The sequence below is a fragment of the Aulostomus chinensis genome, chromosome 21 (assembly GCF_037954235.1).
Source record: "Aulostomus chinensis isolate RoL2024-O1b breed Wild chromosome 21, RoL_Achi_v1.0, whole genome shotgun sequence".
Lineage (NCBI taxonomy): Eukaryota > Metazoa > Chordata > Actinopteri > Syngnathiformes > Aulostomidae > Aulostomus > Aulostomus chinensis.
Genome location: NC_141340.1, coordinates 8183626 through 8255714, shown reverse-complemented (window position 1 = coordinate 8255714; position 72089 = coordinate 8183626). Strand labels below are relative to the sequence as shown.

General features: G+C 42.9%; 1 protein-coding gene across 1 annotated transcript; it reads right to left on the bottom strand.

The window, feature by feature from the left end:
* Positions 1–42809: 42809 nt before the first annotated feature.
* Positions 42810–69072, bottom strand: dipk2ab (divergent protein kinase domain 2Ab). Its single transcript, XM_086191620.1, is given in 5 exon segments — positions 42810–45048; positions 49131–49434; positions 60855–61336; positions 61339–61734; positions 68582–69072. Coding segments are annotated over 4 exon segments (1179 nt in total). The 5' UTR covers positions 61385–61734; positions 68582–69072; the 3' UTR covers positions 42810–44701.
* Between the last annotated feature and the right edge of the window lie 3017 nt (positions 69073–72089).

Genomic DNA, 72089 nt, shown 5'->3' with positions numbered 1-72089 from the left:
AAATAGCCGTCAATGTAGCAGAACAACACTGAATCCATGATGGATCAACGTTAATTTTAATTAGTTATAGTTAGTATTAGTATATTCATCAGTTTTGCACCCTGAAATAATGTAATTTAATGGTGAGAAACAGACAAAGATGGACATAAAGTGAATGTTCGTTCAACCAAAATATACATAAAACCTTTTCTAACAAGATGGATATCATACAAACTCGAAGCCTGAACATGAGCACACACATCATTTCCCAACCTGTTGGCTTGTGGTGCATCGGCCTCAGATGGTTACAGTGTCGTGCCTGATGATCACCCCCTGTACGGTCACTTCTGTAATCACACTGATGAGCTCTTTGACAAATAACCAGCGAGTGAATTAAAGTTTCGTAATCAGTACACACTCAGAGGAGCTGATAAATGTCTGTGAAACATACGAGCAACGTTGGCATCCTGCCCTCATTATGTGCTGCTGGCGCTGATTTGCCGGCAACATTGATGGAGCTGGTGTGGAACTGGTGAAAAGGTCCGCTCTGTTTTGTTGACGAGCCGTCCAGCGCGTGTCCCCAGTGTTTTAATTGGCTACCTCAAGTGGCCCGCATCCTTCAAATTCAAGCAAACAAAACTGACCTGCAGACTGTTTTTTTTTTTTTAGTTAACCTGGGCCACGAGTGCTCCTTAATAACAAAAAAAAAAAAAAGAAAGTTAATGTGGAGCCCTGGTAACTGTCTTGAAAGTCAAAACCTTCATTTACATCCCCATCAAACCGTCCTTGGGTAATAAATCATGGTGCAGTATTCAGAAATCCCTAAAAGTGGAAAAAAACTGAACGTGTGTTCTTTAATTTGGTCAAGAGAACGACCTCAGCAGAACAATCAAAGAACAGTTTTGCACGTTATGATAAGAAAGGCCAGGGATGATTTATTGGAGGCACCTAAGATAGGAAGGTACCCTGGGATGCACAAAGCAGGCTGCGGTAAATAGGTAGGCTTATGCCTTAGGTTACGCTTATATATAGATATAAGTACTTGCTATTCCCAGGTAAGAGGTAATGGTTCTCAGCCAGCCAAGAAATGGAGACCTCAAAACTCACAAGGGGATCTTCTGAATGAAAGAAAGAGGATAAGGTTTCCTCCAAATGAAGAATTCTTGGTGCAGCTTGCAGCCGATGAATAGAAACTTCACTGCTTTTCCTGAAGTGTACATTTTTACCCAGTTATTTTATTCAGCTATACCTTTTCTTCCAAAAGCTTATATGCTGTGACCTGTAAGAATGAACTCAACTAAAACAAAAAATAAGTTTAGGAGTAGGAATACGTGCACCTGTGGAGGATCAGGTGCATCAGAGGAGAGAGTAGGACACCGTAGAGGAGAGACAAACTCCTGCAAACTGTCTTCTTCACTTGTATGCAGAAAAGCTTTATTGGGGACATTTCAGCACACAGACCTTCAGCTGGCTGTCCTGTAAAATCACCCGATAAAAGTCTGTGTAGCAAAACGTTTCTCAGTAATTTTTTTTGTAACTGCGAATAACAATAAAACAACAATAAAAGAAGAATAGAAAACTGCATGAATTTTGAAAAGTTGTTCACGGCATTAACCCCCCCCCCCATCTGTTTTATAAATCACTTAATCGCTGTTCTGCTTTAACAAAACCAGAAACCGGTATAGGATGACAGTTATCATTTATTTTTTGGTGGTTTAATCACTGATTACATAAATTACACTCCAAAAATTAAATTCACCACCAACACAGATTTTTCAAGCGTAAATGTCATAATAAGCTAATGCTAGGCGAAGAAACAACTGCGCCACAAACGCACGAGTTTAACTTCATAACGATGCTTTGCACTTCCTCTCACTTCAATGTCCACAGCAAGCTTTGTGGTTTTTATTTAACCACTTGCAAGCACCCACTGTTTATAAGACAAATAAACACTTCCAAATTCACAGGTGTGGTATTTACTGGTGTATTTTATGCCGTAGAACAAAACGTTAAAATATCTGGAGCTTGTGTTTTGTGCAGTCAAAGCCCCACGCAACATTACAGGCATGCCTAACCACGTACCTTTCACAAAAAGGCCGGTAAAATGCTTTTTTCCTGCTTCTGAAAACAATATGGACTTCAAAAATATTTTTTTGTGTTTTCATTTGCATAAAATGAGCCCTATACATCTCCGTTGAGGAGCAGGTTACCTTCCACAGAGCCCAGTTGCATGCAAAGATGTGTCTAATTTAATTTTTGCTCGTTGGGAGCTGCATCCCGCTCTTGTTTATCGTGGTTTAAGTTTGAGTAAGCGCTCGTTTGTGACGTAGCTGTTGTTGTCCAGCAGTCGGTTGTCACAGTTAGCTTGTCTGCTCTGGCTAGCACGACTTTTAACAACTTGTGCTACAGGTACAACTCTAGCTTTTTTTGAATCCCTGTCCCTCTACAACACTGACCTGTCTGGTGAGGAGGATTTCTGGCTGTGATGCATCCATGGATGCGTCGCATAAGAGCATCAGTTAACCTGCTTCGTATCTCACCTCAGCTCCTTGCTACCAAAGCCAGAGTGTATGCAAATGAACCCACACACTGACATGCGAAACTCCTAAAAAAAAACATCTTTGTGGTTAACGGGTTAACCTTTGACACCTCTTGTGCAACAGTCCAATAAACCTCACTGTACACCAATTACAGCTTGGGGCTTTAATTCCTGTGAAATGGCGACTAAAATACCAGCTATATATTTGTTTCCTCAGGTATTGGCAGCTGCCGCCTGTTATAAATGTCTCAGCAGAAATGTGGGCTGAGTGCAACAGAGGAATTAGTTACCTCTATTTAAGGTCTGCTGCCTAGGCTCCCCCATTAAGCTTACACCCACAGATTTATAGGGGAAGGGAGAATGTATAGCTGTTGTAGTGCAATCTTGATCCTGCAATACTGAAACTGGAGCAGTGCCCTGTGAACTCAGCAAGAGTGCTTTATACTGAACCTCATCAGTTATACCTGGCTACACACACACACACACACTCACACACACACTCCGTAGCTGCACAGACACTGAGCACCATCCTCCCGTGATTATAATTTTTCTTATGGACTCCCTGGAATGAGGATCTCTTTGTAGAACATAACCATTAGACTGTCAGTACAGCAACAGGTGAATGATCACTGGATGCAGCTTCTGTCTCTCAAAGCATTGCACCTCTTAAATAGTGTGACATTTGTGCCCACAGAGAAAGTTCTTCGTAAATGACTTCTTGTTATAAAAGAAAACATATTAGTCATTTTATTATTCTGTACCTCGCTTCATAAGATTTTATGCTCAGCTAAATATTACTGGCAACAGTCTGCATAACTTACAACACAAACTCTCCCTTGATTTATTGGTACCTTCCTTGCATTGTTGTTTTTACCCCCCCCCCCCCCCCCCACAGTTCTGATGTCACCGTTGAGTTACTTTATTTACACAAAGGAGATTTTGGTCTTTTACGATCTTCTTGCATTGTGTGATGTACTCTTTATGAGTTAAAGGTCAAACTGCAGCCTGATAGAGAAAATTGTCATGGTGGGACTGGTGAAACAAAGCCAGTGAAAAGTCTGCCACAGTGACTCAGCGTTAGTTGTCTCAAGCTCACAAAGAACCCCCCCCCTTCCCCACATGACTTTAGCAACCTGAAAAAAAAAACTAGAGCCCTTTTGTTTTTGCACAACTTTAAATGCCTTCAATAAATGAACAAGCTGGTCACAGCCATTCCCAGTTGTGCCTACCCAGAACAGTTGTAGTGGCTTGATGGTGATTACTGGGACAAGAAGACTTGCATTGTCCTGGACAGTGCATAGGAAAGTTTGCAAACTGACATTTTGTTTGAGTAGTTTCTAACAAGACCCTAGACATCACAATCTCTCTCTCTCTCTCTCTCTCTCTCTCTCTCTCTCTCTCTCTCTCTCTCAATACGTATATGTGTAGAGATGTAGATATTAACTGTAGATATAGAATAATATATAGATATATCTATATATTTATGTCAATCTATATTTATTATATATGTTTATGTATATATTTTATACATAGATGTATATATGTTTATGTATATATACAAATCTATATGTTTATATATGCAGATGTATATATGTTTATGTATATATACAAATCTATATGTTTATATATGTAGATGTATATATGTTTATGTATATATTATATATGTACATATGTATGTTTTATATATGTATATATGCTTATGTATATATACTATGTATGTTTATGTTTATATATGTAGATGTATATATGTTTATGTATATATTATATATGTACATATGTATATGTTTTATATATGTATATATGTTTATGTATATATACTATATATGTATATATGTTTATGTATATATACTATATATGTATATGTTTATATATGTAGATGTATATATGTTTATGTATATTTAATATGTGTATGTATATATGTAGGTGTATATATGTTTATATATGTTTATTATATATGTATATGTACATGTGTATATATGTTTATGTAATGTCTATATGTAAGTGTATATATGTTTATGTATATTTAATATATGTATGTATATATGTAGGTGTATATATGTTTATGTATATGTCTATATGTAGGTGTATATATGTATATGTGTAGGTGTATATATGTTTATGTGTATATATAATGGTAGATTTCCTTTCAAGATATTTACAAAGAATACAGTTCTGCTTGATGAACTCCAATATAACATACATGACTGCTCAGGCACTATTCACAGTGGTCCAGAGGGGCTTTACTGAACCCCTACAGGATTCAGCCAAAACTGCATCTAGGAATTTAAAAACGATCTCTATTATTTGTGTGACGCTACTTCTTCGTTGTAGGAACCTGAACGGTTATTCTTTCATACAGCCATGACGGTGGCAACACGAAGCAGCTGGTGTCATAACTGCTCACTCATGCAAGTTGCAATTTGCGCAAATCAGTGCTTTGAACCTGCGCCTGCTGGATTTGAACCCCCAACTTTAAGCTGCAACAAGATGGCGCCACCTACGGGCTTAATTGACCTTCCATTGGCCCTGTATTTGTGGTGCTGGCACGTACTTTTACCTTGCCACCACTGTGAACTGCTGTCTTGAGAGGTCACATACTTCTTTATGACAAGTTTGTCAATTTGGTTACTTTAATGTTTTTGGACACAGTTTCATCTATTAAAAATTTTGGCAGGATAAATCCCTCCAGCCAGGAATATATTACCATTGACTGATATCTGAAATTAAACTTATAAGCTGTTGTGCCTGTTTATCGGGACGCTAATGTGACAGGATGTCATCTCAGGTCAAAGAACACCCAGAGTACAGCATTTTCTTGTATTGTTTCCTGTACCCTATGATCCCTGGTGATATGACAAGACTTTTCTCCTTTTCCTGGCCTTCAGCTACAGCAGCACTTTTAAATGGCTTTTAGTCTAATTCGTTCTCCCACCTCCACAACTACTACTTTTCAAATTAATGGGCCCCTAAACGTCTATCAGCAGAACACATTTAGCGGCGCCTCAATCACTGCCAATGCTTTCAAGTTATAATTTTGCTGCTTTGCATCAGTTAGAAACATTCACTGCATTAACTACATTACTGTTTTATCCACAGCCGAGAAGACTCGAGATTAAAAAAAGGAAACCTGGCTCAGAACAGAGGTACTTATGAACTTAATGATTACGTCGTCCTCCAATTTCACTCTCAAACATAGGAAACTTAGATTAGCAAGGAGGAATTGATGTCAATCATGACTGCAGCATGGAGGATTGCTGTTAAATATGTCACCTCACTGGCAGTTAAAATACAAGGAAAGGACAGATTGTGAAGGTTCCCTGCAGGTTCTGGTTCTCTGCCAATAACCCTGTTTATCAAAAGCACAGTTCTTTGATTTTTTTGGGGGGGGGGGGGCAGATTGTAGGACTAGGAGTGTCTTTTTAGGAAAATATTAAACGGGCTATCATAGAATGCAATACGTGTCAGCTTTAAAAAACATGTCTCAACTTATCAGCAGACGATTGAGTCAGTGACCATGTGATTTTTACTCACTGGCGTCAGTTATTCTGAAGAATCGATGGTTTTACCCTCTAGATAAATACAGACTCACAGTTCTGACCAAACACATTTTTTTCCAAAGTAATTAAGGCAGTCATGGAGCTTTAGGCTGTCTCGCCACCTCAGGGCCAAATGTCCTTCTGCCTGCACAGTGGCAGCGTGTGACGATCGTCAAGGTCGTGACGCGCTTTGTTTCCTCCTTTTGTTGGGCTGTCATGTGAGGATGTCAGGGATCCCCTCACACTTGTTTATGCCGGTGTCAAGCAACGACAGCTAGACAAATGCTGCGGTAACGTAGCTGGTCCTGGATTATTGACACAAACACATGCACGCACAACAGCTGCTTCTGTGGCCTCTCTCACACACACACACACACACACACGCACACTACATCCAGAGACGCCAATACCTTAGTGAGAGCAAGATGATCGGAGCAGAATTCACCAGGCACATCTACGACATGCCACACCTGGTGAATCAGCTGGGTTTCCACAAAAGATCAAGCAAACTAAGCGAATTACATTCGAGGAAATGCCAGTTACAACTGTTTTGGTCAAAAGGTTTGATGCGGGTATACCAGACTACATCTTGCGTATTTCCATCAGAAGATGGAGGGATGTGATAGGCAGAAGGAAAGGAAAAAAATCCCAGAAAGAAGAGTGGTCTTGAGGATTAACCTTCAGTTGGACCAGGTGTAATTGTTCTTTGGTGCCATCTCATACTGGAAATGTTGCTACAAAGGCGAAGTCTTGGAATATCAGTGAGGACGACTACGGCCGAAACAGCTGGTCGGTCACACGAGTTTTAGATTCGCGATGTCAGAGTTCATTCAAATTAGGGGTTTCCGTCTGCCATTATGGACTTTGAATCTTTTTTTGTACAAGGAAAAAAACACTTCAGGCAAGTTTAGTTTTTTTTCTCCCGCAAATTTGCAGTAATTTTGATGTATTATGGCTTTTCTAGTGAAGAATGCACCAAACGTCAAAATGCAAATCACTGTCCCTTCATGCAAACACGGCTGGTGGCTTCTTCGGTGCTTCCAGTGGCTCTGCAGGAGCAGTGTGGTCTGAAGTGTTTCCGAGCAGATTCTACACAGGTTACTCAGTGTGTGCATAGCTGGTTTTTTTCATCGACATTTGCTCTGCATTCACTATATTGAGCATTTCAATAAAATCAACCATTCATGAAATGTTCTCATGGACAAATGCGTTCTTTTAACCCTGAAAGGGTCTGATGCAAAGTTACTGCAAAGGCTTGGCCTCCTTCCTCAAAAACTACAATAAAAAAATCCTGTCAAATATCAAATTGGTGCATAAGAACAGTTCCTGTCCATGTGGTTTTCATTCGGATCATTTTTTACACACTTTATTTTCCCAGTCCTGGGCGTTTTCTGTTTTGTTGTTGTTGTTGTTGTTTTTTCTGTGATGTCACATGTAGAGCAACAACTACAACAACAACAAAATAGATCCGCTGTGTAAAAATACAGACTGCTGCTGCGAGGGGCCCGCATAGAACTCCAGTTGATTGTAAAGGAAGCGACCTACAATGACAGTCCCGGATGTGCCTGGTGTAGTTCAACCTTGAGAAACATATTTACACAGGCGAACACAAAAAAATGCATCCAGGAAAAGACCTAAGAGTCCCACAGTCCCTGAAACCAAACTGGGACCATTCATTCTTTGTTTTCACTCAGTCCTTGTCCATCACTGGCTGCTGAATTGGCTTTTGACTTGGTGGACAGAGAGCAGGGAGCCTCTGCCAAGCTACGAAAAGACACAAAGCAGCAGCCCTGACAACCCCACAGTCCTCCATTCCCTTTCAAACCGACTCCCATTCAGCCACCAGTCCATCAAAACCCAGGATAGGAGCAGAGGAGGAAACTGACTGATCCCAGATTTAACTGATTAAGCCATATTGAAAATGATTAATTGAAAATAGTAGAATAAGACACTCGAGAGACATCAATTCATGCTGCCATGGAGCCGTGCTACCTCTTGGCCAGTCCCTGGGTGGACTCCAACTGGTACCAAATAGATGAAGAAGTCAATGTTCATTTGGAGAGGTGTCAATAAAACTGTCCACGTAGCTCAGCCCTCGTATTTAACATGCATTGCATTTGATTTTTCACGCTTTGAAATCTGCTCAAGGCTGCATCAAGGAGCAAGGCCGCATCTGAAGCATACACTCCTTTTACTGCCAGATTGAACAGGTTTATATTGATCTAAAAAAAAAAAATTCACGCAAACATTCAGATGATGCCTTTTGGATTCGGGATCCTCAGAGTTTAAGCATGTATATTCAAGTCTTTAGAGCTCAGCTCAAGCTGCAGCAACTCTAGTTGTCTTGGCGGCTTTTGTTTTGTGCTGTTAGCCATTTTATATGTAATTAGCTGTCAGGGATAGTGAAAGGGCGCTAATTCCCTTTCTATTTTTACCTCCCTGAGTGGAGCCTATGTTCCAGCCTGACACTGACAATAATTAAAACTCTGCCTCAATGCCTCTCATTTGCAGTGTTACATTTGTTTTCACCCGTGTAATGTGTAATATGGCCGGGCATCACCCCCCCCCCCTCCCCCAACATTTCTCTGAGTAATTTGTTCCCCCTGAAGGGTTTGACCGCTTGACAACACTAGGTCATGATACTTAACCATGCTATCACTCACAAGTCTAGTTAAGAAGTATCCGAACTGAAGGGACTTTTTTAAAAGCTGAATTAGAGCGAGAGTTGGCATCAGAGGTACTTCATTATTCATGGTTACACACTTTAACTTTGGCAGCCGAGGTTGGTGGGTTCAGCCGTCCTTCAAAACATTGATGTTTCATATTAAGTCACCCCCCCCTTCAATTTTCTTCTAAAATAGATACATTGAACATTCTAATAGTAAATATGAAGTACAGTTTAAGGATACCAAAAAAAAAAAAACCACATTTAAACACATAATATTGTGAGGGTCAAGAAGTGAAGGAACCTGTTTATCTGTGTGGTGCATGGCTGCAAAAATACTTGAAATGAATTGAAAAAGCAATCAGCGTCCATGTTTCAGCTGTAGGTCCTCAGCGTTGTGTTCCACAGTTGTGTGTTCCACAGTCCAGTGACCAAGTACATCAACGTGATCATAAAAGTAAACCTCAACTTGGGAAAAAAACATCTCAAATGAGAAATAAACAACATGGCTCGACCAAAATTGAGGTCGTTAAACCAGGAAAGTCAGTTTCTCCAACAATCCTTGAAAATACACAATCGCTACATTATAAACAGATTGTGAAAGCTGAGAAGGACAACAGCCAGAACATGTAGGTGGCTGCTACGTACCTCAACAAAATAACATGTGAAGGACACTGGCTGACACCTTTTCTTTTTTCAACAACACACAATATAACGTGCAATTTTTAAGGTGTATTACCCAAAAAGCATATTGTGCCTTCCAAGTACTCGCAAAGATGTACCCTGAGTTCACAAGGATTTTTTTCTTCTTTGCAGCTCCAGACAGACCAAAAGGCTTATGAACAGAACACCATTTCCTAAGTCATTTGCTGTGTTATCATGATGCATTTTGTGCTTTCTGCGCGCCGTGCAGCGTGGTTTAGTCCCGTTCATGGAGCGAGACATTGAGGCATTTTCAGATGTTATTCTGAGCCTCTTTTCATGACCCCAAGTGTTAATGTGCCTAATCCAAACCAGACCTTTAATACAGCGCTGTCAAACTGAACGTGAGATGTTGGATTTTCCGCTGAAAAGAATAATAATTTCTATCATTTTGATTTGTTCTTGTTGCTCTGTTGGTTCTGCAGGAAGCCCCAGCCCTGTGCTGCTCTCGATTTCATGATTACAGAGTGAGAGACAGTCACGCCAGCTGGGAGACGGAACTCCTGTCTGCAGTCGTGTGTCGACAGTTAATATCAGTCGACCAGCTCGTGAGATTTTGGTGTAATAATGAAACAGCTACAATATGAATGAAGAGATTCTGTTACTGGATTTCCCGTTTCTGTCATAAAATTTCCTCAGAAACGTACTTTAGTGTTCTGCCTGGGATTGTTTGCTTGTACTTGGACGCCATGTTTATGGTGTTAAACAGTAATCGAAGAATCCTTAGACGTAGCACGTGAAATATCCTTAAAGTGGCCTGTTTGTATCTATACAAACTGCCATGAGATCTTGTGGCTCCAAAAGGCATAAAAAGCCAGCCATGTGGTTTGAGGCTAGTGGCGGCCAACTGCCACTGACTGCAATATGAAAAGAAGCAAAATAAGAACAAGCCAGTCGTCAATGCCTTGTGTCACTCTTACATCAGCAGCACTGGCTGCCTACGCGGTTCAGCAATCTGAGCCATGTACAGGTACCTCCGTCAAGGCCAAATGACATTTTCGTGATATTAAACGTCCCTGCCCAAAAATATAACGCGTTTTTCTTTCCGCTCCTGCGACACCCTTCCTCTGAGTGGGGTGAAATATGTTTTTTGTGTGATCAAACAGACAAACGGCTGAGAGGACCTCCCTCCTCGGCCTGTCATGTGATCACCATGATCCTAGCAGGACCCTGTTCAACACGGTATAGCTTTTTTTTTAATAACTCATAAATCTATTTAAAGGAATCGGAAATTAATTTTCTCTCCAACCCATATTGTGAATCACCATGCTGGGAGTTGTGCATCTGGGAACCGACAGCTGTTATCGTAATCATTATCCTGACGACTGTCGGCAACACATCATCATTAGCATTGTCAACATGTCATCATCATCATCATCATCATCAACACCGCCATGTGTACAGCGAGCACAGAAACCAGCACCGACTTATGACTAACTTTCATCTGAGGAGAGAGTCATGCCACGAGTTAATCCATTAGGGCCATACCGTAGCCATAGTAACCCTCACGATGAGGTATACATTTGATCAAGATGTTCTTCATTTGCGAGGGCGGTGCACAGATGTTTGCACTAATTAAGTGCCGTGAGTACATTTCTGCAAAGCTACAGAATGTTGCGTTCATTTCACAGGCGCCGTTTGCAAACGTAATCGCGTTTACTTGGAACAGTCAGGCAGTTAGGTGTTGAGAGTTTTTAATATCCTGACACAGAGTTTCTCTCTTGTCCCTCCCGACAATGCACACAAAACCCTCTCTGGACTGATAAGAGACACACCCGCTGCGTTTGGGAAAAAGGAAGGAAAAAAAAAGAAGAAAAATCCCGTCTGAGACTGACAATCAAGCATGTCAGAGAGTTTAAAAAAAACGTATTGTTTGGCAGCAACTCTCTAGGCAGGTGCAGCAGGCATCGCTTTTTAATTTGCTACATGCTCAGTATTCAGCCGCATGGATCAAAGGGACACTTAATTTTCCTTCCCTCTCCCCATTATGTGTAGAGAGGACTGAGGCAGACCCTTGCGAGAGCATATTTGATTACGGTTTATCATTGCTGTCACTCTCCATGGTGACAGAGGGGCCGATACCCCGGCTGCAAACCAAACAGATTATTAGCAGGCATCTTATTTTCGTCTGTAATTTTATGCATCGCTTGTACACCGAAGTCTTATTAGCTTTTAATTTTGTCGATTGTATGGCCTGTTTCCTGGAAGTTGTGGCTGCTTTGCATCGAAATAAATGAAAATAACAAAAATGGAGCTTTAAATTCAGTCGGTGCGCTTGGCAAACAAAAACATTGTAGTGTGGTTGATGCTTCTACTGTGGCAAACTGTGGATCTAATTATCTCCCATCCAAGTTTGCTGTTGTCGCCGTCTTGTCCTCTCGAGTGATCCTCAACTCGGAGTCGAAAACCACCCTAACTCATAAACAGTTGTGAATACTTCCAAACCAAATTCTACAATAGTATTCATTTCCAATTAGAGGCAGCGTACTTCCATCACTCAATTGAAACTGGTAATTTTTTAAAATCCGATTTGCGCCCCCCTATACGTGCCACCCACCCCCGTGTGATATTTCCCTGTGTCTACATTAGCATAAGTGCAGCCGTGATCTGCTTCAGGTTGACGGATTTTAATGGGGCAGCATTTCCATTTCACAGAGGACACATGTGGTGGTGGGATGTTGAGGAGGGCCGGGGGTTGTGTGGGGTAGCGGGTTGGGGGAAGCAGTACAAAGAGAATGTTAGAGACACTCTGCAACGAGTCCTGTCACCCTCAATAATGCAGCAAGGATTGGGAAGGAGCAGTCATCTTCATCCCTAAACAGGAGAAGTAGGTCGTATGCTCCTGGATGCCACAGAGCCTAATTAGAAGGGAAAGGCTGCTCTCCCTTCCGCGGGTAAGCCAGCACCGAATCTGAACCACGGGAGGATCTGCAAGGCCCCCGAGGACTTCTCAAAGGCTTCCAGGGAGCACAGGTGACACACAGGTAAGAGGCCTGGAGGGACAGTAGCACGCCCTCATGGCGGATACTTGTCATGGCTGTCAGATGGACTTGATCCTGGTCCTAGATTGAGTGCTGGCAGCTGCCTCATCAGCGAAGCATCTGTCAGTCTTTCTCACTAAATCGCAATGAAAGAAAATACACCAAAAGGTCTAAATGTCCAGGGCACGCAGGGAGACAATGTCTTAGTTTAGCCTGAAACTGTGTGCCTGCATCAATGTCAAAGGTTAGCCTCAGTGAGTTAGCTTAAGACTCAAAATGGCTTTAGAAATACAGAGTGATACTCTGCAAGTGAGCAGTAGAACTTTGTTGATAGAAGGCATATCTCCAGTGATAATGTCTGTCAGTGTGTAGAATTAAATCCTGCTGAAGGTTTACTTCCACTATTGACCTTAACAGATATCTGCACTCTCTTCTTGTTTTTTTTGTTTTTACACTAAAAGCTTTTCACACTCATTTTCAAGAGTTAAATAAAGGTCAGATTGTCCAGATTAGAAATTTCATGCTAAATAGAACACACTGATCAACTCATCAGGTCTGTTCTGTACACGATGGTGCAATTAATTTGAAGAGCAAAGGTCGTATCATGGCGGAAAATGTGCTTGAACTTAGAAATCTTCCCATCTCAACCTGTCTCAAAGGCAATTTTTCACATTTAACCACCACAACTTGTGCTTTGTATTTCACACTCTGAATCAAGACAGGACTGGAAAGCTGGGATTTTAACATCCATTGTAAGAAAGAAGGAAAAGCTAACGTGTTTAGCATGAACTGAGGGTGAAATTCTCTCTGGCCGGTGGTCAAAAATTTTGGTTAATGAATGGAAAAAGAAGAGATTGTTTGCCAGAGACTGGAGAGCATACGTATCAGACTGTAATGCCACATGTCGACGCGTCAAAAAGTCCCAGACAGACATCTTAGCAGTTTAACGGTTAATAACGACATTGCTGGTTGTACTTTGCATATACAAATGTACAACTAAATACAACACGTGAAGACGGAAGTGTTCTTCTGGTGCATTAAAAAGCCGTTTCAAATGGGGATCTTGGAGTATATCAGGCATCTCCAACTTCTAGAGGGGTCATAGCTGAAAAGTCAACTTTCCAGCTCAACTGTGATGTGCCGTTTACTTTGCATTCCATTGCAAGTCCAAATGTGATGGTTCTGATTTGGTATTCAAAATGTGCTCCAGTGCATCTGCTGGGGGAAAACTTCTGAGCGCCCATAGCAAGCTGATGTTTGTTTAGCAATTGGTGTGTCAGGAGAATGGCTAGACACACACACACACACACACACACACACACTCTAAGAAAAGATGGGCTTGTAATGTTTCCAGCTATTTTTGGTATCAATGATTTATTATGTGATTCCGTTGCTGCTGTGACATCACGTGAGCAAACTTTTAGCTTCATCAGAGTACAACAGAATGTAGCAGTTTCAGTCCCTGCTGCACGACTGTGGCTCGCTATCACTTCTAGAGAGAGAAAGAAGTACTACAAGATAAGACTTACCAGTGCTAGCAAGCTAAAGCTAAAATAAGCCCCTTACAAATGATGCCATTAAGAGCAGAAGAGAAATTTTGCACCGTGCTCTTTTGATTGATGAACTCCCACCACATCACACACATAGAAATTACAGTATATGATATGCACTATAGGCAGCACGGTGGTGCAGGGGTCAGCACTGTCACCTCACAGGAAGAAGGTTCCGGGTTCGAGTCCCAGCTCCATCACGGGATCTTTCAGTGTGGAGTCTCCATGTTCTCCCTGTTCCTGTGTGGGTTCTCTCTGGTACTCCAGCTTCCTCCCACAGTCCAAAGACATCAAGAGGGGACGAGGCTGATTGATACTCTAAATTGACTGTAGGTGTGAGTGTGAGTGTGAATGGTTGTCTGTCTCTATGTGTTGGCTCTGAGATGGACTGGTGACCTGTCCAGGGTAAACCCCACCTCTCGCCCGAAAGCCGCTGGGATAGGCTCCAGCCCCCCCCCTCCCGCAACCCTTAACAGGAATAAGCAGTAGAAAATGGATGGATGGATGGATGGATGGATATGCGCTATGATGTAATATTTTAATTTCAGTGTGCTGTTTTAATCTTCACTTAATCACCTCTATCAGGACCTGTCAATATTGACTCCGCACGGAGAGTTGTGTTTGCTTTAAAAGTCTCATACGCTTGTTTGTGACATGATGAGCTGTCAACACTGACAAGTAAATTGATAAAACGAGTAACGTTAGATGTAGCATTAATGTGCTCCAAATTAAAGAGACGAGGGAGAAGCTCATGCACTAATGAGCTGTTTTAACTAAATAATCTGCAGGGAAACGCCTCAGAAGTACAATAGTGTCACATTACCCAAACAACGTGTTAATGTTGAGTCTTGAAAAGGTATTTTAGCGAACACCTTGTCATTAAAATGTTTTCTCAGAAATTGGATGAATTGATAGATCAATTCATGAAATCAAAATGGGGCTATAAACACACTGGTCCTCAGTTCTACATGGCTGAGTCAGGTGAAATCTATAGAAGCCCATACTGGAACAGGTGGTGCATACAGATTGCAACGGCGTTACCAAACAGTTTTAAATATGTGCATATGTTTTTTTAATCATTCAGGAGTGTATTTGCTGTTGTGTGCTCGGTGAAATCTATCTGATGATGTAAGATACTGTACATGATATTGTACTTGGTTTAGCCCCTCCTCAGCGTCCAAGAAATGTGTTTTTAAACAAAAGAGCCTCGGTTAAAGTATCAGATTTATCTACCTTCAACTAATGGCCTAATAAATCTAACTAAATCTAATTGTTACAGTTAAAGGTCTGGATTTCTCTTTTGCTGGGCCCAAATGACCCAGACACCAACACAATTGGAGCAACTTTAAGGTTATTGCACAAACTTTGTAATAGATGGTGTGGCGGGTGGAGCCCACTCTAAGGTCTGGTGGGGGAACGGGCGAAGGCAGGCGGCGTGGACGTGGTCAAGGCTTCAGGGATAAACAAGCTGGTGACTGGGAATTTGGGACACAAAGAGACATGTTAGTGAGCTGGAAGCTGTTTATTGTCCTGAGTGGAGAGGGCAGTGGAGCCATGAGAGGCTGATGTGCAATGTCCAGTTGTACTGATAGATGGAAATTAGACGTGAAGACAACCAGGTGGATTTGAATTGATGTAATGTATCAGAAAAAGTTTGACGGAAATGACAATATTAAGCGTCACGTTTTTCACTTCCTGACTGTTTCAGCTTTTATTGAATGTGAATGGTTACGCGTCATCGCTGCTTTTATTACATTTAATTGCTGCCAGCTAAGTGAGACCGTATGGGCCGGTCTCATTTTGACCCCTGTCGCTCCCCCTTGCCCCTTGGAACAGAGTCAAAAATCTTTTATTTGCTCAAAATAGTTGATGAAACTGGGATATTTCTAAAGTTCATTAAAAGTTAACTCCAGAACAAAAACACACACACACACACAGGCAGAAACGAAGCCAGCAAACACATTGAAAATCACGAGGACAGACACTGACACAACACCTTTGTCCGTAACACTAATATTCTAAATTTAATATGCCCTCCACTTGATCTTTGTGTTTTCTTGAACTCTCCTTTTAAAAATTTGAAAAATAGCTTCTTTATACCGCACACAACCATCTGTCTGAAGGTCTTTTGAGTATTTCAACCCCTGTGTGCCCTGTGTGCGTGAGTTTTCCTGTAATTCAGCTCGACATATTTGGTATCTTTGCAAATGTTTGTGTCGTGACCAGAATTTTAAACCGATGTCTGCGGGTTGGAGTAGTGCTCATCCCGCCCCCCAATGCAGTCCAGCACAATGTAAGAGGTTAAATCCAAGGAGACCCAAGGGTAAGTCTACTGGCTACAAAAAATTCATATGCAAAGTTACAGTCCCCCCCGCCCGCTTCATTTGGACAAGGACATGTTCCAAAGGCTAGTGGGAAGGTGAGTGCTGAACATTTGCAAGCCTCGCTTCAAGACCGACACATTGAAAGGCGAGCTCAAGTATGCAAATCATTGTACTGGGAGAGAACTGTTGACTAATGAACTGTCAGGTGACAGTGTGATTGGCGGCTGCCTGTGAAATGTCCCGGCAACACTGTCTCGCCAATAGTTTCATGGCATTTAAAGAATCCTCCAAAAAAAAAAAAAGGAGGTACTCTTCTTGCCTTTCCAAATGTGCGCGGCGCAACTCTTTTAAGGACTAATTAAAATTTTAAGGACAAATTTTTGGGTGATAGAAGGCAGAGAAAGTTGTAGCAGAAGGCTTTTTACACAGCGTTTACGTTTCAAGTGTAACAGTTTTAAATATTTAGAGGATCATAAACAGACATGTGGACTTGGCTCATGTTGAGGCTGCAGACTTACCGTATGTCCACTTTGGCATTCTCACACCTCTCACTACATATCTGTGTATTTTTGCTTTTTGCACCTCTTCAGCCAGACAGAATAATCCCTTTGGAATCAGCGAGTGCCTGCAGTTTCTCTTTGTTTGGCCAGTCCGGAGCATTTTGGCACCATGGACACTGTTTGGAAATATCAGATGGAACACAGCCTGGAGTGGGATTCAGATGTAGTCGTTTTTAGTACTTTAGTGTTCTCACGAGAGGCATGAAAGAGATGTTTAGAAGGGTAATGGTTGCTGTAGAAGAGTACATCTGCATAAACAAAAAAATGAATAAAAGAATCATTTAGAAAAATAACAAATTAAAGAGTTTGTATTGCATACTTAAAGTAGACATTCTTAAACGAGCCGAATTGGTTTTTTTTCTTGATTGCTATTTTGACATTTACCAATATGGCGAGGCGGGAGAGCATTTGAAGGAGAAATTAAAAGATATTCCACAAAACAATTTAAAAATGAAATAGGTAAAAAAAAAAAAAAAAAAGTGATCAATTCATTTTATAATTCGCGTATATTTAATTGGTATCATCTCGTTAAAATATACATTACAACTGAATTGAAAACTTTTTTCTCTTTGCTAAGAGAGGTTTTTAGCTGTTTTTCCAAACAAACTTGTGTATAAGAATAAAAAAGCAGCTCAGTATTGGCGTGCGACGGCAAGCTGCTGTCTCTGCTCCGTCTCTCCTGCGTCTCTCTCACTGTTTTGACATTTACACCTCAACTAACTGCAAACAACATGGCAAGGTTGAGACAGGATTTTCCAGCTTAAGTGCCTGAGGCAGTGGCTGGTTAGGTAGAGGCTTCTGTGAGAGACAGATTTGCTCATAAAGACCGAGATGACCGAGATTTTTAGTTTTTATCCTCACGAAGAAGTAAACTGATAACCAATGGATGCTTAGGATCTGCAGATACTGTGACGGATATCTGAAAACCTCATACACCGTGTACGCATAAATACTCAAAAACACATCCGGCTATTCCTCCCAATTGCTCAAAATCAAACGCCCCAGTTACTGTCAAAGCAGTACCTCAGGAACGCCTTCAGTGAATGCCTCCAAATATTGTACAAACATCAACCAGGACTCAAGGAGGATCTGACAGTCCTGTAGTGGTCAGAGCTCAAGGTCACTGGGACAGGCGCACACTGTTGGATGTCTTGCGTTTCCCCCAGTGAAGCAGGTAATGTGCTGTTAGTGGGACGAAGACCTGAAAGAGCTGCTGATGGATGGATTTTGGTAACGTGGTAGAACTTAGGCCGAGGAACAATGGATTCGCTTTTTGAATCGATGTGGATTTGATGACATCGTATAGCCTTGGCGGAGTGAAGGCCTTCGACTGGTGTGTGTTTGGGGTTGAGAGGGCTGTGTTTAGTCCTGCTGTTCGCTCTAATTGGGGGACCCTGCAACGTAAATCCTGCGTCGGCTGGTCTAGACAGTCAGAATTTGTCCCCAGTCTGACCTTTTGTAGTTCACGCTGTCCTCAAGTTTAATATGAAATACACTGATAAATATGTGTTTGTGATGGTATCAGCAGATCAAACCCCAGACGAGCTGGTGGAGAGGTGAATAAGAGGAGAGCGTCGGATCGACGAGATTGTCACAGTTGGAATATTAAGGCTCTTATTGTTCCTCGGGGTCTCACTCCTGCTCCTGGATTATAGAATCTGTAATGAGCTCCGATTGCACTCATTTTGTTTATTTTGATTTCATGTTACCAGCATTAAAACCAGCTGATGTAATTGACCGGAACCTTTTTCTTCAGAGCTCTCACGTATTATAATCATTTTCCCCTGAAATAAAGATTTCCTTTATGGAATTCTTGAGCCTCGCACCCAATGGTCCATGATCCCGACTGAGCCTCTGGCCCCTCTGGCAGAGCTGGATGGTGTCTCGACCATCTCAGTGGAGTTGGGTGAATGAGAGTCTTCAGAATGCGCTACGTCTTCCAAGAACAAGCGTGGATCTACTCTTTCATTTGCGTTCTGTCCATCTTGGATTTTACATGGATGATATTGACCTCTCTCTTGTACTTGCCCCCCCCCCCCCATTATTTCAGATTTTATGATCAAATTTAGGCTGTCTGTTTTAACTGCTCTTATTTTAACACATAAATAATAATAATAATAATTATCACTGTATTTTGTTGAACACTCTTTTGAATTTAAAAAAAGCAAGGACTTGTGTCTGATTTTGACTCAGTTACATCTGAGGGCCATTCATTCTCTATGGTGATCATTTTTGGCCAGATTTTTAAGAAAAAAATTCGGTGATGGCCTTGACACAATCAGATAAAAGACACAATATTAACGGTTTATAAAAGGTGTAAAATACAGATGTTGACACTCTTCTGTGGCTGAAGGTGGAAGGTGTGTTAATCAGTGAAATCACCTGTTGAAGTGTTTGGTAAGAAGGAAAACCTGCATACGCATGGCCCTCCATGGCACACGTTTCCCCACCCCTGATTTAGAGTATCAATCAGCCTCGTCCCCTCTTGATGTCTTTGGACTGTGGGAGGAAGCTGGAGTACCAGAGAGAACCCACACAGGAACAGGGAGAACATGGAGACTCCACACAGAAAGATCCCGTGATGGAGCCGGGACTCGAACCCTGAACCTCCTTGCTGTGAGGCGACAGTGCTGACCACTGCACCACTGTGCCGCCTCGCTCAGGCTTTCCCTCCAGTCTCAATTGTTGCTTGTGTTGTACGTCGCTTTGTACAAAAGCATCTGCTAAATGAAATTATACAATTGTAGAATTAAATCATTAGCCTCATAGCATAATTGCCTAAGTCATATTCTGGCCAAATTGAGATATCTGCCTAACTCACTTAACTAATGAACCTAAAAATGTTTTTTTTTTTCCCGAAAACCTTAAAATATGACTTAGGCTATTATGCTACGAGGCTAACACAATATCACATATTGGGGGTAAAACTTTGGTGATGCTTTCCTTTCACATCTTTGAGTCTCAATGGAATGTTCGAGCATTCATTTTTTTTCCTTGAGTTTATCCTCCAGTGGACACTCTTGACAAATTTCCGGGAATTCCCTTAAAGATGTTCCAGAGAAATTGAACGGAACGTAGGAACGGACCACCCAAAGACACAGTAGCTCTGATCTGTGGTGATGCTTCTGCAGAGGGATAAAAATCAGACTTGCTGCTTGCTGAGAAGTTCACGCGTCTTTGAATGCTGTAGTACTTTCAATAGTTGCCTTCAAATAAAAGCTCGATATTCCTCCGGAATTGTGACACTAAGCTGTTGTGATTATCTTTCAACATATGAAATGTATTTCCTGAAATATTGATCATAGTGCGGGTTGGGGGGGGTCAAGTTCAGAGGACGATATTCTCACAAAGGATTGCTGCGTGGTGGATTTTCTTCCCACTCATCCTTCAACTTTAAGTGCGAATCAGTCTTTCTGGGACGCTGTTGCTGCGTGCTGTTGATGGCGTTTTACTGGCAGCGTTGCCACTCGTACACTTATGCACTGACCTTCCTTGTGTTTGAGGAAGTGTTTGGAGTGTCGTGTGATGAATGAGATTCCACAGCATTTCCAAGAAGCCTTGTACAAACTGTTTAGTTTTATTTGCATGATGGGGTTCGCTGCTTTTACAAGACTTGGACGCTGGCGACCTTGTGTCCGTGGAGATTATTGGCGATTGGCTGCAAATGAAAACAAGATGTATTTCTATTTTTTCCTATCGTCATTTCCCATATGTTGCTGTAGACAGGGTGATTTAAAATGTGCAAGGCTGTTGTGAAATGACTGAGCCTACGTTTTAACCCCACTTTAGTGAGCCTGTGAGTGGAGGCTGTAATGAGTCATACATTACACTTTGTCACAGAATAAGACATTCAGTGTTTGAATTTGGGGGATTGGGAGGAATAGCCAGATGGGTTTTGCAGTATTTATGTGTACACAGTGTATGAAGTTTTCAGATATCTGTTCCTTGCATTCCTTGGTTATCAGTTTACTTCTTCCCGAGGATAAAAACTCCAAAAATCTCCTTCATTTAGTCCCTATGAACAAATCTGTCTTTCCGAGCAGCCTCTACCTACCCAGCCGTAACTAAAAACATGCTGCTTCCATAGCAACCGAGGCGTAAAAAACAGAGTCCAGTCAGCAATGCTGCAGTGCACCACGTATGACGAACTCTTATTCATGATGAATCTGAATCTAAACACCAAGTCGTGTTCAGTAAGTACAGGAAACCTAAATTCAAACCCAGATTCCATGAAGTGTTGAGCTGCTTATGGGATAGGAGAGCATTTCTCCGTAACTCGATGCTGCCTCCTCTGACCGAATGCGATATTACAGCAATCAAAGTAGCCGAAACTGTTCAAATGAGCAAAATGCAGTGTTGCCTTGTTTTGTTTTTTCTTTTCTTTTTTTAATGAGCTGAACTCGAGCTTTTTTCTCTTGTGTGGAAAGTATCCAGAAGAAACAACAACACCAGCTCTTACTTCAGCTGTCTCTCAACTGTTACTGCCACGGTGGAGCTGACATAAATCACTGTATTTTGCAACAGCCTCTAAATTCATACAATGATAACTCAGATCTAAGCAGGCACTTGGACAATTTTTTGCTCCATCTGAGCTGCCACTGCTAGCCTGGCAGTGTGGAGCAGATGGTGCTTTATGTATTTATAATTGTCCAAACATTGTAAGAACCTCTCAGTATTTGGATCCTGTGCACACTAATTAAGTTGATGGATATAAATAAAGTGCTTAGAAATCTAGCACATTTCTGTTTGTGTCTCTCTCTCTGTAAGTGTGTGTGTGTGTGTGTGTGTGTGTGCGCGCCGCTACATGTGTGACTAAGCACCTATCTCTTTCTGAGGGCCAACTACCAGTGTCCATTATCCCACTATTCAACACGGTGGAAGAGTGCTCTCAGCGGTGCCAGAAAATCATCCGAAACATTTACGATCTTTCCCTGCAGAGTTGTAAAACCGGCAAAACTAATATGCTTGAGGAAATAAAACGGCTTTAGATGCAGACATCATACATTTGTTATAACTTCTCTTTGATTTCCTTTATTTGTTTTACTACGAAGACTATAGCAGTGGAGAACAGTCTCCTCAGGCTATTATACATATTTTACAAATAATTTCACTCCGTTCCATCTTCTTATTAGAAGTCCTGTCAAAAATGTATCAAGCTGTGGTTAATTATTCCTATTATGATTAAATTTAAATGTATATATATTTTAAAAAAAAAGACCAATATAATGGCAAATTATGAATCAGAGATTGCATCCATATATTTGCAGCTAATGATGCATATCAGCATTCTCCGGATTCCTCCTTGTTTACAAGTAATTATACAAAAACCTGCCGTGCTCTTCTGCATCGTTTATTCTGTGACTCATTTTCATAATGCTGCTGCTGAGAGAGAGGCAACGAGAGAGGGAGAGGGACACCTATCCGGTCCCCCTGGAAGACATTCCTCTGTGAGGAGCAGCACTGCATACATTAGTCACTTCAGAATGACAGTAACGTACAACACCGGCTGCCCCGAGGTGAGAGGAACGCATCAGAAATAAAAGAGATCAATTCTTGCAGCTTGACGCAGGGGGGCTGATCTTTCTGATGAAACAACATAAAGCTCGTCAAGTCAAATCAATGTAGTGGACTTCTTTTTGAAGGGGAAGAAGAAAGCAAATTATTTGACTGCAGCGTTTTTTTTGTTGTTGTTGTTTTTAAAATTTTAATACAAACTGCCAGACCGTGACTGACTGCTGACGTCAGCGTTTTACAAAAGCGACAACTGCCCCTGAGCGTAACTTAATCTCTGAGAGCTCCAGCTGTGCTCTGTGACACTGAAAATGTGCTGCCACCTTTGGAAAAAAGGGGGGGAAAGACACGCTTACAGACAAGTAAACCGAGACTGCAGGCATGAACTCTGAGAGTCGGAACTGTACCTGTTGACAGTGTTAGATTCTATTGTTGTTACGATTTGACAGAAGACAGATTTTCAATGTGGAAGACGGGATCCTGTTGGAGACTTGCAGCACATTTGTCTTTATGTTAACCTTTTACACAGCTTTTTTATTTTCTTGTTTTTGACCAAGTGTCCTACGTTTAGAGAGAGAGTGTCCAACCAAACTATGAGAATCCAGTCTTTATCTTCTCACTGGATCCTACTGGAAGTATGTTTTTAATCCACTGTCAATCCATCTGTGTCACAGAAAACACTCCCAACTCCCAAACAAGCGAAGTGACTGGTGACCAACTTTCCGACGTAAAAAACAAAACAAAACAAAAAAATAGTGAAATGCTAAATTTCCTCCATTCGTTTCTTCCGTGTTCAATCCGCGGCTTCAAATTTGAAATCGCATCATCTTCATCAGGTTTCAGCATGTTTTGTTCGTAAAGTCTCTTTTCTTCAGAAGTCTCCTGAAATATAAATAATCAAGTTAAGTACAAATACTTCAACGTTGTGATAAAACGCCTTTCATGGCAAGTACTTTAAATGTGCAGAAAAAGAGGAAAAGCTTCTCCGTCCATTTTCTGCCAGTAATCTAGAACTGGGTTGCAGTGTCAGCAGACAGGAACAGTAACCCAGCAGTTCAGCTCCTCCCGAGGGATCCGAAGGTGTTCCGGGGCCAGATTGGATATACTGTGTAATCCCGCGCACGTTCTGGGTCCACCATACCAACCAAACCAGTCGTATGTGCCTGGAGTAGCGCCAGTGTCTCGGGCCTGATAGATATGGAATTTTGAACCTGATGCAGATTTCACAGCAGGAAAAGAAATCACTGATTACTCAGATCCATCCATCCATCCATTTCTACTGCTTATCCTGTTAAGGGTTGGGGGGGTGGGGGTGGAGCCTATCCCAGCATCAATGGTCTAGAGGCGGGGTTCACCCTGGACAGGTCACCAGTCCATCACAGGACCAACACATAGAGACAGACAACCATTCACACTCACAGTCACACCTACGGTCAATTTAGAGTATCAATCAGCCTCGTCCCCTCTTGATGTCTTTGGACTGTGGGAGGAAGCTGGAGTACCAGAGATAGTAAGATGAATAGGGCGGGGACGCAGGAGCGCTCTCTACTGGGCGCACTACGTTACACCTTTTTAAAATCACCATAGTCCTTGTTTTCTGCATTTTACGTGCCGTTAAGACGTTTTTAATTTTGGCGCATATTGTAAAACATATACGACAAAATGATATCGGCAAATAACGCCGGGCCCCGGTAGTATCCTAATAGAGATGATGTCAGCAGAGGGAATAAAAGTCGTACGAGTGAGTGTTCATGAAGGCCAGTGTGAAGAGTGTATACCTTTAGAGGAAACACCATCACCCTTTACAAACCACCATGAAAGTCAGATTTAATACATATTCACACAAGTATTGCAAGATCACTCATAATAGCATCTATTTGTGTGTGTAACTGGGGGCCACAGTAATTATGTCAGTACGCCATTGTAATTTATGGAATTGTGTCCTATTTTGATGTAGAAGGATTAAGAAGTCCCCCCGAAGGCTTTTTGACACCAATTCACACAGGAATGAATGCAGAACATTCCACGCATGTCACTGACAGCTAGATCTACATCAACAATGATGTGCTGGGGAAAAAATGTTCCACTGATGATCGTGTGTGTGTGTGTGTGTGTGTGTGTGTGTTCATGTCCACTGACATGTCATCCATGTCATGTGAAACACTGAGTTGTCTGGCCTCGTTTCTCTTGAAGCGACCCCGTTCCATCTTTGTGACGCGTTCGACAAAACTCTGAAACATGAAGAAAAACCAGCGGGTTTGAAAACATGACGCAGCATGAATTGTAACTTTAGCCTGTAATTCCCCTGTCTAATGGCATGTGTGAGCCTTCTTCACGCTGTAAAGTCTGTTTCATTTGTCATATTTGATGTCAGACAAGTTGTTTCATCACTGCTCTTGACAATCGCCACCGCATGGAGAAGTGTTTCCAAAGCAGGGCTTTATATCAAATAATTGCACAATAAATTGGAATTTCCGACACAAGAGCAGCATTAAATATTTGGTGATTTAATTCACAATTGCATTTTTTTTTAATTTATTACTTATTTATTAAAAAAACAACAACAACACACCTCTTCAATTAATACAGAGTTATGCCCGAGGGCCGGTGAGATTTATCTGGAATAAACAGACACAACTCTTTGGGCAATAAGTCTTTACTGTCATATTTTCACAGGAACTAAAAATCGTCCTTCTCCTGCATAAAACATCAACAACTCTCACCATGTGGGAAGGTTAAATAAAACAGCTTGATACTGCTTTTCTAGCCTGACCCTCAACCTCAGCATGCTTGGTTTTCTTTTCCGTTGAACTTTGCGTGGGTTTGGTTTGTCGGTTTCCACCATTTAGACCAGAATTAACATCAAGACAAAGCAAACAAATTTGTTTTTGTTTTTTGGGGTTTTTTTTTTTTTTTTTTTTATGATATTATGCTCAGCAGCTAAGAGGCTTCCTTTAGGGAGACTGAAAACTCCCAACAGCTGGATTGACAAAATTATTGTAGCAGAATTATGGTTCTGTTTGTTTAGTATTTGTATTGAGACAAAAACAAACACTGTCAAAGAAATGTCGGTGAAAACAAAAAGGACTTTTTAATTTCCGTGAAGATCAGCAAACAGTCAGACATCTGATTTATTTAAAACAGTAAAGTTATAGCCCTGAATAGTTCAAGCCATATTTAAGTGAGAATATTCATGGAAAAATGTGAATTTAAACTTTTAATTTGTGTGTGTGAGTTCGTGCACACGCCTTGGTTATCGTTAAGTTTCCGTGGGTTTTTTTTCTTTCTTGCCTTTTCTGCCAAGGAGAAACATGAATTAGTAACCTGAGATAAAGAACAGAATGAAAGAAATTCAGACAGCGGAGACTGATGTATAATTTAAGCAATAAACTCAGGGAACTGTGCTATTCAGAGTCATAGAAATTGCTTGACAGTTAGAAAAAAAAAAAAAGTCAAGCGCCTTTTGAAAATCGTTAGCTTAGCATAGAATGAAGACTGGCAGCAGAGGGAACAGCAGTCTGGTTCTGTCCAAAGTCAGACGCTGTGTCCCCTGCTGCCACGGTCAGTGCTAAAGTGACACATGGGTTTCCTCCGGTAGGCGAATGAGTGGCGGTTCATCGCTGTGGAGGGAGGAGATTTGATGAGGATAAATCAAGGGGGTCCAGGAGAGCAACAACTGCCAGTGCTAGTAAACCTAAATGGACCCAGAACTCTTCGGTCCTGGTTTTATTCAATGGTTGAACATTCTCTTTTTTTGTCTTTTCAGCATTTTTTGTCGTTTTCTCAGAATAAGCAAACAAAAAAGTAGTTTTCTTCTTCTACTGCACATATGTGGAACGTGCCCTCCAAGCAGACACCAGAAAGTGGTACATTGGTCACAGACCTAAAAGACAACAAGACTCTTGATTCCCAAACTGGTGCAGACCCTTTAGAACCCATTATATTGCATCATTTGCTAAAACTGCTACAACTCGAGCTCATGTGAGGTAAGGTACGGAACAAGGGGGGGCTCCATGACTTCATCCCGTGATTAATTCCCAGGGCCACAAAAAAATATGGATAAATGTTGGAAACAAATTCGCTCCACGTCAGCGGACACAGAAGAACAGCTGAAAACCGTCTGTTCGGATTCTGATAGCATCTTCTACAGCGCTACAAGTAGCAGAGCTAGCCTAGCCGCTCATGGCGCTATTTCAGCTAGCTACTGTCCTCACCAGCACAGATAAAGAGCAGAAACTCTTCACGGCGTTTTCATACAGTCGGCCTACTTTTAAGTTTGCTGTACGTCCTTTTTGTCGTCATTAAAGTACAAATACGGCAAAATGTAATGAGGCAAGCTGAGGAAGGAAAACAAAATGGATTAGAGAACAAACTTATCAAAGTAAAATGGCAAGTTGTTAGAACAAGTTTTCACCCATAAACCGATCCAGGTGAATAAGACTGGAGAAGGCATGCTTAGCAAACAGGACAAGCAGACGTCCAACACCCTAAAAACAGCAGCTGAACCTGGACTCCTGACTTCGCACATACGGAATCATTATGTTGCTTATTAGCGCCTTCTGGTTTTATTGCGTTGCAAAGCTGAGTTCTCTACTCTCTCCTGAGGATTGCAAAGACCATGAGCACCACCACAATCTACAGTGCTGAATTTATAGATTTAAAAATTGATTGAGGCTGAAACGGAGAGACGTAACGTGTTCTTTTAATGTTCATAGCGCTGGGATCGGATGAATGAAAGTGTGTCACACAGCATAATCCCAGAGACTGCGTGCTCTGCCCAGGAGGGTGCCATTGTTTCGGGGATCTGTTGATGGCTGGTTTCCAGCACATTTTCTTTTGTCACATCTCGAGCTCATCATCCCATCTCCGTCTTTTCAAGGAAGCAGCCCTCTTATCTGGCTTTGCGTCTCCCTTTTTTCTTCCATTGCTTTAATGCATCTTGTCAGATTGAGTGTCTCCGAGTCACAACTCTCTCATTTTTGGATTATAGAGCCCTCGAGGGTTTTTTACCCTTCTTCTTTATCCTCCCCCCTGCTGTTTTGTTTTTCTTTTTTTCTCTAGAGATAGCAGTATTCCCAATAAGCTTCTTAGCCTAAACTCTCACCTCCATCTTTTTCTTTGTCCTTATGATTGGACTTTTCATGATATCCAAGAGGAGATTCAGAATCTCTGCACAGGTGGGAAGTATTCTCCATCTCTTCAGGGATTCCTGTGACTGCTGTGTTCGTTTTCCACTCGTTAGTCATTATTCAGCTGTGCCAAGTGGAGGAACAACTAGATCACGCTCTCTGCTCGCTAAAACAACAGTTACACCAGGATGTGTGAGGCCAGAGCACAAAAAAAGCTCAGCAGGAGTGGCCTACTTCAGCCAGTATTGAGATCTGCTTGTGTTTGATTCACAACCGCAAGTTCCGGAAAGATTATGATTTTAAACCAGGCTAAATAGGCTAGAGGGTCCGGACCTTCCAAAAAAAGATTAACTTGATGTCTTTAGTGTCGCAGTAACAATGTAGTTAAAATATTCATAAAGGGACTGAGAGCTGCAGAGGACATTTGAGGCTCTCAAACCCCAGGAACTTCCTGTTTATCACCATGAATGATGGGATTTCTATCATTAGTGGAACTGGTTTAATCACCGTCTCCAGCTAGAAGTGTTGTGTTCTACAGATGTTCTGACACCCCACCAGATAATGTTCTAGTCCTGTTTTCAGCCAGATGATTCTTATTATTTTGTCTCTAACACGCTCTTCTTCAATGTTGGGTCCTAAAAAGGTTTGATGATGACCTCAAAATGCAGTGCAATGATCACTATTGCTGTTATATGACACAAATTGTACAAAACCTCGGTGGCAATGTTGAGTAAAGACTCTGCTAACAGAACATTGTGTCGTGCTGAAGCTGAGTGGCCGTGCTCGTCATGAGTTCTCTACGGTCGTTGCCTTGAGATTACTAAAAAATGATTGCGTTACTTGGAGATGGCGTAACAGATTATTCAAGATAAGTTTGAGATACAAAGACAAGTACAATCCCGGTTGTTCTCAGTCTGCGCGGAAATTTATAATCAACATTTGTCGTAAGAGACGAACGGAGCTGGGACACTCTTCGCATCGGCGAACGCTCGCTTCCTGTGCTAACGATGACAATCGAAGAAAATGTTTAGATCTGAGACGCTAATCATTCTGAACGATGTCGCTACGCATTTTAACTTTGACAACATTGACGACAACACTCTGAGGATGCAGAACGTTTCGCACGTGAACATTAAATAGTGTCCCGTCTCAACGACGTCTGAAAAATGTTCTCACGACGTTAGGCACAAAAGGTACAGGAGCGTTTTTGAAACAATAAAACTCATCATTAAAATATGTCATTTAAACTTGAAGTTAATCACCGTCTCTCTCACAAGACTGCTTATTAATTGTCACATCTTCCGACGCTTGGGACAGGATGCAGTGGCTCGATGAAAGAAGCAAATCTCCTCCACCTTTCTTGTCTCCGTTCTTCTTTTCTCGCTCAGCGCAGCACCCCCACTGCGCAGCAGAGCTAAGCAGACGGCTGTCCATACTCCCCAGATCATTACACAGGAATCACACTGGGAGAGGTATGTGGAAAGTGGCTGTGACTCAGTGTGCGCGCCCGTGTTTACTGACATTCATCTCCATATGTCAGGACCCGAAGCCTTCAATCCAGCTTTAGTTTGGCGAGAACAAACACATTCAGATAAAGCTGCGTGTTATCATTATCACACCAGATTTGATAGCCATGGAAACGATTCTTTTACATTTTCCTATTAGATAAGTTTAGCTGCACACTGGGGCCAGTATAGCGAGGTAAAACATAACATTTAGGCGATACAATTCACATGGAAAAAAAAAAACCAACCCTCAAATGAACACCCTCAAATCTCAAATGGAAACGACCAGCTCTTTAACCGACTCCAATTACATTTTGGCATATCAGTATGAGAATACACACTCCAGAGCAAATTAAACGCCTTGCTTAACCAACCTCCCCTCCCGCAATTCAATTCAATGCAGCACTGAAATCACTTCCCTGACTGCACTGCCAATCTCTCCATATGAGCGGAGAGATTCACTCCAGTCTATTTCTGAAAGTCTAATAAGATGAACCCTCACACTCGCCAGGCTTAGATAAGGAGTCGCTTGAGTGTGTTGAAGTGTTTACCGTGGCTCTGACTTCCCTTCCATCTACACAATATTCCCTTTAAATGTTTTCACCCTCTCCCTGCCTCATACAAGTAGTTCTACACCTTTTTTTTTTTTGTAAACAAAATAGCATCAAACATGCATGGATTTTCACTAAATAAGCTATTCATTTTTGCGGTATCACCTCCTCTGCATAATGGATCGTATTTTATCCTCAGGTTGGCATTTATAGACTTGCAGAGCAGCTACACTTGAGGGATGACCTCTGGAGAGATCGGCCTTAGATGAGGAAGAAGCTAAAGAGGTTGTTCAATTGAATCTTTGGCCTCGCACCTTATTATTAACGTCATTAGCTGCCAAGGCAAACTGTTCCACTATTTATCTACCCCCTCTGTTATTGAGTGCCCACAGGCCATGCTACAATTTCATCATCGCCTGTTAAACCGCAGAGTTGAAAGATAGCCTAGCCCATCAGCGAGACCGCTGCAAATCACTTTTGTGTATGATGCAAAACAGAAAATGTCATCCTCAGTGCAACTCCTCCGAGAAGACGCGTCTATCTCCTGTCTCAGATGCATCAACTTCTCCTGCACGATTACATAACTAGTCGACATTTAGGTTGTTTGGAAGAGGCTGTGCAAAGTTCACTAATTGGAGCGTGTTAGTTATTCATTTATATATATATATATATATATATATATATATATATATATATATATAAAAAGATGCCTCCTCATTGTGCTCATTTTTACACTCCCTCCCACTCAGACGGTGTCTAAAACGGTTAACAAATATCATCTCTTCCCTCGTTTCTCAGCAAGAGGTCGCATCCACTCGACTTTGAATTTCTGTCTTGTTAATAATGGAAAAACATATTTCAGACTTAAAAGAAAAAAACGGGTGTTTTCCAAAACTACTTTGCTATGCTTTTGGGACAAAGTGGTGACACTGATAATTCTAATCAAAGCTTGTCAGAGGCAAAAATAAAGACTTTTCGTGGACATCGTCGGACAGCTGTCCAGTAACTTCATACTTCAGCACAGATATGCCACGCTGTCCATGTGTAGCTTTGACATCTCACCGACAAAGTCTTTTCCCGTTTTGCAACAAATTCCCTCAAGGGAATTTTTTTAAGACGTAATATACCTGTGAGGTTAATGTGACCTTGACGTTGGGCTGTTGACCACCGAAGTCTTTCAGTTCATCCTCAGATCCGAGCAAACGTTTGGGCCCAAATTTAAAAAAAGAAAATTCCCTCATGGTATCACTTAGATATCAGATTCATTTGCAGTGACAGTGACTTTGACCTTTGACCACCAACATTTTTCATTTCATGCTCCAGTCCCAGTGGACATTTGCGCCAAATTTGAAGAAATCTCCTCAAGCCATTCCAAAGATAGTTCATGTACGTGACAGGGACCTCGACCTTTGACCACCAAGAACCTTTTTGGCTCCTTCTTGAGTGTAATTGGATATATTGAGCAAATCCAGGGAAAAAAATGTTACGTAAGGTATGCTCTTCATCTGAGGTCACAGCGACCTTGACCTTTGACCACCAAATCTTTTCAGTTCATCCACAAGTCCCAGTGGACATTTGTGCCAAATTTGAAGAAATTCCCTCAGAGAGGTACGATGTAAACAAGGACCGATGGATGGGCGGACAACCTGACAACGTCGTATCTCCAGCCCGATGCGGTGGCTGTGACAATTTTGTCCACAATAACTCATTTTGATCCCAAAAGCCTGGAAAAATAATGTCCAGGTTCTTTCAACATCCATCCTGTCAAAGGAACAACAGTCCAGCAGCGATCGGCGTCTATTCTTAACCACCGACGACACGATCGCTGACGTAGCAGCACTTCATTGGCTGATTGTTCTCTGAGTAGCTCGTTGATTGCTACCGAGCAAGTCGCTGCACATGTACAGACTCTACATACACTGACCTGCAGTAATCAGTGGAGCTGTTTTGTAATCACTGTGCGCTGATCCCAGTTTGAGGGGAGTACAGTAGAGTCGGCCCACGTTTAATCTTCTTGCCTCTCCCAGGTTGTAATCCTCTTTCTTATACCCTGACCTCCAGGGCTTAGAACACAAAACTGAACGCACCAATCTTGTTCAGACGGTGCAATAATAATAATCATCTCCTCTCCTTCTGTCTCATTCCTCTGCCCACACCACATGCCACCATTGATCTTGTAATTATCCCTGTGCTGCAGATGGCAAAATTTGATTAAAATCCTCTCCTCTGAAGAAAAAAAAAAAAAAAATGAAGAAAGAAAAAAAAATCCATTCTTTGGGTTTTATTTCTGTGGACAACAGATGTACGACTCCACCTGAACATTTAAAGTTACAGTAGGGGCGCTTTGAGTGATTGATCAAAGCAACTTCTCTCTTTAACCCAGGCTGCAGTGGAAGAAGGTAACAAGGCGACCGTCTGAAAGAGATGTAGGTCAGCGAGTTTCCTGCGCTCCCACTGATCCCATCAGATAAAGAGGAGGTTGTTTGGCTGCTTCCCGCCATGACACTCTATCAGATCTATATAGCTCCGTTTTACTTCCTGTGTGCGAGGAAAAAAAACCTAAATGTCTGCGAGAGAGGCCATGTTAGAGTAATTACCACATCACGATATCATCTAACCCCACTTATCCTCTAATGGCAATAGGAGCTAAATCCCCAAGCCTGCTTTTTTAACCCAAAGAACATGATGGGATTTTGTTTTGAGAATTGGTATCATTTATTTTTTTAGGGTAAAGCAGAAATAAACAAGGCAGTGCGAAAGAAGGCTGATTACTGCCTCTCATCCACTTGCCAGTGTTGAGGAACTATAACACCCCCCCGCCGTTGAATATGTCGTGATGTTTAGCTCCGTTTCGTGCTACGGGGTTAACGAGAAGCTTAATGGTGTAATCCTCATCCGCTGTTTGTCTGGACAACTGTCCTCTTAGTCACTTAACCAGTGAGCCGGAGGTCAAAGTCCATGACCCAGGAAAACCACAACCATCCACACAACTCTATGAAAACCTGCCTCAGTCGCTTCTTTAAAACACACAGATATTTCCCTGCACAAGCAACACAACCCTCGCTTCCCTCCCTCCCTCCTCTTCCTCCTCCTGTCGCCCAGCACACGTCCCGCACAACCCTCACCGTCCATGGTGGATTATGGGAAGGCCCCGGGGCAAGCTGACTGGTTTCACTATCTGCTGGGTGTGACCCACATCCATCTCCCCGGCTAATCCTTTTGTTCCTGCGATCTCCGAGTACCTAGCCACAGCTAATCCGTTGCGCAGCTTTATTTCAGCATTAGATTTCATCTCATTCAAAGCGTCTTGCTGATGATACCCTTCGTTCCCCTCATCAATTGGTTTTGGATTTAACACAGGTTCAAATAAAAGCAACGAAGTTGTGATAGTTTGTTATGTAGTGTTGAGATCTGATCCGATCTAATCAACAGAAGAATATCAGATTACGAGTCTGGCGCTTATTAATCAGCATGGAACACTCCACCAGCTCATTATATATTCGCTGCTGGGATTTCTTTACCCTCTACTCATTCAATTTATCATCACTTCCTGTTTTTAGAACTCTTGCGTTTCATGTTTGATCCACGTCAGAGGGAATATGTCACGCTGCAGTCGGCAGCATCAATTCATTGATAAATTCAGAGCATTGCAGTGTTGCATGTCCACGCTGACATCTTTATTTCAGCCTGTGGAAGAATGGGAATATTTGTGGTTCTGTCTACAGTAACCTGAGCGGATCTTTGATTGGAATTCCAGGCATGATGGCGTTCGGGTTGAATGTGCTTTAATGCATTTTTAATGATCCTACACACACTCATACACACAAAGACACAAACGCATATACTGTAGATTCAGCAGCATACAACAAAAATGGACATACGGAGGAAACATTACCGCACAAATTGTACTGATGCAATAGTTTATAACTCTCATTAACCAATCTTAATTTCCAAGAGCTTAAAGTGAGGTGAGCTTTACTACATTATTACCACGCTTTTGCCCCAATTTCCGCTTTTGATCGATGTGCACTCGATTATCGAGTTTGGGACAAAGAGCTCTAAGCGCATACGTGGAATTCAAGATTATATTTGAGGGTTTATGTTGTTGTTTTTTGACAGCTCTCTTATTCCAGATTCTTAGTTATCAAAAAACCTGGATGCATTTCCTCCGTCCATACGTGTATTGATTGTTGAACTGAATTTCACCTCAGCCTCCACTGCACCGTCACATCCTGCTGAAATGTATCCAGCCTTTGTAAAAAGGCATCATGCCTCTCTTTTCTCTTCATTATGTGCGAGTACAAATAAACCTCTCCCTCTACTGATATGCGGGGTCTGACCTTTCACGACCACCCCCAGCGAAGCGACTTCCCCCGTCTCTACCTCTCTCTCTTGATTAAAGTTGTACTGTATATATATTTAATGCCTCTCTGCCCACATGCACCGAGAGCTGTTAATGATCTTGCAGTTTCGTGTGTCGCTGTTACACGATGTAGGAACACTTGCTGGAATCCCCCACCCCCACTCCACCCGGGTCTCCATCGAGGCTCTGCTAGGTTTATTGTCCATGTATCCAGTCATAGCTCATCCATCACTACACTGCCAAACCATGTAGCTAAAACCGGATTGGACAGCTGCTCCTTAATGGTTCATTTTTGTTTTTTATTTTTAATCAAAGGGAAAAAAAGTTTTAAAATTCATATTTGACATAAGGCAGGATTAATTAATTCCCCTCTTGAATTCACCCTCTCTTTCATGCCTCTGGTGACTCGAGAGATAATTAAATCCATCACGTAACTGTCGTGGCAGACACTGAATTTTTCTCTGCAAACAGGAGGCCTTCGTGTGAATACTGGAAGCCAGTGAGGAATCTAGCAGCTTCTCCTGTGTAAAATCGCCTCACAGCAACTGCATTGTCCTGGACAACCACCAGTCAATTCAGCACGTGACCTCCAGGCCTAAGTTCTTCATTCTGCGGTGCAATATTGCCTGCGTTCGGCCACCTCTTCAGGAGCATCCGGTGAAATGTAGCGCCAATTTTGCTTGAAACTGGAAGAACCGACGCTTGGTGGGATTCATCAGTGACATGAAACTGAAAGCTGCATTTGGGAGGATTGACGCCTAAAACAGACAGAGGCACCTAACAGCCGTTGGACACGTCTGCAAGGTCATCAGCTGTTTACCTCGCGAGTAACAAGTGAAGGATCTTGTAAGTTTATACCAAACATGAGTTTTCCAGGCCTGTTAGTGCTGTGACACACAAAATCACCTGCACCTTTTCGCCTGAGGCAAGGAGTTTGATCAAGGGGACATAACACCGAGGAGGACTGGCCGGAGACGGCGCTACAGCAGCTACCAGGACACAACCGGCTTCCCACAGTACCTGCAGGCCAGCTACCCTAAGACTTCTGCACTACACAGATGGCCATATATATATATATATATATATATATATATATATATATATATATATATATTTATTTTTTTATGTCATTTTAAGATATCAAGTGTGGATGTAGCCTTGGTGAAGTCTGCAGTTACTTTCAACATCTTTTCTTTCACTTTAATTGCTGCAAAGCCTCTGATTGGCCAGTCATGAGGGTTTTGTAGATTTGCTCTTCTTGCCTCCCCAGACTTCGACTGTCCGACTGTTTTTGACATCAAAACACAGAAAACACTTTGATAGTCCAGAACTCACAATTGAGCGCGCAGATGTTGCAGCGCTGCACGATGATGATGAATGATAGTGACATAAATCCACGATGAAACTACAACCATCAGATATCGAACTGAAGAAGGAATTCACAGGGATATCTAACTTCACTTTCTTAAGGCAAAAGAGGGAGGCTGTAAAAATTGATATATGGGTTGTTGGCGGGGGGGGGGGGGGAACGAGGTCATGTTTTGTCTCAACATGTGGATGCACTCACACTTTACACTCTCTCTTTCTCTCTGAAACACACACACACACACACACACACTTGGCAGTCAGACGCCATAACTACTCAACAAATTGCTGTCCAGCCTGCTGTAGGCCTGCGTGCATCATGTCTCAGCATTCGAATGACAGCCTTGAATTGCTTCTTATGCAGTTTCTCTGGAGGGCCCTGTTTGCACATGCAAGCCACAATCTCTGTGCAGCAGCAGCTGACTAGGGAAACTGTGGAAATAATTGTCTGTCGTTCCTTGTTGGCTGCTTTGACGGCTGGCGAATCCCTTTGTGGTGCACTAACAGAGTTGTTTGAAGTTTCCGTCAGCGTCGTAGGAAGTGGCATGGTGCGAGCGTGCGCTACATGCTACTTCACATCTGTGGATCATTCTGCAATCCACGCAGCGTCAGAATGGATGGCGGGCAGATGAGAGGTTGGAGGGGAGTGCAGACCGAGCATAATAGCTGCAGGTCTGACCCCGCCAGATGGAAGAGACAGCTTCTGAATCGAGATTTCTTCAAATGTTGTCTTACACTCTGTGGGTGAGGGCAGGCTGAACGCCCAGACAGAGGCAAGCTGTGGTGTCCACCCAAACGTTTGCTATCATTTAGAGTCACTTGACGCTGCACTCGCTGTTAGCTAATTATTGTGGTTCGATTAACGAGCAAGGTTTGCTTCCAAGGAAGGATAGTTTGAGTGCTTTCTCTGCTCTTTACTCTTGATTTTTGCATTTTCATTTTGTCGAGCTGGAGGACAATTAACTCCAAAATAATTATGAACCTCAAGTTTATTGACATTTCTAAAATGTGTGTTATTTCATACCAAATTAGTGTAGCCCTGGAAACCTTAAAAACGTTTTCATACTTTTTTTTTGCACATATCCGAGAGGAACTACAGTGACTGAGAGAAACGTACACGGGAAAAAATGGGACAACTGGCTTCTACTAGCTTCTCACTTCTGTTTTCAGAATGTAGTCTTGGTTCTTGTGTTAGCGTCCACTTTTTAAAGACATATAAAACCTTTAAATTTATTTCATGCCATAAAAAAAACCCATAAAAATATCTGAAGCTTGTGAGCATTCAACCAAAAACCCCGCTGACACTGAGAGGACAGAAAAAGGGCCGACTTATTTCTTAGTTTAGGACTCACTCTTGCACCGCTTTCACAGCTGTTGGTGTGTTAGTTGCACTATTACTTCTTTTCCCTTAAAGCTCACATGGAAAAACCAAGGATCCATGAGCTTCCACCGCGTTATCACTTTTAGCCAAACGTCACCTGATGGTGGGTGGCTGGAGAAAACGTTCCGCCATGTCCGCTCATGTGTCACTAAGTGATGGATGCTTCCAGCTGCCTGAGGGGAAATTGTGAAAAGCACCAAAGATTTTAGCGCTGCTTTTCACAGGCGTAGTAGCCGTGCCATGTGAGGTCACAGAGGAGTAAATATAGCCCGTAGCCATCGGTGTAAAAGGCCTCGGCCTGGGTTTGAGATCATGTCAGGTGGGCCGTCCATTGGGTTCTCTTGAGGGCCGAAAAAAAGTTGCCATTATTTTTAGGTCGAGGAACAGGAATGACGCCGTATGTGGGGCATATTCCATCAACACGTACTGTCTTATTACAGAGCGGTGGATGTGCTACCCCTCCGCTGACATTCTACAGCCCGCCTCTGACGTGGAAGTGCAAACTGTTACCCCAATCGGTGCAAATGTCACCCAGTATCATCTCCAACTTGCTAAATTCGTATTACATCTTGCCTGTCTGACTCACAGTGTGCCATATGGCGAGTGATGAGATTTGGGGAAGGGAAAAAAAAAGTATCTCGGCTTCTTGCAAAACACCCTGAAAAAAAAAAATGATACACTGAAATAAAACCTCTATTTTGAACAGATGTACACACGAGAATGTGATTCGGTGGGCGAGGATTTGCAATCGGTGCTATCGAGGCTCCCCGTGCTCATTCTGATCTGTACATGGTGGATAATATTTTGTCTTTAGCAGGGATGAATACAAGCTTGGATAATTGAGTCTTCTGAATAAATGATGTTTATAATCATAGCCCTGGGTGTCAGCTAATGTGCCTGGGGAGACGCGGGTGGAGGATGGGGGAGGAGGGAGAGGATGAGGAGTCCCAATCATCTGTCCAAGCAAGCCCCTCCAAGGCAGATGATAATATGGGTCTAAACTGCTGCACGGGTGGGTAATGGGATTGTGAGCGTGCTGGTCTCCTGCTGGATAAGCTCCCCTGATGGTGCTGCTGACCTCCTCCCTGATAGCTGTGACAGCGTGGCGCCATTTGGTCCGTGTGTGTGTGTGTGTGTGTTTAGGTTGCAGGTGTCACCTGTGAGACAAAAGGGCAACGGCAGGTGTGCGGATGGGAAAGTGAAAAGGCAGGTGGTGCAAACGGTCCCCAGCATGGTGGAGTGAAAAGAACAACAAACACAAATATGGGGGCACAGGTCTGGGAGGGGCGCTCGGCAGGGTGGTACTGGCTGTGATTAAACTTCCGTCACAAGTCCGAATTAATCAAAATTTGTAGAGTTATGTTATACACGGTGGCCCTGAGGGCTCAGAATACTGCAGCTGTAAAAAGTTATAAAAATATCACTTGGCGCTTGGAAGACGTTACACAACACGACTTGGATTTCTGACAACACAAAGCGCATTGATGTATTATTGAAGTCTAGCAGTCCCTAACTTTTCAAGCTCCCTTGAGTTGGTTTTACTTCTTGTAGATAAATTATAATTGCACATACAGAAGATTTTAACCCCGAATTTGAATAAACAAAAATTTGTAACTAACCTGAATGAGCAGCTTTTTCCTTCCATGGTCTTCACGGATATTCCCAAACTTTGCCTTCAGGCTCTGGAAATCACGTCAAGTACTAGCTTGTTACTTAAGAACAATCACAACGTCCAACCAAAGGTCATGCCTCAAAAACTCGCTGCGGGTTTAGCTAACAGCCAGCTCTTGTACTTCTACCCTCATTGCAGCCACACGTAACCTTGCCTATACCGCCACCTTCTGGCAGCAGTACTTAGCCAACGAAAATGTACCTAATGTTCATTTCCGCAGTTTGCTTTAAAAAAAAATAAAATGACATGACAGTTTAATGTAAACCCAATAAATCCAGATGTACGACTTAAACATCACATCTGAATATGTAGTTTTTGTGAAAGGTACAAATGGGATAAGAAAAAATGTGTTTTTTATTATTCTACATGTCTAGAAAAAAATATATAAAAATACATTTCCGTTACTGCATCAGTAACTTGCTTTGTGTCGAGGAATCGGTGAAACTGTACTTTCTCACATTGGGGTAAGTAATAAGGAAATTCTTTCCCTTTTAAAGAACAATAGCATGGTAAATAAAAATCTTGCTTTTATTTTTAATGCCTGGCTTAAAGAATGCATGGTGATATCGGTATGTCGTCATTATCTGCAGATGGTCCTTTTTTTATATGACTTCATTGTTATATTGCTGGCTCTTTTTCAGGTTATATCTCTTGTACGCAATCAAACAAAAAACATTTTCCGCCTTAGAGGATGAATGACGTCAACGGAGATCATCTCGCTGCCAAAAAACACACCCTGAACTGCCCTCATGATGCACTTCCGTTTCTGAGTAGCAGAAATAGCACGTTTCTATCATGTGTGAGTTTGCAGTGTGTTGTCTGAATTCATCATTGGCCTGTGTGTTGTGTATTTTTTCGGCATATCAACCCCCCCCCAGGGCCGCCGTAGTTCAGGCGTTTACACTTAAGACGTCACTTAGAAGCTGTAAGTGAGTAAAATCACAAGGTTAAATAAGGAAGTGGTTGTGGTAGCATGTAAACGGGCGGTTCTAGTCGTCTCCTCTGTATATCCGTCAGATCCCTATTACTTTCAACTCGTGACTGTTGTTCCTCTTTGTGAACGCAGCTCTCTCTCTGTCAGCTTATGTTGTAATGATTTTCCAGACACTGCCTCTTGACATATTGAGTAACTGTGTCTCATTTGGACACAGATGATTTGGCCTCTTTGGAGCTCTGCTGGTTGCCTCGTGTTCCTTTGAAAACTCACATATCAAACGGCTGATTACAACACCTCTTCAACAGCTGACATATGCTGTTAATTAACCAAATATGTGATTCACTCAAACGCCATTTTTCTTGAACTTGAAAGGTCATAAAGTGGAAACCGGCATCACTGCAACCCACTGCGGGTACATGACGCATTATTCAAATCACGCTTTGATGATAACTACATGAGGAGGGTTCCCACCCCTGTGATAAAGATGTGCCTGAGCTGCACCTTGAAGGGGTGCTGTTTAAAGAGGTGCAGTCCGTCCCTGATGCCCTTGGCCTATAGTGGCAAAACTGTTTTCACACTTGGCTGTTTTTTCAATAAATCTCGTCTTGAAATCTTTAACATCACGGTGAGAGCTCCAGTCAAGCCTCTAATGTTCAAAGCATAAACCAAGTTAAAGTAACCCCCCCTCAAAAAAAGAATATTCTATCTTTCCAGTACTCATAAATAGCTGTCTTGAGATCACCAAAACGTATTTTTTTCACAGCTTTATCACCTCTGAGCATTATATATTGAACTTGGCGCTAACGACACACACAGCTACAAAGGCAAACTAGCAAGTTAGCAACACTGTCCAAAACTATCAATTCAAGGATGCTTAAGAGTATCAACTGTAATGGTCCACGTCTTCTTTAACGATTTGTCTGCTCAGTAATATGCAAATGCTCTGATTTGAGCTAAAAAAAAAAAAAGGAAGAACAACTAAAATCCTTTCGCTTCTGCACTTTTTATGTTAGCACCAAGCACAGCTAGCTAGCGAATTCATTTAAAGCATAACAGCTAATTGTAGCGCAGAAACCAACATGTTGTAGTTAATTTTTTACACCCAAGTCAATTTGTTGGCGGGTTCTTACGCATCATGTTTTTGGTCAGTTTTGATGTCATTTTGTCGCTGCGGCCATTGTTAGCTATCAGTCACCGTTTGCTTCAAGCTAAATGTAAATGATTAGCTTTCTGTATTCTGGAGTTACAAAGAAGTGGTGCAGGAAGGAAAGATGTCTATGAGTTCAAGGCATGTATTTGTGAACATTTTGATGGTAAAATACAGTTTTACACTTTAATTAAACCTACTGAAAATTCTCAAAAAACTCAAACCTTTTTGATTTGTGCCAAAGCGGGGGACAGCTTTAAAAAAAAAAAAAAAAAAAGCATTAGCGTTATCTTAATGAGTCATTATAGATGTGAAAATGACATAATCATGTTCAAAGGATGTAAGCAGCCTGCCAGGAACATCGCTTCTAGCAGCTCCTGTGTTGCATTAGGGTTGATTTACCAGGAGGCGCACAATGGAGTCTTCAGATCGCTCACGGAGCTCCAGCCAGTCCCCGGAAAAGCCCCAAAACAACAGGCCATGTGCACACATAAGCCTGCGTTCCTGACACCGCTTCACACGTTGGTATTCATAACCTTCCCTAAACACTGGCCAAATCTATTTCCCCCCACTTCTAAAAAAAATATAGGTCATTCCGGTTCTAAAAATGGCTCTGGGCCTGAGGCTTGCCAGAGCATGAAATAGACTTTACAGCGCGTTCGCCGAGCAACAGCGACCAAGAAACTTTCTTCTTTGTCGTTGCTCATTTTTCATCCCCCTTTGTTGCTGTAATCTAACATATGGCGTTCTCTTACTCACCCCCCCCCCCCCCCCCCCCCACACACACACACACTTTTCAGTTTATGACCTGAATAAGATATCAGCAGTTTGCCAGGTTTGGAATGTGACAGGCGAGACTAAAGTCGTAGAGATTTAGATAATATGGTTGCGGGAACACTCTACAATGCTTTCCACCTCTGCCTTTCAGACCCCCCCCCCCCCCCCCCCCCACACACACACACACACACACACACACACACACACACACTCCACTCCACTCCATTCCCCCCTCATATGCTGATAAGCAAGAATTCGGGGGTGGATTTCAAAATGCTTTGGATTTGCAAAGTGCTTGCTGATATGGCAAAGGTAGTCACATGACAGACAGCACAATTACTCCAGCTAGCTGTTTGTAATGCTAGCTATCCCCTCAACCTGTGGCAGATGAATTACAACAATATCCACTCTTCCTTTGAGTTGGGAATGCAAAGTGCAATATGCAAAAAAGAAAGAGAGAAAGAAAAGTCTGCTCTCGTCTCTATGGTGGCAATTTGTGGAGGCAAACTCACTTGAAGCAAATTTGATAACACAGTCGGGGAATTTGTGGGGTTCTATTTGCTCAAAAACCTATTGTGTCATTTTATTTTTGTTTCCCGGACCTTCTTCTTTGTTCAGTGCATAAAATCTCCAGTGGCTGGGCCTGGAAATGGCCTCATGTTTATTTAAACATAGAGGGGCGGCAGCCGAGCGCCCGATGCCCCCGTTCCTCTTCTGTGGCGTTTTCGTACCCCGGAGCCATTCATAAGCTAAGAGTGGCGACGGCGTAAAGGGCTAAAGAGCGTTCACCACAATGAGTGTGACATCAACTCTCCACACAAACCAGCGGGTGTGTCAAAGAGAAGCGCAATTACAGAGGAGAGGGGAAGAGGCGGGGAAATGACCATGAAGAGACACCGGGGGAAAGAGAGAGAGGGAGAGAGAAGCAGAGTGTCACTGGTGTAGCATCTAATTTTGGTTGTGGCGTGAGGACTACTTTGTCTCACCACATGCTTTCATGTTACAAGCGCGAGCTGGCTCAAGACAGAGCCGTTGAATTAGCGGCGCGCACAACAGCCGTGCACAAACACCCAAATATGTGGTAAAGAATTTAAGATTTGGGAGTATTTTCTATTTTTTGGATGTATGAGGATATAATCTGCTTGTTCCATTTTTTTTATGATTAAAGTCTAAAATCTAATCTAAAGTCTTTGTAACATTTTTCACACACACACAAAATTCCACACAGCTCAAATTTACCCCCCCCCCCCCTTCCCCAACCCCACAAAAAAACACGGATTAAAGAGAGAGACCTGCATCCCACTTGAGTTGAGAGCACAACAAAGGGAACTCGGGCTTGGATCCAAAACGAGCGAGAAAAAGATGGAGATTTGATCCAAATGAGAGGAAAGATGGAGATATGAAAGATCAAAAAAAATAAATAGGAAAAAAACGAGGAGGAGGAATGAGAAAAAAGCAACAGAAATTGGCGAACGCTGACATCCATCTGTGCCACTGTGAATTGAATTTTAAAAGCTAATAGGAAGTGCAGCAAAAATGCCTAAAATAATCAAATAATGAGACGGAATCAAGAAGAGTCCACACGCAAATTAAGTGTATATATATCTATATATATATATATATATATATCTTCATTTATTTTAATATTTAAACCCACTTTAAGTTGTAAATACAACTTCTGAATGAAAGGCACAGGAAAAATCAGACAATGCTGATAGAATACTCAAAAGAAAAAAAAATACAGTACAAAAGTGGACAGTTAATTATGCACGTACAAATCTCTCCAGCTCCAACGTTCTCCAGACCGGGGAAACAGAAACACAACAGAGTGAGAGGAAGAAGGAAAGAGAGAGAGGAGAGAGAGAGAGAGAGAGAGGCTGGGGTCTTCAAAATCCATTAGCCAAACTTCTTTTTATTGCTTTTCCAAACTGACAGGGGTCACCTCGTCTCCGTGGGTCTCGCGCAAGGCTAAAAAGCAACCGCTGTGCTTTCTTGTTTTCCCCGTAGATGGAGAGGCTCGTGTTGATTTGTTGTGCATTGACCGTGCTACACAACACTCCACTGGGCATTTAGCGGCTGATTCACAACATCAAAACAGATGATTTACTAAACATATGGAGTGGGTTGGGCGGGGGGGGGGGGGGGGTGTTTGTTCCACGTCATTTGAGGAAGATCTCTCATAATCAATTAGCTAATGAGCCAATATTTCAGATTGCTTCAATCTCCACCAAATCAACCCACCTCTCAGGAGGTGCCTAGAGAGGAAGGTGGGGCTCCAGAAGCTAAAAGTGCAGGTTTGGAGCCGGATGTGGAGCAGGAAACTAATTTCAGATGATTGTTCTCGACTCTCGCGGACAAGAAGATTTGCTCTTATCAGTCATGAAAGGTTCCCGTCATCTGCTTGATGAGGGCAGATCTTTAGACCTTGACTGCAGCAGATAGAACAAAGCACAGGGAATCAGGAGACATTAAGATGTCAGATAATCCAGGTAACTACCTCTGGATTTGGTTGTCGAAGAAAAAAAAATCAGTATATCGGCTTGCCAGCTCAAACAAGAGGAGTGAGAACAACTGGGAGGAAAGATGTACTGCTCAGGGTTCTAAATATTCATTATAGCCTCTTTGGTATCAGCACATCTGCATCCCGGGACCACCCGCTGTACAAATTCCTCATTCCTTTTCCGAAGCACAGCTGTTTCCCTCTGTTTTCTTTCAAAATGGAGGGGGGGGATGCTAAAAATAAAATGATTGCCACAATCACAGAACTTGCAAATGGAGTGATTGATTGGAACAGAAGGAAATTAGACTTATATAGCTGTCGAGGGTCGAGCTCTGCTCTCGATCTGCTGCAGTTTAGCCTTTCCTGCCGCTTGACAGCAAGAGATTCATGCTACCTCTGCCTTCCCTGCAGCCATGCTACACAGGGTAAAGGGAAAAAAGCCACTGAGCGGGGGGGGGGGGGGGGGGGGGAATTAAAGGCAGAAAACTACTTTAATTCAGCCCAGAAAAAGAACATCCTAATTAAAAGGACAAGGAGAGATCCAGGGGGGCAGAATTTAACAGGTGTTCAGATTCAAGAGTTTTGATGAAATGAGGAGTGAACAGGAGGATGGATGAGCGCTGTGTGATGTTGCTGCTTTTGTTGGACGCGCACGTTAGCCTGGGTCCAGTGAAGAATGCGTTTCTCAGAGCCCTTTCTCGCAGCCACGCCTCCCCCAGAGACAGCAGGCCCACCCCGGGAGGGGAGAAGTGGCCTCTATCCCCGCTCTATCCTGGTTCTAACCAGGATCTTAGTGCCTCACTCCTCTTTCAGACAGGAGCAAAGTCAGGTAAAAGCTCGAGCTTTAAATCAACTGCTTTGAAGTTGGATTCTTACACTTCCTGATGCAAGACCTCTCACACTTTCTTGCTCCGGTGCAAAAGAGAGCAAATGACATCGTGTACAAGAACCAGGATCTCAAGAGTTCGTAGATTACTGGTACAGGATCCAGTCTCTCAGTGCGTCAGGCTAACGCCAACTCCATTAATTACCTGGCTGTAGCAGAGGAGGAAGCCGCTGCTAGCTGCGTTAGGTACTCGCGCAGTTCCTTGGCGGCCAGGAAGCGGCCGTAACGCTTTTTGGGTTTGGTGCACTCGTCCAAGAGAGCCTCGAGTTGTCCATCTTTGGCTATGTGGGCGGGGGGATCATGAAGGAGTCCACCGGTCGTTCCCCGCCACGTAGCGTAGCGTGATAACAGGTTCTGGCAAACAGCATAGTAGTTGTGGTCCACAGTGACCCTGGAACAAAGGGAGTCCTTGGAGAACGACAGGCAGGCCTCCCTGTCACACTCCTCGAAGCGGCTCTCGTACCACACGTCGTAATTTTCTGGCTTGTCTGCAAAGAGACGGAGACAATTAAAGGAGGCAGCTGCAATAAAGACACACTGATCATAAAAAATAGCCACAAATAAGAGATGCACAACATTCATTTAAAATATATGAACGCATTCATTAGGTTGTGAGCTTCTTTCGCTTGGTGAATGTGTAATGAGAGCACGGCTTTCGACCTTTGAACAGCAGTGAGGTCTTTATTTTTTAAATCTTACTACATTTAATATGAACATATGGGTTTTTCTGTTAGTAGAAGGGTTTTCTTTTTTAATCAGGAAATCAAGCTGACCAGAAGCTGAGTGGACCAGGATGCCGCTCTGAAGTCTTTGAACGCTCTCCGCAGACGCCAACACCACCTTATTTTTGAACACACACACACATCCAGACGACTCATCTGCTGTTTGATTTGGTGCAAATGAACCACTTTCCAGATTTATTGAGCAAATAAGATTCTTTCTCCAACTCATTTTGTGTTGTTGTTCCCCCCCCCCCCCCCCCCCCCCTTTGGAGGATTGTGTGGAGAAAGGAGGGAGGGCAAGAAAATAACATGATGAGAGCGCTATTGTGGAAAAGGAGGGGAGGGAGGGATGGAGGGGCGGGACCCAGAGGATGCAAACACACACTCAGTGCATCGATGTTAATGCACTTCTACACTTCTCCTCTGGCTCATCACAGCAACTCAATCAAACATCCCATGCTGCCCTGTTAGCGCGGGGTCCTTGTGGCCCCCAAATAGGAGGGGCACATCAACATCAATCAGTGTGGGTGATGAAGATGGATCTGCCTGTGTACGCACACCACGAGGACTCTCTCTCTCTCGCACACACACACACAGAGACGCGTACGCAGACATATAAAGATGTACGCACATGCACCAAGGTGAAGTGAAAGCAATTAATGTTTCTGTGCTGGCCATGCATCACGCCTCAGCGCTGATTGACAGACGGCATCAGGAGAGTGTCCTATTCTTGTTCACTCAAACGCAGTGGCAGGCAGGCAGGTGCGCACGCACGCACGCACGCACACACACACACACACACTCACACACACACACACACACACACACTCAGACAGAACGCCTAAAAAAGGAGGGAGGACGAGGTTCTTCTCAAGGGCAAAGCTGAGCACAGCAAAAAAAAAAAAAAACTACTTTGAGACCCAACTAAAGTCTGTGGTCTTTTTACTTGCACCTCAGTTCCCTCTGTTTCACTCGTATTTCTGGTTCGAGCGTAACAAAACTAGAACATTTCCAAAGCAAACTAAATCATTTCCAATTCAAATGACTGCCTGAGTCTGGACGAGGGCTTTCTCTCGTTTCATGTGGATCTGGGAGCTTCCACGTTAAGGAGCTCAGGTCAGATTTGTAGACATTCTTCTCACTTCTTTGACTTCCCAGAACTGTGCTGAGAATGGACACGAGGCCTCAAAATGCTTGTCAGAGTGGTTTACCTTGTAGCATATAAAGCCTGTGAAATAAGGAGAGTGTGTGTGTGTGTGTTACATTATACAGCGTGTGTTTCCAAAAGCCACTGGGGGGTGAAACCATCCTCAACTGCTATAAACTCAATGATGGGAAATGGTTTCTTTCGCACCACTGGACTGTGCAAACACGCAGTGCAACTTGAACACGTTTTATCTCACTGAACTCGCTGCATCAATGTGGATGCCCCTAATGAGAGGGAGGAACGGCGCGTGTTTGATTTGCAAATCAATTCTCCTCCGTTTAGACTGATGAGATTCATGCAACAGACTTAAAGTCTTTCAATCTCCAGCTCCTAATTGTAGGGATTGGATTCTGCACTTGTGAAGCCTTGGGAGGTTACCGCGACCATTTCCTACTGCAGCCCGACACATGTCAGTGACCTCATAATACTCATTAGCCCCGTTGTCCTGCTCCTTTTCCTGCTGAGTCCTGGCACACACACAAAGAGATCCAGGCACACAAACACGTGGGGGGGGGGGGGGGGGGGGAGCACATAAACATTCTTGACGCTTCAACTCTGAATGGCCAGGGTAAGCAGCTTGAGTTGTCAAGCTCTAAATGTGTCGGCCAGACAAAGGCGGGCTCAAACAGGATTGAGCTTCAGGACTAGCAGAGACCGACTGTGGCAGGAGGGGAAATTGTGTCTATTGGCTACAACATAAATATTAATACTTAAGATAAAACAAAATAACTGTTAGTTCAAAATGCTTTCTGTGTATTTGTGATGTGAAGTTGTCTGATCTCATCATTTCGAAAAATTCATCCCTCCAATGGTCAACCTATTGACTCCACGGCTGCAGCTAATTATCGTCTCGGTTATCGATTCATCTGTCAATTACTTTCTTGATTAATTAATTTAACGTTTGGTTGATAAAATGTCAGAAAACACCCAAAACAACCCGCTGTTATTCAGTGTACTCTTGGAGAAACATTTAAGAAGCTGGAATCAGAGAATTTGGGATTCCTGAAATAGTTCAGTGTTCATTAAACAAATAGATGCTGCTGCAGCTGTAATACACACACACACACACACACACACACACACTAGATAATATCTATCGAGGACTGCCCCTCAAACAGAGACTTTCCTTGTTGACAAGTTGTCACATGTTACGATATCAATTTCATTATTTGAATTGCAGGGCTGAGTGATTGCAGAGGAACACAAAGCTGTAATTAACAGCCTTTAGAACATCTATTACATGCGCAAACCGTCAAAAGGCCAAAATGATTCAGGAGCTGTCAGTAACACCTCTTCCTTTTCTCTTTGACGGGGGTCTAATGATTTCCATACATTGATTTATTTTGTGGCAGCAGCTCACCGCCATCCGCGTTTACTTCCTCGTATTGATTTCCTGCTTTTTAAAAACAGTTAAAGTCTCATTCTGTTGTAGAGCTGCGGTGCACTGCAGGTTGCTTGTGGACACAGACACAGAATTATTCATCAAATGTTATTTGTAATTACAATTTTGGGCTTCTGACAATTACAAAAATCAAGATAGTCGAGATAAAATTGTTACTGCGCTGCAGTTCTTCCCCCACTGATCCGCAGGTCTGGTTGTTCAACGCCTTCGCCCCTAAAAGCCAGCGGCGGTGTCTGCACCACAAGGCAATCAAATGTGTTGGTTTCACTTCATTCATTTGTGTTGTTCGTCCATTGTGTAGCATTCTTGTCTCTCGTATTCATCATAAAGTTCATCTGCTCTACCAAATGCACAATCCTTCCAAAGTCAATGTGTGATGATGGCCAAAACACTTTTGCAAACATGATTATGGCCACGACTACGACTCCTCTGGTCAATGAACATTTAGTGAACCATGGGGGGGGGGTTGTAATGGGGCATGATGGGTGAACCAGAATCCCTTTAATAGGATTTCTGCAGGAAGGGACAAACCTAGAAAACTGACTGGGTGGTCCTCCCTCTCTCAGCCAAGACGGTGGAGGGGACAGGAAGCAGTCACACTGAGGGTATGATGGATAACTCTCCCTGTCCTTGTTACGAGGTTTATTTTGAGAGGCAAAAACAAAAACAAAAAAAAAACTAGGGCAGCAGAGATGGCTCGTTATCTGAACTATCGCTGCTTTGATGGGGATGAACGTCTCGGAGCAGAAGGGGTGCTGGATAAGTATATTCTTAGAGATGAGGCTTGGAGCGAGTGCGGATTCGCCAGCAGCGGCCCGTCCCCCGAGACCCTTCCTCGAACCTCAGCTGCTGCCTCATGAGTTACAATTGGCAGTTGTAGGACTGACGGTGGTTTTCTAGAGCATCCAAGCTGGAGGCAGTGAATTGGACTCTGGTCTCTGTAATAAACTCTTGAGAACCAACAACCACTGAGGAAATAAGGCTAAAATTTGTTTTACTCTCAGGAAAAACACAGTTTTTTTTAATTTCTGTGTGAAAGTGTGATTGTAAACGCTGTTGTGGAAATTTGATCAGTTTCTGCTGCTCCTGAGGTGCAGATGCTTAGTTATGATATACATATAAGCTTTGCAGGGAAAGATGAATCGTCATGGCAACTGAATGATAAGGCTATATTAGGCATTACCCTCAGGCATATGGACACACACACGCACACACACAGACGTAAATGATGCCACTCACTCTGCTTGATAAGTCTTTTGTCTGCCACAAGAACATTCTCTGCATCAACAACGATGACCTTTCCATCGCGTGGGCCCACTGCGAAGTTATCGAAGCTGACGTCCAGCAGGTAGAGGGCGAATTCAAAGTCGTTGTTGGTCAGCTGCTCTGCGATGTCCATCAGCTGACGCGCCAAGTCTACTCTCTTCTCCCAGGGCGCGTTATAGAAGCTCCACAGCTCTTCGCCCACATAGTTGACAGCTACCACGCGCCCACACGCTCCCAGGTATTTGGCAAATGGCCATCCTTCGTCTGATGGAAAGCTCTGTGGAAAGCAGAAATACACGAGGACAGAAAAACAAACTTGATGTAAATAGAGATAAAGGAGTCACGCTTTACAGTGTAGAACTGATAAACAGAAATGCCCAGTTGGTTTTTGAAAAGCAGAGGCTATCATGTGAATTGTAAGAACCTTCAAATTGTCAGAAAATATTTGAACAGAAACCATTTTCCCAATACAAAGAGAGAAAAGAGAAAATCCCAGACACCAATCACAAAGTTGCCAGCCTTGGGCAATATTTGATACACCATTCTAAGCACGATATTTGAGAATCTGCCAAAGGATCACATGAAACGGAGCCGGCGCTGGGTACATCGGATTAAATAAATAAAAGAGCCCGTTTGTGTTGAAGCCCTACAGGTATGAGCTGATGTATGCTGCCTGTGCTCAGTGATTCCAGAGAGCTAATATGAGGTGATTTGTGGTCGCGGCAGTTAGCAGGAAAGTCTTATGTGTTGTGATGCAGCAGTGGAGCGATTTCATCTGCTGCATGATGTCGGCTAACCGAGTTAATGCAGTTTGGACATGCTGACAAGAAATCACTGCGTATTACAAGTTTAAACTGATAAATAATACCGAGGTAATGCTGCTGGCAGGACCTGGCTACCCTGATGCTGTACAACAACTCCGGCTCTCTCAGATTTATTAAACTGATTGAGGTCAAACGCAAAAAAATCAAGCGGATTGACTCAGTCAGTCTCATTACTGCATCCCATCTCTCTCCACCAGCTTTTGTGTCTCACCTTTTTCTGAGATATTGTGTTTATCTTGGTCTGATTCATTGCCACAGGCCATCACAGTGGGTGAACCAATTAACGGAATACAATGAGGCCTGCTTTTAGCATGCGAGTTTTGCTACCGGTGATCAGCTCCCATCTTTAAACAAGAAAACACCCAGGCAGCGCAATTCCTTTGTAACAAATACTTTTCTGGCAAGCAGCCGCGGCACTGACAGGACCAGGAAGACTCGTGTTTCACCAGAGCATTAGTAACATACCCGCTTTTTTTCAGAGACCCAATCACATCGCAGACATGACAGTGAACATGCCATGTCACTGCAGGTGAGTGGTGAACTACTAAGACTGTTGTCCCACCATCACTTGTGGGGATTTAATACTTCACCAGCTTTCCATGTCTGCACGGTCATTTTTTTTCTTTTTTCTTGTGTATGCATGGCTAAATCCCTTTAAAATTTCATGAAATAGAAATTATTTAAAAACGTACATTCAACCCCAGTCTGCCATGCAGCTGGCGAGTTTCAAAGACAACAGCTGGACACTTAGCACATAGAAACTGTTGCAGCAGGGGTGCACGTGACAACAAAATATAGTTTGTAGAATAGATGACTATGTGACAATTACTGGTTCACTCGTGCAACATTGCCGAGACACTTGTCAAACTAAGTTGCTATAAAACTTCTTTATTACATCCCTTGACTAAGCTTTAATTTGCAACGAGTACTGAAGATGGAGGCATGTGGTTCCCCTCCTGCGCTATGGTGCATAATGCAAAGAGCTGAATGCATTTCAAAGAGAGGACTGTCAAGGCTGAGGATGCTTTGCTAGGGGTTTCTGGCTGAACACTGAAATCATCTTAAGGACAAAGAAATCAGGATCTTGATGAAATAATTATGGTACAACTTTTTACTATGTACACAACACACACACACAAAAGAAGTCTACTGCAGTCTGTTTTAACAGTGTAAATCTGCACCTTAAGCAGATCTATTCTTTGGAATACTTTAAAGAAAAGAACACCACGATGGGAGGACAATGATAAGTTGCGATGCAGTCTTGGTAGAATCCATTTCCCTGAGGTGACCTGATCAATTGTGGGACAGATAAAAGTCTGTCCAGGAAGCACTCCTGGCTTCCAGCAGTTTTTCTGTCTGCCTGTACCTGTCATCCTGAGTTTGAATAATGACTAATCCCCAGATTCTTCTCCAAAACTCTTGGCTTAATAGCATTCGTCTACATTTTAGCTTATAGCCAACTTGTCAGGAAGAATAATCTCAGAATAGAATTCTTAAAAAGTGAAAATGCTAGCAGATACTAAGAAACAAAAAAGGGGAACGGTGCAGTTCTCGATTGTGTCTGGACAGGAGACACATCCAGACTACTGAGATGTTGCTAGCCAATGGATATGCCTACATAAGAGATTTTAGGATTAGAGATTTAATAGGCTAAATATTTAAATGGCTTTCTAATGTCTGAAGTTGGTATCGAAAGATTAGATTGAAGCTGGATCCGTTGGTGGTACATCCCTATTAGGCCCACTTCCCTTTGACCCAGATTCAAACCTCAGATCGCTTTATGTTGCAGCAAATCTAAGCAGCTCTTGGTCTTGTTGACAAAACTTAGCCTGTCCAATGTAACGGCTAAAGCGGCTTTGTAAAACACCATCCTCCCACTCTCACCCCTGCAGGGTGGATGGATAGATGTGGTGAAGGGTGGTGGTGGTTTGGGGGGGGGGGGGTGGGGGGATACGATGGAGACAGCAAACAGAAGAGACAAACAGAGTGTCTTTCACTTCTCCGCTTCAGTGGACAGGAGGAATAAACCAGCAAAGACCTGCCTGCTAAACACATCTCTCTCTTTGTTGTCAGGTTGCAGCCTGAAGAGGAGGAAAAGTAGAACGACAGCAGATGGAGGGTGGGTGTGGGGGGGGGGGGGGGTGGCAGTGAGTATCCTAAGGCTACTTTCAGAAACCGTCATTCGCTGTTATGAGAATGCCTTCATGTCTGTCCAGCCTTCATCTGTGGTTTCTAACATACATGTACGTCCGTTGTGTTGAAGGATGTGTTGCGCCGTGTCAACTTGTGGAATTGACACCTCATACCTGGTTGTCATTTTTATGAGCTTCCTTTAGTGAAGTTCAATATACGATAAAAGGTGAGGGCAGAAAAGTGAGGAAGCACAACCTCACCAATCACTCAGCCTCAGCACTCTTTACTCTGCAAGGGCGTGTGTGGTGGAGAGAATTTGGACTGCACAGGTAATGAATTTTACCATTTCCCCTTCAATGTTATGCTATTTAAAAATGCTGAGGGTGCAAAACTGCCAATGACACATCCCAGCAACTTTTACGGCTTTAAAAGATCTAATCACTTCTTGTTCCAGTCGTTTATCTCCAGCTTAGCAAAAAAAAAACCTTTAACATATAGAACTTGGTGCCAAACGGTGTTACTTTCACTGCGAATTTCTCTTGGAATTTAATGCGGTGTAATAAAAATAATGATCCTGGCTCTGGAGACAACAAAAGTGAGCGTGCAAACAGAACAAAACAGGATCTTCTTATTAAAGACGACCTCACAGCGACTTCTAGGCCCAACTCTGACTAATCCAATCTAAAAGGTAGAGGCAGAGCACAACAGTAGCATTGACTGGGGATGTTTGTGCTTTTCACTCCCCTTCCTTTAATACAACAGACACACTGGCATCCTCTTGGGAGGAGATTGGAGTGGGTTGAAATGAAACGGGGCCACAGACAAATGGGCAGCCTCTAGAGGAGAGGATGAAACGAATGGAGCGAGAGGCACAGGAACACACACCTGCGCCCTGACATCTGCTGACAAAGACATGCCCTTCTACTGGACCACTTGGGGGAGGGCATGGGGGTGTGTGTGTGTGTGTGTGTGTGTGTGTGTGTGTGTGTGTGTGTGTGTGTGTGTGTGTGTGTTAAAGAGCGTTCGAAAGAGGGGTCTTTGTGTATGAGTGTCCACATATGTATGTGTCTATGTGAAATTGTATCCAAGTGCATGTGAATGAGGACATGCAACGTGACCAGGGCTGATAACAACCTCTATTCAGGGGCCGAGTAAACATGAGCGGCTCCCTAGATATTGCCTTGGCTGGCCAGCAAGAACACTGGTCCATCAAACACAGACGCGCACGCACACACACATAAGGTGGACACAGAACTGTGTTTATAAATGAAAGCTTTAAAAAGAGAGAGAGAGCAGTTGCCTTCATCTTGCAACCACAACTACTTACAACAGAAAGGAAATTAGCAGTTTGCCACAAGTGTGTTTCAAGTGTGCAGCTTGTTAAAGTCTTGAGAAGGGTGTGGTTTAAATTCTCAAGATTTTCTATCCTCAAAACAAAACCAAAAAAAACCTGCCGCTTTACAACGTGCAAGTTGGGACAGGAGTCCTCGTCCAAAGGATCAAATGATGAAGTTGAGGAAGTGTGGAGCACAGACACGTTCAGGCAGACACAACAAGGAAGAAAACCCTTTCAACCCTGATGTTGCAAAATGAACATTACTCATCCCGTTTATCAAAGAGGCTTAGCATTAAGAAGGAGTCACATCTGCTCTGCAAGGCTGGGCCTGCAAAGCTGGACTTGACCAAAAAAAAATACTTGTTTTCTGTGTCACTCCCATTGACCTTGTGAGTCTGGAAGATGTGTGGCAAGCCCCATCTGGCATTTTGGTGGCCGTTTAAGTTTAAAATCCAGCCGGTTAGTCTGCCGCAAGAGGTGAGGCCCCACAGGGGACCAGCCTTAACTCCTCATCCTGGCAAACACAGCTCTACCCTTTTTCCTCCCATTCCTGCTAAACCTGTATCTTTGTCTTTCTTTCCTGCACCCAGAAAGCTGACAAGATGGGGCAATAATGTCTAATGAGAGCCCAAAGCTGGGGAGCGCATGTTTGTGTGTCTGTAAACGGTAACGAAAGATAGTGAAAGGCTGAGAATGTAAAGTGTATGCATATTAAAATAGAACAGAGCCTGCCTTTTTCCTCATAAGACACACTGTTCAAAGACTGCAAAGTCACAGTGTGTGGAGCTTGCAGCCGTCTTGGGAAGAGGGAATAATAGTCCAGAAACAAGGACTGAAACTGGAAAAGATTGCTGGGCTTGTGTGCATGTCCATGAGTAGCGCGAGAGGACTTTACTCTCAGTGCCAATAGGAAAGTAACAAGTTTAAAAAAAAAAAAAAGAATTAGGATGAGAAGTCACAATCAAGAAGTCAGGTGGACAGACTGGGTCTGCTTGTGCTGGACAGAAGGAAAACGCATGCACATGACTCCGTTAGCTCTGCCGAGCAGGAACAGAAGTAGGTTAGCTAGGTCTTTGAGTTCTGTTCTGTGGGGAGAACGAGGACAGGATGAGGAATGAGTGCACAAGGCAGTGCAGCTCCTGGTTGCCTGTATACGCCACTGCAAAGTGATCACTGAAATCGCGTGGTGACCTGAACACAGAGCCCTCCTAAATCCCCTCCACTGGAAGACGAGGAATGTTTTTAGTCATATGTAGCGGTGTTGACTCAGTCTAGGTGGTATTGCTGCCCACATGACTGGGGAGGAGCCCAAATGAAACTTGGCCTGAGACCTAAAGGCTGTGGGTTTGAGGCCTACATCAAGGGCTATGTATTTCAGAGCAAGCAGCAATTATCCCAGAAGCATCGGCCCCTAGCAGAGAGTAGGGATGAGGGAGACTGCTGTCATGGACACCGCACTCTAACCTCTCTGGCACACAGAGGAGCAGAGAGAGAGAGAACTTCCCTACAAAAGAAACAATTAAGTATCTCACATTTTAAAACAAAACAATTAAAAAAAGAGGATCCCAGTTTCCAGTCCCCTGGGCAGATCCATAACCAGTGAGGGACTCAATTTGCGAAAAGCCTTGACTGCCCTCCCCAGCACTGCTAAATAAATGTGGCCAGATGTAGACCGGAATGCCTCTAAATATTGGTCTGAGGTGCTCTGAAGAACTGGTTTGACAGGTGTAAACTGTCTAAGTTTACACCTGTTGCTGTGGTTATCAAAGAACAAAACTGGTTTGATTAGCCAACTAGTTGGACTGGAGCTGACGCTTCTGGGTGATGTAAATCAGTGAAGTAAGAGCGAGCAAAGGAGTGGCTGGATGAAACAGAGGGCCACAATGTCGAGCTCACTATCCCTGTTCCAAGACAGTTCAAAGCTATTGCTTTATTTATTTATTCTTGTTTTTTGTTTTTTTTTACGGGGAATTTGCGTTCATACTGCCAAAATAATGCAGTTACATGTGTCCATCTCTGACTGCAGTCTGCATACTTGAATGTCAATATGTCCATGGTGTGTTCACACCTGCCCACTGGTGACCTGATCACTCAAGATGCATTTTAATACCAGGTTTTCTGAGTGCAGTCAAACATGCAGTGGGAGCTACCCACTTAATGCCAAGTCTGAACAGGGCCATAGGGTGGTTGCAGGCTTTAGCAGTAGGACGTTTGGGGGAAGGGGGATCTAAAAAGGGAGCTAGTGGGAGGTGTAGGATGAGTGGTGGTGGGGTTCCGCCTCAGGCATTTACACCTAACCAAACACAGCTGTCATGCATGTGTATGTATGTCTGTGTTTGTTTGGGGGGGGGGGGGCAGAAAGAGAGAGAAAGGATTAGGGTAACACAAGCAGACTGGTTCAAATGGAAGACAACACCACAAGGCTCTGGCTTGTACAACACACACAAACCCTTCCCCACTCTCCTCCTCCTCTTCTCCTCTTTCCACCAGGGCCTCCATCCAGCGAGGGCAGCCAAAAGAGGGGAGTTGGGCTCAGATAACTCCCTGTCTTATCCTAACAGGATTCAGTCTGTACACAAAGGCCTATAAGAATAATGAAAGGGGTTTCGGTAGCACTTGAAGCAGGGTTAAGCAGCGTACACCACTTCTTCTCTTATGTGCTAAGAGAATCACAATCCACCAGACCCAAAAACAAGGTACTAATCACAGACTAGCAACTTAAATGCTGTTTACCAGTGGACCCCAACCGCTGAACTGGCCTTAGGGGACTGAAAGCTCACGCTTTTTACTCAGAATAGCATGCGGCGTCTGTGATTAAATGGAAAAGAAATAAATACTAGAAAACAAAAAAAGGCTTTGAACCTCTTGGTAAAGAGGCATGACCCAGAAAGCCTGGATACAAAACTGTAGTTTTTTTTTTCCTGAACAGTGAATTAAAAAGGCTCAAATTGTATGCATCTGTAACTAAAACACGTTAATGGTTGTGATAAACTGTTTCTGTTTTTTTTTACCACGGGAGACAAAATAGCCTCTGTTATATTAGTGCTAGATAGTCAATAGCCTTTCTTTTCTGCAGGAACGATTGTCTGTTGCACATTTAAAAACATGTTTTGTCATTGTTCTCCACTATAATGATATAACTACTCACCCCGCCGATGCTGTCTACAGGCCACTGAGTTAAATCAACTTTCCTTCAAGATAAATAAATAAATAAATATTCAGTGGGTCAAGTTTCAGGTGTCATCATAAAGAATAAGAATTTATAACATTTACTTTGGCTTTGGTTCCTAAATTGGATGAGGACTGTGATAGATTACACGGAAGCTCTTTAAATCAACAGTATACCAAAGAGGCGTCTGCTATTTGAAAAATTTTCAAAGGGGCTGCAAGAGTGTTTGCTCAAAGTGTCATGTTTACTTTTACATTTGCATTCAAGATTCTCCTGTCAAAAAACTTTGGGAGGAATGAGGAGATAAGGTCATTCATCTAATCTCTCTAGATCTCCTCTCCAATTTAGTATCAGTTGTCTGGGTTCTGGGGAAAACAGACGGCGTTGTGTGAGAGGCTCATTCTGATGAGCAGTGTCAGGTGAGGACTAGGCGCGGAATGAGGAAGTGGATATTGGGAAGGTGGGGAGGGACGGTAATAGAAAGACAGAACGGGGTGTCTGGGAGAGCACAGATTGGGAGTCTGGAGGAGATGAGTGTACCACTGACTGAGTTAACCCCACCGCCTGTCACATCCTATTCTAGGCTTCACTGAGCAAGACAGGGCTGAGGACCAAAAACGGGTTGCGAGCGCAATAGTCACATGGTACTGGCCAACTCACCGAGCTTGATGATTTGGAAAGGTGGACCGGGCTAAATCAAACTAATTTCAAGTTGGGCCAGATGTACTGCTTTCCATCAAACACAACCATCACCTGATGAGTCAGAGCAGCATCCAGCCAGACGAGCAAGAATAGCAGTGAGGTCCTAGCTGGGAAAATGGAGAGCTTCAACTATCATGAGGGATGTGCTGATCATGTTTTCTCACAGAAGTTGGAGTGAGTGTGATCCAATACGTACATATTTACATCTATGTTGTTTCAATTTGTACATGATGCAGCAGCAGAGACACTTGCTGACCAAACATTTTTTGACAAGCGTAGACATGAGCTGCCGGGAGCAATTAACCTGTCATGTCCCCTGTCATGAAGAACCATACGATCGTCAGATGAAAGTTTGTCATACAGACTGGTGGAAGAAACAGGCAGTGCTGGCCGAGAAGCTGCAGCAATCTGAATGTTTTGTACATTGCTCTTAACAAATTATATTGAGTGCTCAAGTGCAGTAAATTTCTGCGTTGTGCCAAGACTCATCTCATAGTCTCACACCAGAATGTGGGTGCTTTTTTATATATATATATATATATATATATATATATATATATATATATAAAAAAAAGCACCCACATTAAATATAAAATTGGGCAATGGAATACCGATACAGCCCCGCTATGGTGAAGGAGAGCAATGCTACAACACTAGCAGGCCGAGGACAAAACACAGTACAAACAGTGATGGAACATTAAGAATCAGGTTTAAAGCCCAGTACCTTTTCAATGCTGCTTTAATGTAGGTTTGTTTTTGTCTCAAAGTGGTGGTGGATTACTGAGCATATGGCTGGACAAAGAAGATGTGGATTATAATGGACGATGCTCTTAAGAGTTTGGAAACAGGCGTTTTAGGATAGTTTTGTTTTTTGTAGGTCACCATGGCGCGCCAGTAACTTCCTGCTAAATACACATGGCTGACTGCATTCTGGAGTCACAAAGAAGATGCAGCAGTCACAAAAGCACAGCTTCTATTGGAACTAATACTGGTGCATTAAAATATACCCAGGGATCTGTTTTTATTACACTGTGTTTATTTCAAAAAATTATTGAATAAGAAATCAAATCAAATGCTTTCATGTACTTACTGTTATTGCCAAGGCAAACCCTTGACACGGGTGGATTTATCACATTAACAGAGAGGCCAACTTGTGAGTAAAATCACAGTTTTGGCGTAAAGGAAACAAAACAGCTGAAGTTGCATAAGGTTTCTCTCATTGCACAACATTTTCTTGTTTGGCTGTGGTCAATTTGTCTTCCAAAAATATTTATTCCCCAAAGCCAAATGGTCTTCCACGTGACAGAAGAACGGGGGCGGTGTGTGTGTATTTACATGTGCGTGCTTGTGTACTGCATAGCACACAGAAAAAGCATTGTTGGCCGGACCCGAAACAACACAGCAGATTGTTTCCCTCTGACAAAGAAGGTCTAGTTTCTCATAGTGAAACAGGGCCGATTTGCTGCCTGTGGCTTCAAAAGCCTGGAAACAGAAGCCATTCTAAGAGAGGGAGTACAGCTCACTGAGCAGACGGCAGAAATGTTATTCACATTATTCAACTGAATAAAGCTGGAGGAGAGCGACGGGAGAAACCCCCCAAACCAGAGCAAAGGCGGCCAGTGAGGGCTGGAAATCATTTACACTAAATATAGAAGACCTAAATTATACATGGAGTGATACTGGCCTCTCAAACTTACCTAAAATGTGTTCAGCTGCACCCAGGCATTTATGAAGATGAGTGATAACTAGAACTAAGGATCTAGTTTCTTTAAATTAATGGTTGGAGACGTATCTTTTGTTCGAGCCCCTCCCTGCAGCTTGGCAAGAACAGAGACCAAGGTGTTGTAGTACAGCACGTCTTCTGTTTAATCTCGATAGGCACCATTAATTCTTTATGGCCTACTGTCGTCCAACCTTGGTGCATTGGATCTTTCAGTCTTTCAGCAAATTTACTCATTTTATGATGCTGTCTGGTCTCAGAGACGCCTGGCATGTGTTTTTTGTACATTATCCGTTCATACAATCAACGCTCACTTTCTGACCTACTGCACACATAGACGCTACAGTTCTTACTCCTGCCCACAGGTCACAAGTTCAGGATGTGATCAACAATTCATGAATCCCTGTAAACAAGCTAAGGCTACATGGAGTGGGGAGAGCTGTGGACAATGTGTGGGCATGATGTGTGTGGTGTCTGGAGCTAAGATTGTGCAAGATGGGGATTTTTGGGGGGGGGATAGCCCAGCCTCAGACCTGGCTCATAATGGCATTGGATGACTGATGGAATTATCCAACAGGAGTTTGTGGAGCATACACAGGCGAGCTGGAAAAAAACAGGAAGGTTTGAAAGAGACAGAAGAAAAGGAGAAAGGAAAGAAAAGGGAGGGCAAGCAACCACACACGGCTAATCAGATTTTATAGATCGACTGGACTAAAAGCTGATCTCGCCTTTTGTTCTCTGAAATGCCTGGAGGTGTCCAGCTTCATATGTAGTGTGTGTGTGTGGGGAGGGGGTAGCTGGGGTTGGAGGTCAGCCTGAGTTATTCAATATCTACACGGGACATGACCATTGTTGTTTTGTCCCCTCGTGAGACACGGTCAATGCCGGATTGAAATTGGAATTGATCGGTTGCTTGTAAATCACTGAGGGAAGAGGAAGTGGAGAGTGCTTATATGTGACATACAGTACAGCTTTCTTTGACACACGGGACGATGGACTAGAGACAGGCCCAAATTTGACTTCTCACATAGTGTCAAAGAATGACCGTTATGAGACGCTCCTTTCAATGTGGAGGCCTTGCTTTACATACATCATATATCAGCAATAAACCTACAGACCTGTAGAAAAAAAATATTTTTTTGCATGTTCTTTTAATCTTGTAACACAAACGACTTTTTTCCTTTTATAAGGCTGAAATAAAGATGCTAATAACAATAAGCAGGCCTGCAAAATCCCTCCAAGTGCAGTCTCCCGCACATGACGAGAACCCAACGGACAGAGACGTAGATTAAAATTAAAAACAACTTGGACCATTTACAGATGCACTCCTGAATAATTCAAAACTGCCCTACATATAGTGTTAAATATGCAGTATTGCCGCCAGCCAAAATCTCTCATCTTTTGGGAGGCCACAGCTTTTAAACCCCTCTCTATTCTAGGCAGAGGAGTATTAGCGCTCTAGAGGGCAGACACGCGGTGCCGATGTAGCCTTGACTTTTGGGAGGGTGTAATGGCTCATCTCAAATCTATGGAAGAGGACGGAAAAGGAAGATTCCTACCCTATAATTTACCAGGGGCTCTTGGGGCCACAGCCTGACTTGTTCTGTATTGGAGTTCTTATCCTCTTTGTAGAAAAGAAATCAAGGAGCCATGACTCAACTACTCTTACAAAGCTGGTGCCACAGATCATCTGACACCACTTCATCAAAACCAAATGTTCCCAAACACAGTTACACTAACAGAAAAGGAAAAAAACCCATAGTTACATGAACAGTGAAAAAAACAACAAACAAACAGGAAAAAAAAACAATACCTGCAATACAAGTGGTTCGGGGTTGAATGCCAAGGTCATGAGCAGCTGCATTCTCTCGGTGTCCTTGAGGTTCTTGAGTAGAAAGCTGCCTGAGTCTTTGGTCTCAGCATACCTGCGGACAACACGGTCCAGCAACCTCTGAGAGGGGCAGTGTACCAGGTCTGACCAGCCCTCCACCACTTCTGGGGTGAGCAGACGAACGTCGCCATTGATCCGGGCGAATTCAGTTTTGTACATTGCCTGGATGAGGTCACAGCGCGGCCTGCCTGTGGCCCTCTTGCAGATTTTCTGGTCGATCTCAGCCAGCTCCTGATTGGAGCCCAGACGTTTAAGCACTACGCGACGGGTGCCCTCCCTGGGCTCGCCATACTGAGCAAAGTAAACATTTTTGACATTGAAGACATCTAGGAATCGCAGCCGACCCCAAGTCTCAAATGAAACCTGGCCATTCATGAACTTGCGGCACCAGCTGGTGCCAAAGCAGGCGGGACACTTGTTGAGGTTGATGAAGCGTCTGTCAGTGAGCTCATTCTTCTGGAAGGAGGCGAACAAGTTGTGTGTGTTCATCAACAAGATGACACACAATCCCACCACTAATAGAAGTTTCAGACAGCGGTAAAGGCGGCCAAGCTTCAGAGGCAAGAAGCGCAGCATGATGGGGGCGGGGCAGGGACGAGGGGTCTTGAGGGACAGAGAGGAGAGGTGAGATGATCGTCAGGAAGCTGACCTCAGTGCCTCTCCAACATGGCGTACTAGGGTAGTTTCTAATGCCGCAGGCTGGGGTGAGGTTGGCACAGCTGCCCCGTGCCAGTTTCTGGCAGAGGCCAGTGGGTCATGTTCTCCCTTCTTTGTGGTTGTGAGCCACCTCGAGCCAGCAAGTCTGAAATCAAGCAAAGGAAGAGAGGAACTTATTAGACCGGGTGAGAGAACAGCTATATTTTCACCTGTAAATAGCCCTTTTGGTCAAAGATAAATGAAAACGGTTGCTTGCTTTCAAATCTAACAACCAAATCCTATCATACAATACCTCGTATAAAACAAAGAAGTACTTTCTCTAGCATATTAAATTGTCACACAAATTTAAATAGCTTGTGTCATTTGAGTTTTTGAGCAAAAATGAGATGGCGCACAGCCAGAGCAATAAACCTGCCTGTGCCTATTTGAACACTTTCTCACTGGGCAGTTATTTAATGTATAAAAAGATAAATAAAAGTGAGGAAAGAGGGGAAATAAAGTGTCAGTGATCAAATTAAAGAGTAAATGTACAACATCCTCTCCTGTAGTATAAATAAAATGTATTGCACTTTGAGGAGTCATCCTCAGAGGACCCTCCCTCTGCAGCTACAGAGGTATCCATCATTTTTCCTCTGATGCATGGGAAAATAACACCGTCTGCATACCTCACCGGTAACTGAGCTCGCAAATCATGAGGGTTTTTTTTTTTCCCTTCCCTCTCTTTTCAAATAGAAGAATCTTGCTTTGCATTGTTAAGAACCACACTGAGTGCAATTTAACCTTTGATCATGGTTGCCCTGCACCGTTTTAATCACGCTTTGAAGTTGTTCTTTTGAAAATGGCTGGTGTCGCTAAAATCACGTACAAGGGTGAGGGAGAAAAAATAATCCACTAGTACCTCCGTTCGGCATATCTGTGTAAGCAGACAGGGGCAATGTACGAACCATGCATAGAAGAAAGCGACAACAATCTGAGCTCTCAGTGTAGAAGCAACCCTCTCAAACACCCCCCGGTCTTTCCATGACAGAAATCACAGACCTCCAATCAGCTTTTTAGCAATGAGTCTTATAAGACGCTTTAAAAACGACAATGAATCCAGCCATGCAAATTAGCCATCCTCAATTAGAACTCATTAAGACATGCCTATTAGGACAGCCGACTACAGAGGGCACGGCTAACAAGTAGACACACGAGTGTGATTAGTGTGTGCGTCGATGGTTACTTGCAGTTTGCTTTCAGATCGAAGCGGCTCAGATGAGGAAAGACACGGGGGCTTGAGGCAGCCAAGTGAGCAGCGGTTGTGACACGTGCGGCTGCTGAGTGTAAGATAAGAAGCTGAACACACTGGCTCTTACCTCACACCTCTGTCTGAAAATACCTTAAATAGATCGGGCCAACATCACTAACGTAAAAATAGACTACATCCAAATAGGGGAAACTTCAGACAGCCTGCAATATGTATTTAAAAGACAAGAAATATGATGTTTGCACTTGTCAGAAGAAATCCAAGCAATGTGACTCAAAAGTATAGTTGTCCTTGAACCATAAATAAGATGGAAGAAATAGTTTAGTTACTTTTCATGTTTGAAATAGAAGCAATTTTTTTTTAAACATGGAATTTAACCAAATTGGGTGTATAAATGTTGACAATAATGTGCTGCAGTTCCCAGAACTTGGAGAGAGAAATTACTTATTATGAAGAACATCACAAATTGTAGGCTTTATAAATGAATAATGCAGGATACTTTCCAGTAAACTATTTCACCCACATTAACCTGAGATATGTCAGAGGCAAAAGTACAAAAAGATCATTTTAATGCATTTAGTCTGAAACAGAATTTCATTGAGCATGCCAAAAAAAGAAACTGTGGTTCCGCATCACGCTGACTTCAACAAAATGCCTCCAGTGTGATAAATGAACAATAACCGAATAACCTCTCAGCCGCGCCCATTCAGACTGAGCTAAAGGAACGCCAACACAATAATTTAATAGAATCCAGAAATCAAATTGTCCAAGATAATCATATTCAACAGGGAAAAGAAGATAAATTGGGAGAAAACGAATTAGAACAGCAAATAGGAGCAAAGAAACCCCACAAGAAAACTTGAATGCAGGTCAAAAGGATATGAGCCTTGTACCCTCTACTTCAGGGAAAGCGTCTTGCTTGAGAAGAGAAGCAAATATCCTGTTGCTATAAGATATCAAATCAAGTGCCATTTAGCATCTGACACAGGCTGTCACGGCACAGATGCGGGAGCAAGATCTGGGGAGCAGATATGAGATTTAACTGGGATCAGCAAAGAGCTCAAGAGGGACAAAACATAACCTCAGCCAAGCAGGCAGAAAGCTACAGAGAGCGACAGCGAGATGGAGCAAGCCTGGAACAAGACCTGGACACTACGGAGTAATGAGATGCACAAGCTGGCAGCTAACAAGCTAATACGTAGCTTCTTCTTCCTCTCCAGAGAAAGAGTTAGGCCTCAATTACCTACATAGCGTCACCTGGATTATGCCAATGACCGTACTAATTGCAGCAGTGAACGGATAAGCTGCGCACAGCGTTTTCTTTCTGTTAATGAGAAACAACAGAGGTGTTAAAATGCTCAAAATTAAAATCGATGAAATTGAAATGTACAAACCTGCCACCAGTGGCTTATTGTTGATCTGTGTTTTTGTTTAAGCATGAAGCCGGAGAATTAAAATGCAACTACATTTTTTATAGCCTGCTGCTGCTGCTGCTGCTGCACACACACGCACACACAGTTATGGTGTGTACGAGACCAAAACATTGAGCTTTATTAGAAGGATGGCATGGTAATTTAAGATGTGGATAATTTTCCTTGGTAATTACCCCCACTAAACTGCTTATTGTGAATTTTACACCTGCAAAACCATTTATTTAGCTACCACATTGTCCATTGCTGTGTACCACCCCACGGCTTGGGAGTTTTTTTTCAACAGAACTTGCATAGTCTATATAGTTCCCTACGGCAAAGTTGCCTATTCAGGTTTTTGCCGAGGGTAAAGTTCACTTAGAGCCCAATATTAAAGCCAGATGCTCTCTACTCAACCACAGATGTTACCCACTGGAATAGAGGGGCAGTGAAATTTAAAGCAGTGTTTTCTTTTGGACAAACATAATACCCACAGAAAAACTTGTGTTTTAGATTAGCCTCCCACCTCCGTTCCTCCCCCCTATGACGTAGAGGAGGGACGCACAATACAGGGAGGAAAACCCTGTTTAGAATAACCACCAAATTACCTCTCATCATTTGGTGCCACAGCCAAAAGTGGGGTAAGAAAGTTTTTCAGCATACTCACTCTACAAAGAGTGGCGGTGAGCACGAAAGAGAGGCAAAGAAAAGAGGGCAAATCAAAGGATGCCTGACTCCTCATGCATGGGAGATGAGTCTCGCATTCAAAATGCTCCAAGTTTGGCAGATGTTAAGAGCTGCAAAATGGCTCGTTACTGGGACAGAAAAGGCGCAAGATGAAGCAATGGGCCCCATGTTGGCTTAAAACAGAATGACAAAGGTCGAGACAGAGGAGAATGACATGGTAATATTCTAATATTTAAACTTTTATTAAACTTAAGATTTTGACAGAATAACCTAGATAAGAAAGATGGGCCTCAGAAAAGAAATTTCCGTCTTGAATAATCTTTTCCGCTGCTCAATGTGTAAAACTGGCTTAAGATAAAGCTGAATGAGGGCCAGTCTTAACCAGTTCTTTCACTGCACCTGAGGCTGAACTTCATTATGATATTATAAAAGTGAGCCACACATGAACATGCTGGAATATCGCTAATGAGAGAGGGAGCGCGCTGAAAAGGAAGTAGTGGAGAGGACTGGGATGAAGTGGAAGAAAGAGGAGAGGGGAAACACAAATAATGGATCACGAAAGGGTATTAAGGTGAGAAAAATCACATTGATGCAGAACGGCAGCAGGAGCTAGAGTGGACCGTCAGATGGTTGGAACCTCCACACGGGGGGGGATTTGTCGGCACATTGGACAGACTTTCACAATGCTCTTATGCTGACGAGAACATTTGATCGTTTTTGTCTGCTTTTTCAAATATGATCTGAGATCGGTTGCCTACAAAAACCACATCCAGACATGTGAGCTTGCCTTCAAAATAAAAGCAGCAATAATTTATTATCATTATGGTTACATCAGGTGGCTTTGAGGGGCCTTATTCTGAAAGATTCTGAGCAGAAGTGTAAAATTCTGTTGGTACCTTGATTAGCTGCTGTGCTCACTACTCTCCCACCACCTTTGCTCACTCGTTGCTGCATAATAAGACCTACGAGGATCGATAAGTTTGGACTTTGACGATTTTCAATTTGTCAATTTGGGTCGCGGTGGTCTGGCTGAGCCGTGCCTCAGTCACGCCACTGAAATGCACGCTGGCCCCGGGGGCTTCTACGCTGCTTCGCTGAATTTCTTTGTGTCCTTCCAGCGACTTTAGCTGAAACAGAGCAAATAGTTTGGGAGTTTGCACCAATTATCTTTGAACGATAGTTTCATTTACCGAAATAAACATAAAGCCGAAAAGAATGCAGACCAGAAGAAGGAGACTCTGTGAAATAAAGGCGTAGAAATGCATTGCAGGAAATGTTATGTTACCAGATGGACCAGCCACAGTTGGTGCAGGCTTCTGCCATAGAGCTGTACGTCCTGCTATGCCGTAGGCTACAGTACAGGATATTTGTTTATTCATGTTTCCAATGAACCCATATAGGCACATATGTCTTTTTAAGCCCACTGACATATTGATAAATGTCTCCGACATGTTGACTGTCAAAACCCACTTTCACATCCCTTCCACAGCTTGCATTGAAGTGTCCTTGAGCAAAACACTAAACCTGTAATTTGCCTCAGTTGAGCAGGTTGCCTTGCATGGCAGCCTCCACCACCACAGTTTAAATATGAGTGGGAACGGCTGAATGAAGTGCTTTGAATTCATATATAAATGCAACCTATTTTAGCACTTTTCCATCTCTAGAAAATGGACACACAAACACATGAATATATCTACCACAGACTCCAGCAAAACCTTCCTGAGAGATCAGAAAAAGCTTCCTCGGGCCCACCAAACCCCCCCCCCCCCCATCCTCTTTTCCTCCAATACAATGTGAGGCTCCGGCTGCCAAGGTTATTGATTGAGGGAGTCAATAATGTTTGATCACAAAAAACATTCAGCCACAGCCAGATTGCCTCAGTACGGCAAACACATAGACAGTGATGGATTGATACTAATGACAGTAACATTTCAAACACCTCATTTAAAATGGAGTCCCCGGAATATAAGCGCCAATTAACCGAATCCCCACGCAGACATCAATCTGTTCATCTCTGGCCCAAACTGAATCCTAAAGGTTTTAATGAGAATATCAATTGTAACAGCTCCGTGCCAGACTCCAGCAGCTGTTTGGACACACTTGAACTGAGACTTGCACTTAAACACGATTGTTTTGTGTCATCTCAACAGCTGCACATTTTCACAAGCCTACATCACTTTGTAAAAGCTGTCTGGTTGTCTTGTCCGGGAAAGCTTGTAGTATATTTAAATCTAGTGATAAGGTTAGAGCAACAGAAATATGCTTGAGGAGGCTGAAATAATGCTGTCAAAATGCAGACCTCTGAGAAGAAGACTAGCGTTACAACAGATCTGTCCTAAATTGTATTGGGTCCTTCTTTGACCGATACTACACCCCCCCCACAACCCATGAGTTTTCATGAAAATCTGCCTGCAAGTTTTTGCATAATCCTGCTGACAAACAAATACATCCAACCAAAAACAACCTCCTTGTTGGAGGTACCCGACATGCACTTCTTCTTTATTTTAAAAGGTCATGTATTGCGTGTTTCCATCTGTTCGACAAGTTGCTTTATTTTTTTTTTTCTTCCCCGATTTGTTGAGATTTGAGGTTGAAGGGAAAAAAAATATACGGCTCCTTCGGGAGCTTTTAGGCTTCATTTACAAGACATTTCCCCTGCCGAGTCCTGAGAAAGAGTCAAATCAACCACCAACAGAGGGGGAATCAGCTTATTTTCATAGTTCCCTTTTCAACTAATATTGCAAAACAGCTCCACAATAATTCTCCTGTTATGGAAAAATTAATTTCAAGCAGCCCGCATTCTGTTCCATAAGACTTATTATAAGCTCTGAGCGACCCAAACAGAAGGCAACTGTTGTGGTAATCTATTTTTCCTTCAAGTTTTGGCGTGTAATCCTCATTATGCCAGAGAAATCTCACGGCCAAGTCACTTTAGCTATTACTGCAATTAGCCTTTCATTCTCAATGCATGTCTGACTTATTGGGCAAATGGCTCAACCTGATGTTCGCTCATGCCAACAACGAGGCAGCAAAATACACAGCTGATCGATCCAAATCCAGCTGGCCAAGAGGGAACATATTATATTTGAGTGGACGAACAACGCCGATTAAAAGCAAAGAGGAAACTACTTTTGCTCTAAATAATAATACGTGGATGTTATTGTGGATTTGGTCCGGGTAAAGAAATAAGACAAAATAATACAGAGTGACAGCAAATTTATGGAAGGCTGTAGTTTTTATATTAATTTTGGTTGAATATTTTAAGTCTCTTAATTCAGGAAATGCCTGCAGGAGCAAACAAGAATGAAAACACCAGCACTTGAAACGGTAACAGTAACCTTCATGTTACCATCCGGAGGATGTGGGTATCAGATAAGGGTTGTAGGGGGGGGACATCTTTTATCTTATATTTTCATCATTTCTGGTGTAGTAACAGTGTAACCCCGCATTCTCTCACGTACATTAATAGTTAATGTCAAACTACGCTTGACCCCCCCCCCCCCCCCATCACCCTTTAAGTCCTCGAGTTGTGGCTTCGAAATGGAGAGAAATACGACTTTTAATGGCAATAATATCCCATTTTTCACATCTGAAAAAAAAAGTCTCTAACTTAACGGGCTGCAAAGAGAAGAAACAAGCGTGTAACAAACCTGACGGACTTTTTCTTCCTCTTCGGGGTAGTAGAACGCTTTAGCGCTCAGTTGATCATTCTTCAAAGTTGCGGTTCACTTAAAGGAGAGTAACGGGTGAATCTAAACGACGGGAGAGATTACGTGAAGGAAAAACTAATCCTACAACAAACAAAAAAAAAAAAAGCTCGACGGTGATATTCTTATCAAGCGAAGTCAGACCACGTCTAGCTCCTAGGTATCTAGTAGCCAGCTAGCCCGCTAGCTGCCGAAATAAACAGTTAGGATATCGAGTCTTAACTCTTCGTATACCGGCTCTTTCCGACTGTAGGACGCGGTTCCTTCACAAAAGACAACAACGGCCGTATTGCGCATCAACGTCCATATGTGTCCGCGTATCATGAGTCCCTTTGTAGACAAGGAATTGGCTCTTTTCTTCCTATCACATGCAGCTGCTCACTCCTCTCTCCAGCACCACAATGGGTTCTGTTTCGACTCTTCCCAACACCAGCTTTTAGCTTTTACGACACCCGCTATCACTTTACGGCCCGGGTTGCTAAGCGATCATTCTAATAGGCTTGTCTGGAGCGCCGCCCCCGGTCTTAATTTTACCAAAATTTCTCTTTTTTTCAATCACATATCCATGCCCTGTATATTTATGCAAAACGAAATAAACCGAGTACATCTAAAGGTGAAAATGGATGAAATAATCATGCATGGGGAATTTTTTTTTATGTTAATTCAAGTGGTGCTTCACCAGGCTATGGACCTGGTGGAATTCAACTGGCTTTTGACTTTTCTTTGTCCTTTACATTTTTGTCGTGAAGAAACACGCAAGAGGAGATTATCAGGGTCAAATTTAGCAGACAGCACCGACAAAACTGAAGTGAAATTCGTAAAAAAAAAAAAAACTCGTTTATCCATTTTCTGTACCGCTTATCCTATTCGTCGCAGGGCCGTCGGGAGCATTCGGGGTTCAGTATCTCAAGGATACTTTGACATGGTCACCAGGGGAAGTGAGGATTGAACCAGCTACCCCTCAGTGACTAGACGGTCACTCTACCACTGAACCATGCCGCCCCTATCTCATTTATTTAACCACTATAATGCAAAGATAACAGCGGATTGGGAGCCCACAGCAGCATCATAGGTTTCTCCAACTGCATATTCAGCAATAGTTGCATTTATTAATTCCATATGAGCATAATAATTACAGTTTAAAAAAAAACTGAAGTTTGTCAAAGTAGGCTGAAACAACTTTGGAATAAAGTAAGTCAAACTAACGAAATGTCTAATTAATTAATGGACAACTAATTAATTATGAATCATTTGCACCAATGGGACTAGAGAGTGGAGAGTCGGTTTTGTGGCCCTTTCAGTGTTGTCAGACCATTCGTGTATTGTTTTGCATTTACTGCCATCTAGCGGCAGATGTGAGAATGACACCTAAAATGAAACGCAATGTAATCTGAAATACTTGTTTGTTTTAAACGTAGAACACATTTGCATGCCTGACATTGTAAAAAAGTTACCCTTATTTACCTTTTTTTCTACTTATACTGATTATAATACATAATATAAGGAAAATCAGCAAGATAAACAAGCTTGTCTCCATACTAAATATCTTCAACCCACAGAGAAATGAGCACTGATGGGTCATGTTAACAGAATGGTAATGTACAAGTTTAAGACCACAATCTTCTAGAACAGAATCAGCAGCATCACGTGCTGTGTTGTTGGCTCCTTGTGTTTCCTACGAATCAATAAAACGCCTCAGAGAAATTCAAGCCAGGGGTGTAGTGTGGCTCCTGGTGCCTTTTAGTCGCTGGTTTTGTAGGGGTGTGTGTGTGTGTGTGTGTGTGCATGCGTGTGTGTTTTTACAGATGAATGTAGGTTAGCGTTGTAGTTTATTCGCCTGGTAAGTGTACATTAAGATATCTGTGTTTGCAAGTGTGTTCCAGTAATACTTGAAGATCACAATATACGTAAATATGTTTTTACAGGAGTCTTTATTCAGCAGCTTGTTCATTGCAGCCTAGCTGAATTATGAAGGATTAAATAGTTCAGGAGACTACTAAAGCGTCCTTTATCCTTGACCTGATAGGCCTTCCAGTCCTGGACTCAACTGAGTTTCTGCTGGAAATATTTCAGTAATCCAGGTCTAATGTCACCGTGAGATGTTTGTTGCATAAATAAGGGTGTAGTGGGAAGACCTTCACGTCAGGGATTTGAACTCAAGCTCCTCCAGTTATCCTGCACACACGTTTGACTTGAGGTGGACTTTTTTTTCGAGGTGAGCTGACTGTCGTCCGGTGCACGAGGCCGCAGAGATGCAGCAGCAGCAGCAGCAGCAGCAGCAGCAGCAAAGCCTTGGGGAGTAGCAGCAGCAGCAACACACCTGAGCTGTTTCTCTCTCTCTCTCTCTCTCTCTCTCTCTCTCTCTCTCTCTCTCTCTCTCTCTCTCTCTCTCTCTCTCTCTCACACACACACACACACACACACACACACACACACACACACACACACACACACACACACAAAGTAAAAGGTGATGCAACATTTGTGATGTCAAAGTAAAGTTTACAAGTGGATCAACCACTTCAGCCTTCACCCGGCAGCTGAGAATGAATGTTGAGGTTAGCTACCTAAGCTAAATGCAAGCTTGCCACTCGCATCCTGGGACACTAACTTGATTCAATTGGTGTTAGATAAATGTTTCTGAAACATGAGTGTTTTCAAGTCATGGCTTTGATATGGTGACTATAATTCATCCACGTGTCCACGCCATAATGTACGTCAAACCACGAAACCTCAGTTGGACATGTGACTGGCCAGCTTAATCTGAAGAACGAGGAGGGGAGGGACTTGCCTTGGAAGTGGGGAGGTTCCCCATCCATCTCTATTAGCGTTTATTATGACAGGGTCAAGAGTCGAGCCCAGCCCAGGCTTGAAATTTGTATCGCCTTGACTGCTGCTCAGCAGACGGAACTGTCGATGACCACGCTGGCTGTTAGGATTCAACGACTTGACCCGCGGAGTGACTCTAACCGTTCTGAAATGGATTGAGGTTGACTCCTGCAGATTTTTAAATTTGAGCAAGAGTCGCTTAAAGCCAGGATCTTACCAACACTGTGACACCGCGGCAAGTTGAAGCTGGAAATAATCCAGCAGACGACAGAACTCGTGCCAAATCTCTACAGTCTTTAGTCAGCGGAAAGAGGTCAAGAATGTCTTGCTCTCACTTCCTCCGATGAGCTGGCCAGTTGTTGTTTTTTTTTAAGCTGAAAGACAATGTTGAAAATGATGATCAGAAGAACAGGTTTCTGTGGAGTGAGAATGCAGAGTTCTCTTCCTGGAATAGAGAAGGCACAGTCCTATCAACAGCTGTGCGAACACAGACGTTTCCTCCCGGCTTCCTTCTCCTCTTTCAGGTGAAGATTTCAAAGTAGCAGAAATATCAGTTCAACAAACACACGCAGAGAGAGAGAGAGAGAGAGAGAGCAATACTTCTCCTCCGTAGGTGCACCGA